This window comes from Rattus norvegicus, assembly GCF_036323735.1.
Source record: "Rattus norvegicus strain BN/NHsdMcwi chromosome Y unlocalized genomic scaffold, GRCr8 chrY_unlocalized_13, whole genome shotgun sequence".
NCBI lineage: Eukaryota > Metazoa > Chordata > Mammalia > Rodentia > Muridae > Rattus > Rattus norvegicus.
In genome coordinates, this window is record NW_026947371.1 from 203,957 (window position 1) to 276,045 (window position 72,089).

Sequence of the window (72,089 nt, forward strand, 5' to 3'; positions counted from 1 at the left end):
ATAAACGCCTCCCAATCAAAAAGAGTCCAGGATCAGATGGATTTAGTGAAGAAATCTATCCAAAATTCATAGAAAATTTCATACTAGTACTTTGCAAACTATTCCACAAAAATGAGACAGTGCACTACCTAATTCCTTTCATGAAGCCACAATTACTCTTATACCTAAACCACACAAAGACCCAGCAAAGAAAGAAAACTTCAGACCAATTTCCCTTATGAATATCGATGCAAAAATACTCTATAAGTCTTGCAAACTGAATCCAAGAACACATCAAAATAATCATCCATCATGATCAAGTAGGTTTTATCCCAGGCATGCAGGGATGATTTTGTATATGGAAACCATCAACGTAATCCATTATGTAATCACACTCAAAGATAAAAACCCAATGATCGTTTCATTAGATGCTGAGAAGGCATTTGATAAAATTCAACACCCTTTCATGATAAAGGTCCTGGAAAGTACAGGAATTTAAGGCCCATTCCTAAACATATACAGCAAATCCATAGCTAACATTAAACTAAGTGGAGAGAAACTTAAAGCAATCACACTGAAACCATGGAGTAGACAGGCTGCCCACTCTCTCACAACTTATTCAATATGGTTCTAGACATCTTAGCCAGAGCAAGCATACACTAAAGGAGTCTGCTTAGATTGGATTGGAAAGGAGGAATTCAAAATAGCACTGTTTTAGACGATATGAAAGTATACTGAAGACCTCAAAAGTACCACCAGAGAATTACTAAGCCTGATAAACAATATCAGCAAAGTGGCTGGGTATAAATATAACACTGAACAAAAGCTAAACAAGTGGACAAAGAAACTAGGGATACGACGCCCTTCACAATACCCCTAAATAATACAAAATAACTTGGGTGACTTTATCCAAGCAAGTAAAAGATATGAGCATATGAGCAGAACTTCAAGTCTCTGAAGAAACTGAAGGAGATTTCAGAAGATGGAAAGATCTTCCATGCTCATGGACTGGCAGGATTAATACAGTAAAAATGGCCATAATACCAAAAGCAACCTACGGATTCATTCCTATCCCCATCAAATTTCCAATCCAATTCTTCATAGAGTTAGACAGAACAATTCATAAATTCATCTGGAATAAGAAAAACTCAGAATAGCTAAAACTCTCCTCAACAATAAAAGGACTTCCTTGGGAATCACTATCCCTGAACTTAAGCAGTATTACAGAGCAACAGTGATAAAAACTGTGTGGCATTGAGACAGAGGCAGGCAAATAAAACAGTGAAACTGAACTAAAGACCAGAAATGAACCCATACACCCATGGTCACTTAATTTTTGAGAAAAAGACAAAACCATCCAATGGAAAAAAAGATAGCATTTTCAGCATATGGTGCTGGTTCAACTGGAGGTCATTATGTAGAAGAAGGCAAATTGATCCATTCTTACTGCCTTGTAGAAACCTTTAGTCCAACTGGATCAAGTACCACCACATTAAACCAGATACACTCAAACTAATAGAAGAAAAGTGGGGAAGCATCATGAACATCTGGTTTTCCACTAGCACTCACTTCTGTATTTAACATGCTCTAACTGTGTCTCTCTGGAACGATCTTTCTCCAGTTCTTGGCAGCATGCACCTCTTAGCTTCACCAATCTTATGTAGTTTTCGTGTCTCCTACACCTATGAGGTTAGGTGGAATTTTAACATGGATTATACACAACTAGGTCAAGAATGTAGAATCTACAATTGACAATGCCAAAAAGATTCCATTCTGTACTTATGAAACTATTGAAGATAAGCTTTCCCTGGACCTCAAGACATTCCTCTCCCTGCCCATCCTCCTGAATATTACGTATGGCCTGAATAAAGAATCATGGCAAAACACTCTCAACCCTCAAGTCTGAACCTTGGAAATAAGGAATGTAGATATCAGAGAACTAATTATCTTTTGGGACTACAGAACCACATTCTAGAGTAGATGTTGTCCTTTCCTTTACTGATGTCTCTTAATTTTTGGATAAAATAAGGATTTGGGAGTTTATCATTTGAGGTAGGTACACAATATTTACACTGTTATATTCACTCTAATGTTGGGCCCTCTTTGTTGCCAAAATCATTGCAAAAAAATGGAATCGTAAAACAGAATTTTTGAGTACACATTCTGGAATATTTATAAGGTCCCCTATCAAGGAATGTACAGTAAGAAAGTGAAACACAATATTCATTCAATTAAATGTCTGTAGGGAGAATACTGGCCTTTGGGAAACAGAAAACCTACAAAATTTTTCTGTATGTCACAGGAATGATCCTGGGAAAAATTATTATCTAGAAGAATCTCCCCCACTCCATCTTCCTAAATCTTTTATACCCATGCCAAGCCCCTGGCTAACTTTCTCCATTCAAAGCATGTAACCACTAATGAAGCAAAGAGATTTCTACAGCTTTAGAGAGATGGACAACATAAAGGTTTCCACAGAGTCACAAGAGAGATACCTGGAGAGGGCACGCCAAATCTGATCAATGTAAGGAAATCTGTTTAGCAGGTAGGACATGGCCGTTCACAGTGACATCATTATTAGGCTCTCCCTCAAGTATATCTTGTAACCTGGACTCCCCTAACTTCTTCTGCGATGTCACAAGTGTTGTTGTGGCTGCAACTGCCTCTCAGATATTCCTGCAGTACCTCTAGGGTTTACTAATTGACCTGTAATTCAGAGTAAACACCCATATGGGAGGGAGAACAAAGAGGATAATGACAACAGTGAAGGGGAGAAGGAAGCTGGCCTTCTGTCTTTGTATAAAAAAAGGAAGAAGTATGTTATACTTGGGATAGCTCAGAGAGTCCTTAGTAGTAATTGAGTGGGATATTTAAAGAGTTTGCCTTGATGTGAGCCTTACACATATGGGAATCAGGAGCTGGGAGCTCAAAAGCATCTGGACTTCCCTGTTCTTATCGTTCCTGGGAGTCAGAGTGTTTATATCCTTTTTTTTTTTTTTTTGTATTCCAAAACCAAGTGATGGGCAGAGCATAGTTGATTTCCTGATAGCTCATAACCTTTATTCTTTATGTCAAGAAGAATAAGGTCCTAACAAAGAAGGGAAAGACAATATTGTGTACTCCACTCAGAGTATACTCTTCCATGCTTTGGATCCCTATAGTGCAGTTTGTGTCTGACACTGATATCTGGGAGAGAGAAGTGTTTCTACTTGAGTCTTCATCATCTCTGTCTTTCCACTAGTATTACTCTGCTCTCATTCCCTGACAATGAGCTTTACATTTCTGAGTCAATAGCTGTGAATACCTGGCAGTGTTATTTTCTTTAATTTCTTTAATTTTTTTAGTTTTAGCAAATTTTATTCCTTTTTATTTGGGTATTTCTATATTTACATTTCAAATGTTATTTCCTTTCCCTATTACTTGCCCATATGATCCCTAACCAGCCCCACTCCTCTTTTTCTATAACTCCCCTTACTATCCGTTTTCAGTTCACATATTTGCCTCTAGAATTCACTTCTGTATTTGATATACTCTAGCTGTGTCTCACAGGGAAGATCTATATACAGTCCCTGGCAGCATGCACTTCTTAGCTCTATCAATCTTTTCTAGTTTTGGTGACTGATGTGTATATATTTTTCCACATGTATGGCATGCTCTGAATGGGATTCCCTCAGTCTCTGCTCTAAATTTATATATATTATTGTTCCAATTTTAAAAAGGAGTAGAGCATGCACATTTTGTATGTCCTCTCTTGAGCTTCCAGTTGTCTGAGGACCGCATCTTGGGTAATTTGAGCTTTTGTGCCTATATTCACTTTCGGTGATTTCATACCATGTGTGATTTCATACCATTCTGTGATTTGGTAACCTCAATCAGTATGATATTTTCTAGATCATTCCATTTGTCTATGACTTTCTTGAGATAATTGGTTTTGATAGCCGAGTAGTACACCATTGTGTAAATGTACCACATTTTCCATAACAATTCCTCTGATGAATGCCATTAGGATTTCTTCTAGCTTCTGGGTATTATAAATAAGGCAGCTATGAACATAATTGAGGATGTGTCTTTTTGTGTGTTGGAGCATCTTTTGGTTATATGCCAAAAGATGTATATCTGTTTCTCAAGCACTGCAATTTCCAATTTTTTGAGGAATCTCCAGACTGATTTCAGGAGTGGTTGAACCAGTTCTTTGTGCCACCAAAAAAAGGAGCATTCCTCTCACTTGAGATCCTTATCAACTTCTGCTGTCTCCTGAATTTTTATTTCAGCAATACTTACATGTATGTGGTGGAATCTCAGAGTTGTTTTCATTTACATTTCCTTAATGACTAAATATGATGAACATTTCTTTAGATCCTTCTCAGATATTTGATATTCCTCAGTTGAGAAATCTTTGCTTAGTCCTGTAGCACAATTTTAATAGGATTATTTTCTCTCTGAATCATTATTTTTTTAGTTCTTTGTTTTTATTAGGTAATAGCCCTCTGTCAGATGTAGGATTGGTGTAGAACTTTTCCCAATCTTTTCCCTGCTGTTTTGTTCTAAAGACAGTCTCCTTGGCAGGCAGTTTTATACTACATTGAAGAAATATCAATTAGAGAAATAGAAGAGGGACTGGATCCTTCCTGTCTTCTGTACGTGTCCTGAACAGTAATTGAGGGAACTAAACAACCATGTTCTATTCCTATAAGGCATGTTTATCTACACTTGTAGGTCTAGAGAGACTTAGGAGTGATCCTGGGCACATCAACTGTATGCTGATGGAGTTTGTAGTTTTCATCCTGGCTTGTGTAACTACAGGCTAAGATGTTCTAAAGCCAAATTACAACCTCTGCAGATGTGCATAGGCCTGAGGAGGCTGTCTCCTTGGTTTTCTGAAGCATAGTTAAGGGAAGCAGAGGAAAACAGAACTCCCTTCTCTTCTGATCTCTGGGAATGCTGACATTCTGGCTTCAGCTCTTTATATGTTCTTGAATATCCTTTGGTGTTCTAGAATTGGACTGCAAATAAATACTATGCAGGAGATGTGTGGGAAACACCTGAACTCTTCCATTAGAGATCAGAGAGATGAGCTGTATTTGCATTCATTTGACTGTGTATATTTCTGGTCTTTTTTTGACCATGCAGTTCTGATGCCTCATATTTCATTGCTAATGTATTCAAGTTGTAGGGAAAGCACACCTCACAATTTTTTCCCATCCTCCATCCTATGGTCTTAGATTTTAGTGGAACCCTTCACATTTTATATTCTAGATCCACTGTCCTAACTTTTTAAACATGCACATCTCTATTATTCCTGCACACTGTGTGTGTGTGTGTGTCATTGTGTACCTGTGTATCTTTTGTGTGTATGTGTTTGTGTTTGTGTCCTTAAATGGTTAGTTTGTATGAAATTTACAGAAACCTTGTCACTGAAAGAAGTCTATGTAAGAAATCTATAAAGTGTGGATGGGGCATAATCCAAATGTTCTGCCATAAAGTGGCCTTCTAGAAAGAGTAGCATAATCTTCAGTAAAAGAATATGCTTGACAAAGAAGTGCAGACTGACAGGAACTTGATGTAGATCTCTCCTGAGAGACACAGGCGAAATACAGCAAATACACAGGCAAATGCCAGCAGCAAACCACTAAACTGAGAACGAGAATCCCGTTGAAGGAATGAGAGACAGGATTGGAAAGGTTTGAAGGGGCTTGAGACCCCATATGAACAACAATGCCAAGGAACCAGAGCTTCCAGGTACTAAGCCACTACCTGAAGACTATACGTGGACTGATCCTGGGCTCCCACCTCATAGGGAGCAATGAATAACCTTGTATGAGCACCAGTGGAAGGGCAAACCCTTGGTCCTGCTAACACTGAAACCCCAGTGAACGTGATTGTTGGGGGGAGTGCAGTAATGGGGGGAGGATAGGGATGGAAACACCCATATACAAAGGGGTTTAGGGGTAAGAAAGCAGGGTTAGGGGAATGTTGGCCAGTAAACCGGGAAAGGGAATAACAATTGAAATGTAAATAAGAAATACTCAAGATAATAAAGAAAAAAAATCTGCTTTTAAACAAAATTTGGAGGAAATACCCCGACATGTCTACATTATAACTGTGTACTGTGTCATTGTTTTCTTGTTTTCTGTGGTCACACTTGTGGCCTTTGAAGCCAAGCTGCATCCCGTGGATCTGTAAATAAGCTAAGACAGACTTTCAACTCAGTCACATGAAGCATGTGAAAGGCGTGACAAGACAGTTGCAGTCATTGTGACACTGCCATCCCAATGGATACATGTAACTGTTGAAAAATCACAGAGTGGGATGCTCAAGTCTGAACTTTAACACCCAGCTAGGAAAAGAATAACCTATCAGTTCACTTCCTGAGTACCATCCACAAGCAAAGGGTAGGCTCAGATGAAGTACTGTTGAAGAAATTTGCTCTTCCTTGTGAGCAGCATCTGAGGGTATGTGGAAGACCATTCAGCATCCTGTGACACGGGAGACCAGAGTAATGAGAAGCAGACAGAGGGGACAATTCTGTGTTTTTTTTTTCTGGACCACCATAACTACATTTTCCAGTCTATGGATTTGCTCATTGAAATCGTGTGTCTCACATTGGCAAAGGCCAAGCTGTATGAAGCCTCAATATCAAAACTGGATCCAAGGTCCTTTCTTAGTTACTGGGATTTACAGGCAGTCTACCATACCTTGTCTTCTAGATTCACAAATTCTTTTCTGGCTTCATGTACTTAAGGCATATTCTTTCATTCTCTCTATGTGTCTCTCTCTCTGCCTCTCTGTCATATTTTTTTCCTCTATCCTACAACAGTCTTTACTAATTTTAATGTATTTCTTTCCAGTTTATACCCTTCCTTATCTCATAAACCCCAGGGTAATCTGAACTTGGAGTCCTCTGGAGAACCACAATTAGAAATAGAGTTGACATCCAAATCTACTAGACAAGAACAACTGTGAAGATGCAGAATATTCAACAACCCCCAACAAGCATAGAGTCCAATACACATGTATAAAAAGAAAATTTTTAGATATTCAAGAAATGCATGTCAGGCTGACCATAGGTTGGCTTCTCTTTGCTGAGACTGCCAGCATCATGACAAAGGTTACATGGGGCTTTAATAAACATGTATAGTTTAATAATACCTAGACTCTACCCTACTTTACCATTCCCTGTCTGTATGTTTCTAATAGATGCTTTCCAGAAATGTAGTAGTGACACCCTTTCAAGAGTATAGACGTTGTCACATGTGGCACCCAACAGAAGAATTTGACTTTTATTCTATGGGTGAAGCTCCTTATGATTGATCTACAACATACTTGTCCCCATGACTGATGCTTTGTTTTGGTGTGTGTGTGTGTGAGTGTGTGGGTGTGTGTCTGTGTCTGTGTCTGTGTCTGTGTCTGCCTGTCTGTCTGTCTTTGTCTCTGTCTGTCTCTTTCCTCCGCAGGATACCTCTCCATAGTACAGCATGACTTCTTAATTGCATTCCAAGGTTGACTCATCATGCTTCCTCTGTTTTTGAGGTCTCAAATTGCACCTATGTTAAGCAATGCACCTGTAGCCTGATCTGTGAACTGCTGCTCACATCATAAAGAACCCCATGACTAAACATGTTATTTTTGAGGCTCTGAACAATGTTTTTGCCTGAATTTACATAATTATTCCAATTTTTTTACTCCCTCAACTAAACTGTACTTCTCTGTGGATCTTTCCAAAGTCTTTGCTTACTTGTATTTATCTATGTACCAGCTCTACAAGGAAGGCATAATCCCAACTCTCCAGCATTAGTTAGGAGGAGCAATGGATGAGGAAATTGGATAAAATGATCATTTAGCTAAAGAAGATGTCTGCTTAGAGTGATTAACTGTTTAGAATCGTTGCATAAATGACAATCATACTGACCTAAGTTCTCAACTTCCTTTCCTCATTGTCATTTTCAGTGTGCATAGTAAGGTCGGGATGAACAATTTCTGAGCTTTGTTTGCAAGTTTAGGCTTCAGTATCTGTACATGAAGGTAGGAAAAGTTCAATTAATCAGTCATATCTCCATTTTTAGAAGGTAGAGTGATGGAAAGTCTTCCCTTGTGTCTCAGCAAAGGTACTGGAAAGGCCAACTTGGCTTGTTGATTTGGAGAATATCTGGTTAATGGATAGTTATGTACTGTTGAAGGGGACACTCCTCTGGTACACTATTGCATGCCTGGAATTCCATGGTATTCTTTGTGATGTCACTAGTGTTATGGAAACAGAAGCTGCCCTTTGGTATTTTGTTAATGCTTATTGTTTTAGACACAGACATGTTTTCTAGGATTATCGAGTTATTTACAGGAAAAACAGAGTGCATGGAGAGATGAGAGAGAGAAAAAATGATATTAGGACTTCTTTCTTGTTATAAATATGCAAAATAAATAATCTGGTGTAAAGCAGAGAGAGTAAGCCCTGAGCCAGTACTGGGGAACTTCCTGGAGAAGCTGTGCTTGGGTCAGACCTTCTAGGAGCAGGACTTATGGTCTGAAACATCTGGACTTTTAAAGAAGGGACCAAGCGTCAAGAATATCTGATGAATATTTGGCAGACAGCCAGAAATTGACAAGCATGCAGTTAGTATGCTATGAGTTCCTTAATTTCACTCTGAATGAGAAAGATATCCAATAGGAGCCACACAGATAAATCTTCTACTCTCAGGGTAGAGTATAGGACTTCATCTACAGACGATTATTGTACAAGTCATTGACATGTTGTGACAAGGAGAGAGAGAGAGGGATACTCCCCTGGAAATGTATCAAGATTTCAGACTCATTTTTCTTGAACATACATGATTAGGGCTTGGTTGTCCTAAGAACTATGGACTACAGAACTTACCTGCATATGTCTAGCAATCATCGTTGGAGGCAGGAGAGTAGCTAATAGGTCCAACTTGAAAAGAGCTTTCTTACTCTCTCAGTGCTTCAAAGTGTCTGTAGATTTCCCCTTTCCTCATGCTTTGTTGGGGGACTCAGAATGGTCTCTCCTGTGACTGGGCCATTAATATGCATGTTCCCTTGTGTTTATCTACAGGGTCTGCTGGGAAGGCATCATGCCAACCTTTCACCATCAATGAGCATGTTCAGCAGATTAAGAAGTAGGAGAAACTGACTATTGAGCTCAAGAAGAAAACCTGTGAGTTGGGTAAACTTCCAGGAATACTGACCCTTGGCATCAGCAGAATTTGAACAAAAGATAGTTATTACACCCAGTCATTCCTTGATCGTCTTGACCCCTCTGTGTTAAACCCAGTATTCTCACATCAGAAGAAACTGCAACTCCAACGTCCTCATGCACAAACACACTTTTCTGATGTGCCTCTCAAAAGTAGAACTTGAAGGTAGGATAGGAGTGTAATGGAAGCTATTTCATTTCTCAGAAAAGCAGAAGCTGTGTTTGAATAACAGATGAGATATGGCAAGCAGTGTGTGAGCTCTCATCCTGGATTTTAATAGAGAGAGATGCATTTTCTGTCCTCAGAGGAACACAGAAAGTTGGTCAGCTACAGAAGCACAGTAACTTAAACTTAGATAAGTAAACTTTTGTTTTTTTATTTATTTTAAAGATTTATTTTATTTGATTTTATGAGTATACTGTACCTGTCAGACTCACCAGACTCACCTGTCATTATGAATGGTTGGATGCCACGATGAGTACACTTGGAATTGAACTCATAACATTTGGAAAGACAGGCAGTGTTCTTAAATGCTGAATAAACTTCCTAGTCTAAACTACTACTACTACTACTACTACTACTACTACTACTACTACTACTACTACTAATTATTATTATTATTATTATTATTATTATTATTACTATTATTGTTAAGCAACCCTAGATAGATCAAAACTTACCCTCCTCTAATGTTCTTCCCCCTTCCCTGTTTGAAGAAGATCTTAGAATAAAGAAAGTCACCATAATATCTGCCCCTCGACCTCAGCATTAAAAAATGAAAAATTTTACTTTTTCTTAGCTATGGAGATTTTCTTGTTGACTGGGCTCATAGATTCAGACCTGAAGTCAGGGATAATATGGACAATGGAGATCCATTTGAAAGAAGCTGCTTAACTTGGAGGAACAGGGAAACAGTGAGCAAGAGTAAGATGTTTGTCCACCACCTGATCCCTTGCTGAGAACAAAGTCTCCTCTACACAGCCTGAAAACTGGGCAGGCTGGGTAAGTAGGCATAGCTAACAAGCCAATCCAATTGTGTAAATATTAGTACATATACAGGGTATAAAGGGAGAGCATTTCATTGACTAAGTTGAATACAAACCCTGTCCACTATGTTCTTATATCTTGCAAGGAAACTTTGGTGTATTTTGTCTATCCTGGGATCCAGAAAGATCGCTTCTCACTCTCATTGTGATTTCTTCCCTCATATGACCCTTAAGAGTACTGAGGAAGTCAGAGAAAAACACAGACAACAATAATCTACATTGTAGAGATCAATTACTTCTCATAAGAAACACTTCCTCATAGCTGTGAATTCAGCAGAGGGGCAAGCTGCAAACAATGCTTGATATTGCATCTGAAGTCTGGTATACAGGCTCATTGACTAACTATTCTATTGGAGAAAGGAAACATCAAAAGTTAGCATGAGAACAAAAAAAAGACTTAAAATTGAATCAGAACTCTGATACATAGCAGTAAGTGTTCCCAGTGAGGGTCACAAATAACATGAAGGGTATTACTTGAGCAAGAGTTACTCTGCTGGAGTCCTCATATTTCATATTTACTTGAAAATCTGTCACAGCAAACTATATTGATATCATACAATAGTCCAGAGAGACCATACCCAAAAGTATATAATTCCTACTGAAATAAAGTGTTGATAATACTGCACATCACACATTTGTATGTGAGTCTAAAATTAATGTTCTACATAGATGAAAGCATTCCCACAATCCTTATCTTAGTCACTTGATTTTTTTTTTTCGTTTGGAAAATGGCTGAGTATTCTTCAGTTCCACACCTGAACTGAACTGACTCTTCCTCAGACTGTATACATAGTGGACATCTGAGTAGCAATTGACATTTTTAGCCAGGTTGGTCTCCCCATGGATCTTTTTGGGCATGAATAAGCATGCATAGACATATTTTACTAAAGGATTCATGTAGTAGCCTAAATATTACAGGATCCCATTGCTGTAAATAATTTTATTTTACACAGCAGAAGGAAGGTGTATCAAAGGCTGTGTATCAAACGTTGTAGATATTACACCATCCATAGATGATAATATATCAAGAAGAATCCCTTAGGATTACACACATTGATCTAGAAGCTCACAGACGATTCTAATCTGGGACAGGTAATCACTTGGCTTGGAAACTTACAATAATATAATGCTCCAGATCTATGTGGAGTGTTACTAGATAATGAGAAACCACCTAAAAAGCATATGCATAAGTACAAGATGCTATTCAAAAATTATCCAGAGGGAGTTTGGCAACCTACATTCAGCACAAAGAGATTGATTCGTCACTTCACAGATTCTGATCAGATCAATTTAGTATTGAGAAAACTAAATGAGAACTCACTTGCGTATCCCATGACTGTACAACTAGGTAGTCACAGCAAACATGACATTCAGGAAGCATAGCTTGAACTTGCCAACAATGGACAGAGTGCATTTAGCTGACGAAGTCTGACCATGAAACTCAAATTTCCGAAATACCACTTAGGTTTGAATTTACAGAACAATGAATACTTAATGAGTTTTGGGACAAAATTCTAATCTAAAGACTACAAAATTATTTATCAATAAGCTCTTAATCCCTATGGAGAGATTAATGGTAGATATAATGAATTTAATCTGTAGCCCAGAGTTATAAATAATTGGTGCAATGTGAGGTGATTTGGTATGTTTAAGAAACATGCAAAAAAGGGAGGTCATTCTATCTTTGAACAGATTTGCTTCTCAAACATTTAGCATGAGTTACTGTGGAATGACCTAGACACATACATGCACATATCCTACAATTAATTGATTTGTTCTGTTCTGTGTGTGGTATGCCGAACTAATCCAAGGTAGGAAGTATATAATGCACAAGTATTTTAAACCCAATACCAATGAAAATAAATCAGAATTCCTCTTGTGAATGCCATCCTAGATGAGTTAATCCAGATCAAAAAGTAAAAAATGAGTTACATATTCACTTTAATCTGAATGTTAATTCTCTAAACTGTGTATCTGTATGATCATTTTGTGTAAGAGTCTAGTGAAACAGACTGTATATATTTTGAGAAGTGCAAGTGTACTTATGTATTGCTGAAGGACACAGTCAGGAACAGGAATATCAACTGTGAAGAGACAGGGAAAAGGGCAACAATGAAGGGAATGTAGTACATACAGTTAAATTGAGAGACATTTGAGGCATTGAATGGAAAACTAATGGAGTAGAAAGACAATTTTTTTTTAAATTTTCTATCAAGTAACTAAATATTTGCTATAGTTACAAGGGCAGAAGATAAAATATTGAATGGGTTTATCTATGTGAAATTCGAATAATAAGTAAGTCACAACAATTTTGGATTTCAACTTTCAGTAAACCTATGTTACAAATACTGACTGTATAGTCATTAAGGAGAGAGATGTGAACATCTCTGTTGGAAACATACATATCTTATATTATAAACATTGGAAGTGCAAAATAATCTATGTATTTGTTTACATTTCAAAGTCATTTCCCAAACTCTTCTTTCTTTCTTGAATCCCCCAAGCCTTTCCGATGCTGTTTGTTTCTGTGATGGTGCTCCTCCATCTACATGCCCACTTCACTTTAGCCATCTAACATCCCCCTTCTCTGGGATATGACATTTCCACAAGACCGATTGCCTTCCTTTCCAGAGATTAAAGATTGGACAGTTGTTTTCTCCATATGCTTTGCTATCTATATAGCAGTAACCATGTACTGGCCAAGTATACTCTCGTTGGTAAATTTCCTGAGACTCTGAAGGATAAACTTAATTGATACTCTTGTGTTTCATATTTGTTTCCAATCCCCTTAAGATCCTTTAGGCATTAGACTAACTCATCTTATGTGGCTGTCAGTTTTCTGTCAAATGTTTAGCTGTATCAGCATCTGTCTCAGTCAGATGATGGCAGAGCCCCTCAGAGGACAGACATATTAGGGTCTTATCTGCAAGCACATCTTGACATCAGGAATTGTTCGAGGATTTAAGGTCTGTGGATGAAATGATTCTTATGGTGAGGTAGTCTCTGAAGGGGCTTTCTTCATTCTCTGCTCTTTTCTTTTACTTTTTTTTAGGCCTTGCATATTTATAGGTTAAAAATTTTGAGCTGCATGGGTAGCACCATCCCTTCACTTGGGTCATGTGTTGCTACAAGAGGCAGTCTCTAGTTGTTCTATCTCTTTGCTGCTTAGTATTTAAACTACTATCATCCCAGTAGGTGTATAGGAGCCTTTTGCATTCCTGAAATCTGGGACTTTCCTGGGGATACCCAAGGTCACCACCCACCATTGATGATTATTGTTATTTATTCCACTTTTCCTCTGGATTTCTCTCTTGTCTCTTTTCATTGTTGCTATCCCCCTCCCTACTTTGTCTATCCTTCTCTACCTCTACCTAGGTCCCTTCATCCCTCTGCCTTCTAAGTTTGTTGCAAGCATCCATAATTGGATTTCTTTCATGTTACCCTCCATGTGATAAAGGATTTGAATACTGGGTATTCCTAACTTTGTGGCTAACACCCAATTGTCCCTAAGTACATTCCATGATATGACCTTTTTGTACTCTGTTACTTCACTATTTTCCAGTTTCTTCCCTTTGTGTACAGTGTTCTTGGTGTCCTCATTTTTAATACCTGAGTCGTGTTCCTTTGTTTTATTATAGCACACGTTCTCTATTTATTCCTCAGTGGCGATGACATATTTCACGATTGGTTCCAGCATTTGACTAATATGAGTAAGACTGCTTTGAACATGTTCAAACACATGTCCTTGTTATATGTGGATCAAGTGTGGGCATATGTGTTGAAGTGAGTGGTAAAGCTGGGTCTTCAGTAAAGCTATTTGCAATTTTCTCTGACCCTCCACCTTGTTATCCAAAGTGGCTATAGAGCTACTAATCCCACCAGCAGTGGAGGAATGTTCCACTTTGTCTACATCCTAGACCACTCTGCTACTGCATCAGTTTTTTATCTTAGTCATTCTGATTGGTGTAATGTAGAATCTCTGGTTCATTTTGATTTCCTTTTTTCTCATAACTCTGGATGTTGAACATTTCTTGATATGTTTCTCAGATATTGAGTTACATCAGTTAAGGATTCTTGGTTTAGCTCTCTAACCCATTTTAAAACTTTGGATATTTGGTTGTCTGGGGCAGTAAGGAAGGGAGTGTCCATGTGGAGGAGACAATCACTAAAATGCGGGAGTGGGAGAGACTAGGGGTGATGAAGAGGAACCCAGGAAAGATAAAAACATTTGAAATACAAATGAGAAATACCCTATTTAATGAAAATGAAAAAAAAGAATAAACTTACACTTCTGAAATCTTACTGTTGAATAAATATTGCTTTTGAGATTTTAAACATTTATTTCCTATGTAAATTAAAATTGTATGTGCAAATAGAATACAATTGCTCAGTACTATATTATCTAGTTATGGAGCCTGAGAATTAAACTTATATGTTGTATAACTGTGTTTTAGAATATTTTTTGGAACTTATTTTAATTATTTCTAAACCTTATCTGAGCCTGACACTTTTTTATTGACTATGTCCAATTGTTTTTAGAAAGATACATAAAAGATATTTAATCTTTTCATAAACACTGACACATATACTTCAGCACTGACTCAATATGAATTAGGGTGGATATTATAAGGTATTATTAACCTACTGTTTTCATATAAACAAATTCTGTACCTATTCTTTTATTGGATCTTTTTACTTGTTTTACTGTAGGAAATATCAAAATATGCATTTGTATCCCATTATCATTTACTTGAAAATATTAATTATATTGATTGTAATATGGCCCAGATGCAGTGGAAAATGGGTGAAATGTGAGGACTGCTGAGAAACATAGGGTCTGCTCTTTGTTAAGCTTGTCATATATCAAAATAAGAGAGGTAGAGTGACTGATACTGATACGTAAAAATGAAGTAATTACAAATGGTGTATGTATTGTGAAAATGATAAGCAGTCTTCATATTTAAGATTTTTAATATTTAAATGGAAATTATTTTAGATTCCTTTATATGGATGTCCTTCTGAGGAGATTACTGGGTCTTAGTAACCAATACCCACAAGTATGACACCCTGATCTGCATATTGTTTTAAATTAATAATAACTGGAGTAGCAAAATGCTTGAAGAAAATTCATCCAGTATACTCCTGTCTGTTTAAAGATTGGATATGCAAAAGATGAAAAGAGTTATCTTTGGTTCCTTTATTGAATTTTCTTAATTGAAATGAATGTTTTCAAAAAGAAATATTAAAGAATATAGCCATTTTTGTCACAGGTTATTGTTAGTGTTCTCACTCTGTGTAATTTCACTATAGAGTCATGCAATACTGTTAGTATATCTGTGATATTCATCACATGAAATCAGCATGTTTAAACTGATAACATCCATAATGTAACCTGTACCAAATTTCCACTTTATTTCCTTTTCTGCTCTATTACACGTCGATGTCATTTTTTTTTAGCATTTACCATGGATTTATAAATAAACATGCTTATGTAGTCCACTCAGAATCACTTGTAAATATTATTCAACAAATAATATTCAATATGCAAGTTCAGGTCTTTCACACTTTTTGTTTAAAATTGCATGAAGCACTTCTCTGCATGAGGTCTTCTCCAATCTCTGCTTTCTCTTCCAGAAGTATTCTTCCTATGATTCTTGTCACATAGGCAGCTTTCTGTTTTAAATCTGAGTAGAACTAGAACTTTGTAACAACTTTGTTTTTCTTGTCTAAAGATTCAATGGAACAAACTGTTGGTGGAAATTTATTGGGGGAAAATAGATCATTTTATTATCTCATTTAAAGAGCAATTATAAAATGGTTGATGTTGAAAATAGTACTGAAAACACGGAAGCGGTAGTGATCTCATTTGTGACAGAGAAATAATAATTACCTGTATGAGAGCAATGTTAGTAAAGATAAAAAATGATGGATCATGATTAAATTTCATGATAGCACATGAGGATCTCTTAGAGACTTAAATATAGTGATAAGATTTGAGGTAGAATGCAGAGCAGGGTGGAAAGTAGCTGAAGATTTGCAAATAGAGACAAAGTATGATGTTATGACTTTAAGTAACAAAGACGAGATGATGGGAGAATTTAACAGATTAATGTAAAGGAATCTAAGTATTTCATCTCTGTTAATTACCTGAGTGGAAGTGTTAAATAGACATTTTATTTTAAAATTACGGCTGATAAAGTTCCTTTAGGTATTAAGATATGAACATAATTCACATTTAAAATTGTGCTTCATATAAGAAGATATTTCACATTTAATAATTATTTCATGATTGATGATTCTGAGTATGTGATATTAATCTACTTATTATCTGTGATCTTTCATGTATGTAAATATGTATGTATGTATGTATGTATCTTTCTATCATTCTGATCTATCACATATAGCAGTCCATTTGTTATATTTTCTAACTCACATAGGTCCTTTAGTATCCTGAAATTACATCACATGATGGAAAAGTTAATTAGATATGTCTCATGCTAAAACCCATATACAGTCACATTACCAAACTAAATCTTTGTGTTTTATGAAATAGATGAGGAAATTTGATATCATAAAAATTAATTAGCTACCTTGAATCTCTTTTCTGAACTGTAACTTTACAATGAATCAAAATTTATGAAACAGCTTTTAAAAATCTTGAGTACTAATGTATAGCTGTGAAAAGTTTCATAAAGTTAGAAAGTAGAGTGCATTTTATGTTACATAAATATATATATAAACACATATACACATACAAACAAATATATATATATATATATATATATAAATGTGTCCACCTACACGTATATACATATATACATATAAACATATATACATATGCCCTTAAGTACACATACACAATTATATATATATATGTGTGTGTGTGTGTGTCCCTATGTACACATACACATATCAAATGTATACACATATACATATATACATACATACATTCTTTACTAACCAAAAACTTTGCTTTTGAAAGAAATTGCCTAGGCATAATGTATATGGTTTAGTCAAATAAGAGAAAAATGATGTTATTGTCAAATGACTCTGTTTGAGTATTCATTTCTTCTTTTTTAACATGATGATGGTTCTACAAATCTGACTTTTGGTAATTGGAGATTATATGTACTACTCTAACTCATTCAAACTCTTACTCCAAAAATAAGTGATTACTTATTATGTTTCCAGTACATGTCTAGAAAATAGGTTTATAAAAAAATGAAGTTTCTGCTTTCCTTCAAGGGCTTCACCATCTAGGGAGGATATAGTCAAATATCATTATTTATTAATCCTATAATCTACTCTAAGTATTTCCTTCAAATTATATCATTTTGCTCCTCTAAAACTCGATTTAGGTATAAGTACACTTCATTTTTCAAATTCAAGAAAGAAAAGTGTGAAAAAGTCGCCTTGAGAATCAGGAGTACTGGAGTTAAAATTCAAGTTCACATAATATATTGCTTAAAATCATTTTTAAAAATGTATTATATGGGGTTGGGGATTTAGCTCAGTAGTAGAGCACTTGCCTAGCAAGCGGAAGGCCCTTGGTTCGGTCCCCAGCTCCGAAAAAAAGAAAATAGAAAAAAAATGTATTATACTTGCTGTCTTGAGTCACCAAGTTCAATAATTTTCTTAATAAAACATAAAACAAAGTAAAATCCAAGGGAAATATATTATTTAGATACAATTCCAAATTGTTTTTCCACACACTTATTACCTTTCATATCTTTACATTTAACATAGAACTAGAAAAAAAAAAAAAAAAACTCTACCACCGATTCCCAACAACCATGGGACAGTTGTTTGTAACGGATGGAATTTTATAGATGACAATTGAAATAAAACTGTGGGTTTGTGACCCTGCTGGTAGATGCATGAAAAAACATGTATATTTAGGTTGAGTTTCTACAATATAAACCAGATTAATCCCTACAACTAGATGGCATGTGCATTTGGCCAAACAGGATAGGAAAATTTGCAAATGAGCTCCATATCTTAAACACATTATTTTATAAACTTGCTTGAAATCATGCTTTTGATAATTATCATCTTGTCCAAAATCACCGACAGGCTAGCCCATTCAAAAACAAATTGTTATCACCTTTTGCCAATTAATTCTATTTTTTATACAAGAGTAAGAATATGTAACTGCTATTGAGATGGTTGTTAAGGGTTTCCAGTACCATTACAGCTCATAGGTTGTAAGTGTTTTTAAATTTTTATATTGGAAACATGGTCAAAGCAGGTACACTGTTTTGAATTTTCTCAACTGATCACATATTGGATTACCCGTTTCAAAATTAGCAGCAATAACTGTAAAGGATTTGGATAGTGTCAATCACTCTGAAGAGAAAATAATGTACAGGATTACTCAGCTACAGTAATGTATTTGTAGCAGCAGCAAACATTTCAAACATATGCTATTTTTTCCAAGGGAAAGTTGGCTACACAGACTATGGCAAACAAATGAAGCAGCAACAATGTTTGTGGATCTTGAGTCTCTGCTGATTTCAATTCCCTGAGAGAATCACAGCATAGAACTTCTCTCTGTCCAGGCTACGTACAGAAGCCTGGCTGTTCTACTAGGTTCTGCCACTGCTGCTGTTTCCTGTTTGTTATGACAACTCTGCAAAATTGAACTACTAGTGTATTCATGAAATGTTTGCTAATGGAACAAGCTGCCACTGCTAAACTGTGTAATGTAATTCTGCTATCCAGACAACACAGATGGGAGTTGCTCCAATGAACCTATTTAAACAGGGCCACCACCACTAAACCCAATGCTTCCATCCTTCTTTTTTTTACCTTGGGTGGGAGGAGGGCTACAAAGGATGTTAAAGCTTTTAAGAGGCATCAGCAAATATTGATATTTGGAAAAAACAAAGTTTTAGTTTGAAGAGATATCAGCTGTGGGCTCTCCTTGGGGTGTAATATCACTCAAGAATTTGGTGTATCCTGCATGGAAAGACCCTGAGAATGCCAAGTTAACCGCAAAAAGACAGGTATTTTCTGGTCCTGCATATATCAGTGAATATAAAGTTTTTTTCAACACTGGTAATAAGCAGGAGGTTTGGAGCCTGGGGGGAGAGAGAATGAAGATGTTTACTATGCATGGCATCTCAGCTCCATAAACTAAAAGAGATCTGGATAAGAGAGGGAGTGAGAGACACACACCAGAGATGCTGAGCACTATAAAAAATGGTATATTAAAAGCATTTTATTTTATTTCTTGTAGGACAGTTAAAAAAGAACCCAAAACTATTCTTTTTAATCTTATTTAGCATTAGATAAATATCTCCTTTATAAGACAAGATAGACTTTTTTCTAAAGTACTTTGGTAACTTGAGACATTAAAAAATGAATTTTGCTTTCTTTTTCCAGAAGCCAATAGCAATGTACATGAAGAAAGTACATCAGTAGTGAGAAAGAAAATTGCTGCACTTCTTCAATAATCATTTCCTTAGGTAAGTGAAATTTTATCCAGGTGTTTCTGAAATAATCTAACTATTGTCATTTCCATCAGTATATGTAGAAGGAACCATGATATAAACAAATGGAATTCACTGCTAGAGAAAATCTCATTTAAGTAAAACCATATCTGTAAACTCAAGGAACTTTTCCAAGCAATTCCAATTGACATTCTTAGACAAATTATTTTTATAATAAATGTAGTAAACAAAATACACCCATACATACAGTAATATCTTTGGAGTTAAGTTCACATCTTATTAATTAAACTATTATTACTTTGAAAGTAATAAAAGAGAATATGGATTGTGTTTGGTAGCAGGCCACAATCCAAAGCATCAATCCCTTTATGGTAATCTAATAGATATGAATTTCATTTCTTCCAAGAATGTTTAAACAAGATTCATTCCTTTTAGTATTCCTAGTCTCTTGATTTCTTTTTGGATATCACAGATCCCATAATGCTTTGGTTAAAAATGTTCACTACGGCATGATAATAAACTTAGTCTTAGAAATTCTCTGTTAGTTGCTATCTCTGAATAAGGAAGTTTGAATCAGATAAACTAACTTGACTCCACAGAGATGTCATACTTCTCTAACTAGCATTTGCACAATTTTGCACATAATACTGTGTCTTAGCCAGAGTTTCCATTACTTTTATGAAATACCATGACCAAGGAGGAAAAAAAGCAAGTTGGGGAAGAAAGTGTTTATTATAGTTTATATTTTCTCTTTTAAAATTTTACTTAATAAAATTTTAGAGTTCAGATTTCATTACTCTCAAAGCCCATATTCTGTTCTACATCCCATACCTTCTCCCCACATTCCCAACTGAATGAAGCTGTCTCCCACTCCACCCTCAGTCTACCAGACCTCTCCACTACCTGGGAACTCAAGTGTCTTGAGGGTTAAGTGCATCTTCTCTTGTTGTGTCCAGAACCAGCACTCCAATCTTAGAGGCCTCATATTAGCTGGTGCATGATGCCGCATTGATGGCTCAGTGTCTGAAAAATTACTGAGGTCCAGGTTAGTTAACACTGCTGGTCCTCCGACTGCGTTGCTCCCCTACTCAGCTTCCTCAGCTTTTCCCCAATTCAACCACAGGGCTTAGCAGCTTCTGTTCATTGGCTGAGTGTAAATGTCTGCATCTGACTCTTTCAGCTGCTTGTTTTTTCTTTGCTAATGCAGTCATGTCAGGTCCGTTTTGTGAACATGACAAAGCATGAGTAATAGTGTCAGGCCTTGGGGGCCTCTACTTAATCTGGTTCCCAGATATCGCGGGACACTGGAATTCCTTTTACTCAGGCTCCTCTCTGGTTTTGTCCCTTAAATTCTTTCAGACAGCAACAAATATGGGTCAGAGTTTTGATTTGTGGATGGCAACCTTATCCCTCACTTGATGCTCTCTCTTCGTCATGGAGTTAGCCTCTACAAGTTCCCTCTACCTACTCCTGGACATTTCACTGAGTCCTGATAGTCTCTTACATCTCAGGTCTCTGGAATATTCTAGAGCCACCCCCACCTCCAAACTTTTAGTTCATGAGGTTGACTCTTTTCATTCATTCTGCTGGCACTCAAGACTTCAGTCAAATTCCCTACCAACACTTGAACATGTTCCCCTCTCCCTTACTGACTCCTTTCTCACACAGGCCCCTCACTCTTCCCTCCTGAGGTTCATTTCTTCTCCCGTTCAAGTGGGATTGAGATTCCTCTTTGGCTGTTCAGTTGGTTAAAATTTTATTTTTCCTTTTATAAAAATGGAATATTTTGTTTAATTTCAAATATTATTCACCTTTCTAGTTTTCCAGTCATAAGACTCCTATCCTTTCCCCAACCAGTTCTTAAATAAAGGTGTTCCCCTCACCAACCACTCACTTTCCCAGCACCCGTGACATTCCCCTACACTGGGGGTTCCAGCTTTGGTAGGCCTAAGAGCCTCTCCTTCCATTGATATCCAACAAAGCCATCCTCTACTACATATACATTTGAAGCCATAGTTCTGTCCATGTACAGTCTTTGAATATTGGTTTAGTACCAGAAAGCTATGGGTCGTTGGCATTGTTGTTATGGGCTTGAAAGCCCATTCAGTCCTGGTAATCCTTTCTCCAAATTTACAAACAAGAGGTTTGTTTGCATTCCACTGGTGTGCCAATAACCTTCACATCTGTAATTGGCATGGTCTACCTGGGTCTCTCAGGAAAGATCTATATCCATTTCCTGGCAGCATGCACTTCTTAGCGTCATCAATCTTATGTAGTTTTGTGGCAGATCTATCTATCCATCTATCTATCTATCTATCTATCTATCTATCTATCTATCTATCTATCATCTATCTATCTACCTCTATATCTGTCTCTTGTTATCTATATCTATATCTTTATGTATATCTTTATCTATATTTATATTTATATATCTTTATCTATATCTATATCCATATCTATATCTATATATATCTATATATCTAAATATATATATATATAACTATCTAAATATATATATAAATATATGTATGTATGTACATATATATATATATATATATATATATATATGTATATGTATATATGTATATATGTATATATTTGGTGGCTCCTACAGCTATGTGGTTTGGTGGAATTTTAGGATGGATTCTGTAGAACTAGGTAAAAAATGTAGAAATGCCAATCAAATTCCTTCCTGTTATTATGGACCTATTGAAGTTGAGGTTTCTCTGGACATCAAGCCATTCCTCTTTCTGTCCATCCTTCTGAGTCTTGTGTTTCACCTGAGAAAGAATAGTGGTAAAACCACCTAAACCCTTTTGTCTGGCCCTGGGAACACAGGAAGGTACATGTTTTAGAACTGATATCTAATAGGAGTAGAGATCTGCCTTCTATAGTACATGATGCCCTGTGCTTTACTGATGTCTCATAGTTTTTGGATAAAATAAGGATTTGGGAGTATTATTTGAAGTAGGAACACAATATTGACAGTTATATTCACTCTATAACTGGTCACGCTTTGTTGCTAATTTATTGCAAAAAATTAAATTGCAAAACGGAATTATTGAGTACACATTCAGGAATATATATATATATATATATATATATATATATATATATATATATATATATATATGGTGTCTTCTACAACTATGTGTGTGTGTATATATATATATATATATATATATATATGTATGTATATATAAATTCTCCTATAAAGGAAAGTACAATACGAAAATAAAATACAATGCTCAATCAATTAAAGGTCTGTAGGGAAAATAATGGCCTTTGGGAAACAGAGAAATCCTAGGAAATTGAGTGTATGTCACAGGAATGGACCTGGAAATAGAATTCTTATCCAGAATAAACTCCTCCACCCCATGTTCCTAGATCATTTCTATCCATGCCATGTGCCTGACTAACTTTCTCCATTCAAAGCATGAAAACACTAATGTAGGAAAAAGAAGTCTGTAGCTTTAAAGAGATAGAGTACATAAAACATTCCCCTGTGTCATAGGAGACACTTCTGGAAAAGGCACTCTCAAAACTGGTCACTGTTAGGAAAGCTGTTTAGCAGGTAGGCCACGGCAGTTCTCAGTGACATCATCATTAATCCCTCCCTCCAAAATCTCTTGTAACCAGGAGATCCCTATCTTCTCCTGTGATGTCACAAGTGTTGTTGTGTCTGCAACTGCCTCTCAGATATTCCTTCAGTACCTCTAGGGTTTACTAATTGGCCTCTAATTCAGAGTAAACAGCCTTTTGGGAGGGAGAACAAAGAGGATGAAAAGATCTGATATGGGAAGAAAAAAGGAAGCTGGCCTTCTGTCTTGGTATAAAAAAAAAGAAAAGAAATAAGTGGTCCTTGGAACAGCTCAGTGAGTACTTGGTAGGGATTTAGTGGGATTGAGAAAGAGACTGCCTTGATCTGAGCCTCCCACCTGTGGGAATCAGGAGTTGGGAGCCTCTCAGAAGCATCTGGACTTGCCTGTTTTTATTGTTCCTGGAAGTCAGAGAGTTTATATCATTAATTTCTTTATTCAATAGGCCAAGTGTTGTGAAGGGCACAGTTGTTTTCCTGACAGCTCATGGCCTTTACTCTTTTTGACAAGAAGAAAAAAGTCCTAAGGAAAAAGGTAGAGACAGATATAGTGTCTCTAGCTCAGAATAAACACCTCCATGTTTGCATATCTAAAGTGCAGTCTGAGAAGCAGCATTGCTATTAGGTGACACATCATCATCTCAGTCTTCCCACTAATATTTCCACTGACCACCACTTTACTTTTCTGAGTCAATAGGTATGATTAGCTGTCAGTTTTTTCTTCTTTTATTTCTTTCATTTTTTTATGTTTTAGCAATTTTATTGATTTTTTTAACTTGATATTTCTATATTTACATTTAATGTTATTTCATTTCCCATTTTCCTACCCAAAAGGTTCCTACCCGTATCCTTCCCCTTTCTTCTCTAACCCCCCCCCCAACTGTGCCTTCACATTCCCTTGAACTTGGAGACAAACCTAGAGAGGACCAATAGCTTCGGCTTCCATTAATGATGAACAAGGTCATCCTCTGCCACATGCAGTTTGATCCATAGTTCTGTCTGTGTACATTCACTGAATGTTGGTCTAGTATCAGAAAGCTCTGGTTCATTGACATTGTTGTTCTTACGGGATTTTAAGCTCCTTCACCTCTTGTAATCCTTTCTCAAAATCTGCCAGCAAGAAGTCTGTTTCAGTTCACTGGTTTGCTCTAGCATTAACTTCTGTAGTTGACATGATCTACCTGTGTCTCTCAGGAAATATCTATGTCCAGTTGCTGGCAGATTGCACTTTTTAGCGACATCAATCTTATCTAGTTTTGGAGGATATATACATATACATATATCCTCTTTTAGGTGGCTCCAAGAACTATGTGGTTGGGTGGAGGCAACATGGATTCTGAGCAACTAGGTCAAGAATATAGAGTTCAGAAACGACAGTGCCAAATAAACTCCCTCCTGTTCTTATGAACCAATTGAAGTTGAGGTTTCACTTGCTCTCAAGCCATTCTTCTTTCTGCCCATCCTCCAGTATCTTATGTTTGGCCTTCAGAGAAATAATGGTAAAATGTATGACCCTCAAGTCTAGCAATGGGAACACAAAAAGGTAGATCGTGTAGTACCGATATTAAAAAGTACTAGAAACTGAATTCCATAGTTGTTTTGTCCTTTGCTTTTTTGAAAATTAAATTGGACACAGAAGTTTTGAGTACACATACAGGAATATTAATAAAGTATCTTATCATTGAATGTACAATGAGAAAGTGAAATACAATATTCATTCAGTTAAGGTCTGTAGGCAAAATTCTGGCCTTTGGGAAATAGAGAAATCCTGGGATATGAACTGTGTATCACAGGAATGAACCTGGGAAACAAAAATTATCTAGAAGTATCTCCTCCACTCTATATTCCTAATTCGTTTCAAGCCATGCTAAGCCCCTGACTAACTTTGTCCATTCAGAATATATAACCTCTAATGAAGCAAAGAGAAATCTCTAGCTTTAAAGAGATGGAGTATGTAAAGGTTTCCACTGTTAGACAGGAGAAACTCCTGGAAATTGCACTCCAAATCTGTTCAATGTAAGGAAAGCTGTTTAGCAGGTAGGCCATGGCAGTTCTCAGTGACATCATCATTAGGACTCCCAGAAAAATCTCTTGTATCCTGGAGAGACCTCGCTTCTTCTGTGATGTCACCATTGTTGTACTGACTGCAACTGCCTATCAGATATTGCTTCAGTACCTTTGGGTCTTCAAATTGGCATCTAATGCATTGTAAATAGCCATTTGGGAGGGCAAACATAGAGGATGAAGTGATCAGACATGGGGTGTAGAAGGTGACCTTCTGTCTAGGTATAAAAAGAAGAAACACGTGGTCAATGGGAAAGATCCTTGAGTCTTGGGTAGGTGTTGAGTAGGTTCACTGAGGAGATAGCCTTGATCTGGGAATCAGGAGCTGGGAGCCCCTCAGAAGCATCTGGACTTCCCTGCTTGTTATTTTTCTTTGTAGTCAGTTAGTTTATATAATTCATTTCTTTATCCCCAAAGCCAGGTTTTGGGAAGGGCACTCTAGTTTTTCCTGAGAGCTCATAGCTTTTATCCTTTTGTCAAAAAGGAAAAGGTCCTAACAGAAAAGGTAAGGCAAGTATTTTGTCTTCTGCACAGAGTAAATTCCTCCATGCATTGTATTCTAATAATGCAGTTTGTGTCTGGCACTGATAGCTGGAAGGGAGAAGTGCTTCTAGATGAGACTTCATCATATAAGTCTTTCAACTAGTAATACTCTGACTATCATTCCCTGACAGTGACCCCTTAAAATTCTGAGTCAATAGGTGTGAATAGCTGGAAGATTTCTTTTCTTTCATGTCTTTCATTTTTTTTAATTTTTAACTAATTTTATTGCTTTTTTAATTGGATATATCTAAATTTTCATTTAAAATATTTCCATTCCCAGTTTTCTGACTGAAATATCCCTTACCGGTCCTCCTACACTTCTCTTATAACCACCCTTACTGCCCCTGGATATTCCCTTGAACTGGGAGTCAAAGCTAGGCAGAACCACGGGTTCTCCTTCCATTATCACCCAACAAGGCCATCCTCTGCAACATATGCAGTAAGAGCCATAGGATTGTTCATGTTCATTCTTTAAATATTGGTCTACTACCAGAAAGCTCTGTTTCATTGGCATTGTTGTTCTTATGGGTTTGAAAGCACCTTCAACTCTTCTAATCCTTTCTCAAAATCTACCAACAAGAAGTTCGTTTTCAGTTCACTGGTTTGCCACTAGGGTTCATTTTGTGGTTCTCCCTGCAGTTTTCTGTGTTTGATGCTAATTCAACTGCCTCAAAGTCAGGTGCATAGTCCTGTACTCAGAACTCAGGTTACTTCACAAGAACTACCTCCCCATTGAATGTGTAAAGTATAAGTGAGTGGCAGGAACAGGACAGAAGGAGGGTTAATTTGTGAGGAGAAGGAAGAATGGTCAGTAGAGATGTTTGAAGGAAGAGGAGGACACTAGAGGAAAAAAGAGGATTGTAAGATGACAGAGTGAGAAGCCATGGCAGGTGAATTTAAGATTCTGCTCTGTGTATTTACAAGTCGTTTTTAATATTCATAAAGGATGGGTAGTACCCTACGTGGTGTGTTTAAGTGGGCAATTATATCTAATCAACTAAATCAAAGATTATTGTGCTGTGTGTTTTTTATGTGAGGGTTTGAGTATGGGAGAGTGTGTGACGGCATGAAACACTGTGTAGCTGAGGAGTGGGAAGGTGTTTATGCCAAGATATCTAGCAGAGAATTTCAGACACTTCGGTGCCAGAGTTAGCAGGATAAAACAAATATTTCCTTTTTATTTTTATAGTTTTACAAGAATACAGTCACTTCCGTATATAATATGCTCTAGCTGTGTTTCTGAGGAAAAATCTATATTTGTTTCCTGGCAGAAAGCACTTCTTAGATTCATCAATCTTATCAGGTTTTGGTGATATATATGTAGGTGGCTCCTTCTGCTGCTTGGGTAGGGGGAATTTTCATATGGATTCTGTGTAACTAAGTCAAGAATGTAGAATCCACAAAGGACAATGCCAAATAGATTCCCTCCTGTTCTTATGAACCTATTGAATTTGAAGTTTCACTGGACCTCAAGCCATTCCTCTCACAGTCCTTCCTCTTCTATCTTATTATTCCTCAAGAAAAAATCATGGTAAAACATCCACAACCCTCTAGTCTGGCCATGGGAAAACAGTGAGGTAGATAATACAGAACAGATATCAAATGGGACTAGAGAACCTAATTCTATAGTCCATGTTGGCCTTCGCTTTACTGATATCTGGTAATTTTGGGATAACATAAGGACTTGGGAGTTTATCATTTCAAGTAGCTACACAATATTTACACTGTTATACTCATTCTATAACTGGGCCACCTTTCTTGCCAAAATCTTTGCAGAAAATGGAATTGGAAAACAATTTTTGAGTACACATTCAGCAATATTTATTAAGTCCCATATCGATAAATGTACATTAAGAAAGTGAAATACAATATTCATTCAATTGAAGGTCTGTAGGGAAAATACTGGCCTTTGGGAAATAGAGAAAACCTACAAAATTGTACTGTATTTCAAAGATTGTACCTGGGAATAAAGTTAATATCCAGAAGAATCTCCTCCACTCCATGTTACAAAATCTTTTCTACCCATTCCAAGCCCTTGACTAACTTTTTCCATTCAGAGCATGTATCCACTAATAAAGCAAAGAGAAGTGTCTAGCTTTAGAGAGATGGAGTACATAAAGATTTCCACTGAATCTCAGGAGACATAACAGGAAAGGGCACCCTCAAATCTGATCAATGTAAGGAAAGCTGTTTAGCAGGTAGGCCATGGCAGTTCTCAGAGACATCATCATTAGGCCCTGCCTGAAAAATCTCCTGTAACCTGGAGAGCTTTATCTTCTTCTTTGATGTCTCTAGTGTTGTCAAGTCTGCATCTGCCTCTCAGGTATTCCTTCAGTACCTCTAGGGTTTAGTAATTGGCATCTAATTCAAAGTAAACAGCCATCTGGGAGTTAGAACAAAGAGGATGAAGAGATCAGAAATGGGGAGAAGAAAGCTGCCCTTCTGTCTTGTTCAAAAAAAAAAAAAAGGAAGAAATATGTGTGCTTGGGAAAGCCCAGTGATGCCACGGTAGGTTTTGAGTGGTATTGCTTAACAGATAGCATCGATCTGAGCCTCCCACATATGGGAATCAGGAACTGGGGTCCTCTCAGAAGCATCCGGACTTCTCTGTTCTTATGGTTCCTGGAATTCAGAGAGTTTATATCATTCATTTCTTTATTGGAAAAGCCAAGTGATGGGAAGGGCACTGTTGTTTTCCTGAGAGCAAATGACCTTTATTCTTTTTCACAAGAAGAAAAAGGACCTAAGGAAGAAAGGAAGGAAAAGTATTGTGTCTCTTGCTCAGAGTAAACTCCTCCATGCTCCTGTTTCTTATATTTTGCCTTAAGAAAGAATCATGATAACACATCTACAGCCTTCAAGTCTGGCCATGGGAACACAGTAAGGTAGATCGTGTAGTACCGATATCAAATATGACTAGAGAACAGAAATGTATAGTCCATGTGGACATTTGCTTTATTGTTGTCTGGTACTCTTTGGATAAAATAAGGATTTGGGACTTTATCATTTGAAATAGGTACACAGTATTTGCACTGTTATACTCACTCTATAGCTGGGCCCACGTCATTGCCAAAATCATTGCAGAAAATGGCATAGTAAAACAGGATTTTTGAGTACACATTCAGGAATATTTATAAAGTCCCCTATCAAGGAATGTACAAATGATAAGTGAAATACAATATTCAATCACCTAAAGGTCTGTAGGGAATATACTGGGCTATACAAGGCAGAGAAAACTAGAAAAGTGAACAGTATATCACAGGAATGGACCTGGAATTAAGTCCTCCTCTCCAAGTTCCCAGATCATTTCTACCAATACCAGGACCCTGACTAACTTTCTCCATTCAGAGCATGTAACCACTATGGAAGAAAAGAGAAGTCTCTAGCTTTATAGAGATGGAGTAATAAAGTTTTCCCCTGTGTCACAGGAGACATACCTGGAAACGGCACTCTCGAAACTGCTCACTGTAAAGAAAGCTGTTTAGAGGTAGGCCATGGAAATTCTCAGTTACATCATCATTAGGCCCTCCATGAAAAAATCTCTTGTATCCTGGAGATCCCTAGTTTCTCCTGTAATATCATGTTGTCATGTCTGCAATGCCTCTCATATATTCCTTCAGTACCTATAGGATTTAGTAATTGGCCTCTAGTTCAGAGCAAACAGCATTTTGGGAGTGAGAACAAAGAGGATGAAAAGCTCAGAGATGGGGAGAAAGAATATGGCCTTCTGTCTTGGTATAAGAAAAAAGAAGAAATATGTCGACCCTGGGAAATCTCACTGAGTCTTTGGTAGGAGTTGAGTAGGTACGTTGAAGAGATACAACTGATCTGATCCTTCCACACATGGGTTCAGGAGCTCAGAACCTGTCAAAACTAACTGGACTTCCCTGCTTCTAGTGATTCCTTGAACTCTGAGAGTTTATATCATTAATATATTTATCACAAAAGCCAGGTGTTGAGTAGGGCACTGTCCTTTCCCTTAGAGCTCATGCCTTTTATATTTTTGCCCAAAAGAAAAGGGTCCTAAGGAAGAAGTGAAAGAAAATTATTGTGTCCTCAGCTCAGAGTAAACTCCTTAATTATTGGATTACCTATGGTGCAGTTTGTGTCTGATACTGGTATTTGGGAGTTAGACATGTTTATATTACATCATATCAGTCTTTCCACTAGGATTACTCTGACTGCAATTGCCTGATTTTGACCCTTTAGATTTCTCATTCAATATGTATGATTAGAAGGCAGTTTTCTTATCTTTAACTTATTTAATATTTATTATTTTTAGCAAGATTTTTTTGCTTTTTTAATTTGATTTTCCATATTTACATTTCAAATATGTTTGCCTTTCCCAGTTTCCTGTCCATAAGATCCCTAACCAGTCCCCCTACCCTTCTTGTATAATCCCTCTTATTGCTCTTTGAAATTCCCTTGAATTGGTAATAAAACCTAGTTTAGACCAAGGGCATCTCCTTCCATTGGTGCACAACAAAACCATTCTCCGCTACATATGAAGTGGGAGCCATAGTTCTATCCATGTACAATCTTTGAATATTTGTATACTACCAGAAAACTCTGGTTTGATGGCATGGTTTTCCTTATAGGATTAAAAGCTCCTTCAGCTGTTGTAACCCTTCACAAAATCTACCAACAACAAATGGGTTTTCAGTTCACTGGTTTGCCACTAACATTCACTTCTGTATTTGACATGCTCTAACTGTGTCTCTCAGGAAAGACCTATATTTGTTTCTTCTAATCATGCAATTCTAAGATTCATCCATCTTATCTATTTCGGTGGCTAATATATCTATCTATATCTATATCTATATCTATATCCATATCTATAATCTGTATATCTATATATCTATATATCTACATATCCATATATCTATATAACTATATATCTATATATCTATATCTGTATATCTGTTTATCTATATATCTATATATCTACATATCATCTATAAATACAAATATATATATCTATATCATCTATATACACACATTTATATGTATACACACACATATATATATATGTGCATATATATATATATATATATATATGTAAATTATAGCTACGAAGTTAGATGGAATTTTAACATGGATTCTGGGATACAAGATCAAGAAAGTAGAATCCACAAATGACAGTTCTATATAGACTCTCTCCTGTTCTTATGAACCTAATGAAGCTGAGGTTTCACTGGACCACACTCTATTCCTCATCCTGCACATCCTCCTGAATCTTATGTTTGGCCTGAAGAAAGGATCAGGGTAAAACATCAAAAACCTTCAAGTCTTGTCATGGGAACATAGTAAGGTAGATAATGCAGAACAGATATCAAATGGGACAAGAGAACCAAATTCTATAGTCCATGCTTTCCTTTGCTTTAATGATGTCTGGTAATGTTTGGATAAAATAAGTGTTTGGGAGTTTATCATTTGAAGAAGGTACACAGTATTTACACTCTTATACTCACTCTCTAGCTGTGCCCCCTTTGTTGACAAAGTCATTGCCAATAATTGAATTGGAAAATTGAATTTTTGAGTACACATTCAGGAATATGTATAACGTCCCCTCTCAAGGAATGTAGACAAAATAGTTAATAAAATATTTATTCAATTGAAGGTCTGTAGGGAAAATACTTGCTTTGGAGATACAGAGAAAACCTAGGAAATTGAAGTGTATGTCACAGGAATGGACCTGGGAATAAAATTATTATCCAGAAGAATCTCCTCCACTCCATGTTCCTAGATCTTTTCTTCCCATGCCAAGCCCCTAACTTTCTCCATTCAGAGAATGTAACCCCTTAATGAAACAATAGAAGTACTTAGCATTGGAGAGATGTAGTATGTAAAGGTTTCCACTGTGTCACAGGAGACAGTCATGGAAAAGACACCCTCCAAATTGGTCAATGTAAGGAAGCTGTTTAGCAGGTAGGCCATGGAAGTTCTCACTGACATCATCATTGGGTCCTGCCTGAAATATTCTTGTATCCTGGAGAGCCCTAACTGGTTCTGTGATGTTTCTAGCACTGTAGTGACAGCAACTGCCTCTCGAATATTCCTTCAGTACCTCTAGGGTTTACTAATTGGCCTCTAATTTAGAGTAAACAGCAATTTGGGAGGGAGAAGAAAGAGGGTAAAGAGAATAGAGATGGGGAGAAGGAAGCTGGCCTTATGTCTTGGCATAAAAGAAAAGAAAAACTATGTGGTTCTTGTGAAAACACCCTGGGAAGATGGCTTTAGTTCTTTAGTTCTATGGATTAACCAAGATCATGGAGAAGTTGCTGAACATCCTAAAGACCTTTGGGCAGATGATAAATATTCTAGATACCCCTTTTTAGATTTTGATGGTCCTGGGGATTCTGTTGGTGATGGTAAATGTTTCCCAGGAAGAGTGATAGAACCAGATTGATTTTTTTGATGCTTTAGAGGACATGGAATTTTTCTGATATACTTGGGCTAATGGCACAAGGTCTTAATGATTTTTTTTCGATGTGGACATTCCATCAGACCTTTGGAAATATAAAAAGTGTTATTGTATTTTGGAGTCTAATTTTCACAATGACAAATTACTTTGAGGAAGGAGAACACTTTCTGGAACCCTAGAGAGGGGTGAAGAAATTTCCTGAAACCCTAGGGCAGATTGGTGAACATGCCTTTTTGGTAGAAGGCGGAGGTACTTGAGCATCCTGGGACAATATGGTATATCCAGCATGCCCTTGTAAGGATTGGCAGCTTTCCACAATTCCTTCATCATTTTTGGAAAATTTCAAGACCCTTTGGACAGATGGAGAACGTGTGGGACTCACGTGAGGAATATTGTAGCTTTGGTGTCTCTTTGGCAGCAGAAGATGGCAAAGGATCCCTTTTGGCAGAAGGGGTAATGTTGAAACTGTCTTCCTTAGAGGAGAAATTTCTCAAGAGTCCATCAGAAGGGTCAAATCTTAACACTTTGTTTCTAGAAACTGGTTGCCTGTGGTCCATTTTGGTAGAGGGAGAATGTCGACTATTTCTGCCCAGAGTGGACATGTGAAATAAATCTACTTGGGTAGATGGAGATAGTTGTAAAGCATGTTTTTCAGATGCAGTAGATCCTAAGACATCCTTCTCAGATGAGGAAGGTCTTAATGTACTGTGTATATGTTTAGAAATGCTGACTGTGATATCAGAATGGGGGGTAGGTATTAGAACTACCTCAGAAGATGTGACCTCTCCTAGAGCATCATGGACATATGTGAGAGGGCTGTGAGCCTCAAGATCAGATAAGGATGTTTCTAGATATTTTTGTGTAATTGAGGAAGTTCCAAAAAAATTTCTTCTGCTGGAGAAGTGGAAATAGAGTTCCGTGTAGAAGTGGGAGGTTCCAAAGCCTGACTGGTAGGCAAAACAGGGTCCAAGGCCCCTTCATAATATAAGGTAAAATCCAAAGACTTTGATGTACTTTGCAGATGTTTTGGGCCCGCTTGTGGGTATAAAAAAGGACTGGCAACCATTTGTGCATATTTGGAAGAGTGCGTAGCATCTTCTGAATTTGGGGAAGATGGCCTGATCTTGAGGAGATAAGGAAGTTCAAATAATCCCCTGTTAAACCTGCAGAGGTCATATGCATTCTTTTGCACAAATGGAAAAAGAAGGAATCAATTTCCTCAGATATCAAGGATGCTGCAGCCACTAGTGTTTGCATTTCATGTTCCACCACTCCTGGTTCACATACGGTTTGATCCATAATGTTTTCTACAGATGGAATATGTCCAAGAAAATCTTTTGTATATGTGCACATCTACCAGCCGTTTCTAAGTGATGGCTGTGGGTAGAATGCCTTTAGTAGATGTTTCTTGTCCCACCGTCTCTTAATGAGATAGAGTACTACTCAGAGAATCCTGCTTAGTTTTGGAAAATTCTAGCTTCTCTGATGTATATGTGAAAATTTTGGAGCCTCTCCTTTTGGACAGAATGTCCTAGAGTCCTGTAAGTAGGTATGGAATGTTTTATCATCATTGCACATTGTATCAATATGGAGTTTGCAAAGCTCATTGACTGTGTGTTGTGATAAACTTGACTCTTTTGGGCCTGATGACAAGGCAGGAGGGTCCTTTTCAGTGATAGGTGATATGTGAATAATTCTCTGTTGTATAGGGACATTGGAATCACTGGGGGATATGGTGAGTGTAGTAGATCACAGTTTTTATGTGCAGAAGGCACAAGAGTTCCTTGGGTGGACTAAGAATTTTCTACCACATCATGCGTGGGTGTGGAACTCTCAAGAGCCCCTTCTGAAGCTGGCAATGATCCTTGAACTAATGGTATACATGCAAAAAATTTGTCTCTGTTTGGACTGTTTTCTGTATTATGAGGTTCACTTGGGGATTTATCCCCCTTGGTCCATAAGTGATGATTTAAGCCCATTTTTAATAGTGGAGGACTTTAAAGGTCCTTTTGGTTTAATAGGGAAGTTTTGAAATCCCCTTTGTCAGCAGAATCAGTTTTCAAACTCATTTTACACGAAGCAGTTTGCATAAGTTACTATGGTGGAGATGGGGGAACATCTTTGTCTGTCTTTGTGAGTGAACATAGCTCTCTGCCCTGCTTTGCCAGTTGGCAAAGTTACCAAAGTCTCATATGGAGAGAGGGCATGACTTAATCTATTTGTGGAATATGAGAAATCACTGAGATTTCATTTAAGAGAAGTTATGCAGTCCTCTTTGTCTGATGGGGCCTGTTGTACATCCCCTTGACCAGAGGGGTCTTCTCCAACACACTTTGGACGAGAATTGGAAAGATTGGAGACCTGTAGGATAGGGAATGAATATTTGAAACTCCTTTGGTAACTCTGCGGGACAGAGAGATGATCACTCAGGAGAGTGGGGAATACTGAGACTTCAGGTAAGGAGAGACTGCCACTTCTGCCAACCTGAGCCCACATCCCTAGAACAAGAGGAAACTGCATAGTGCCTCTAGACACATGAATATAGGAGCAGTCAAGCTGCAGGATCCCTGCAGTCCAAACTGCACCTGGATCTGAACTGGTCAAAACAGTATTTTACACCGAAATTTCGTGTGGGGTGGGGAAAACTTAGACCATCAGAGGGTCAGAAACCCTTGACAACTCTGCTCACATTCCTGACTCAAGAAAAAAACATCAAGCTCCATCTGGGACTCCTGTGCTTAGGTACCTAGGAGCAGTAGGGGAAGGACATTTCTAGTTGCTGCCCTCATGGAGAGCTGAAGGTCAGCCCACGTAGTGACTTCAGGCCTGAGACCAGAGGTGAAACCAGCTTTTGTGCTCCAAGTGTCGAGCCTGATTGACTCAGGACACTCAAAGCAGAATTTCCATTGGGACCGGGCACTTACAGTTTCTAGTTGTCACCTGAACCTCACAGATCCTGTCCCAGAACTCCCTGCTCCCAGATTCTGTGGGAGAGAGAGCTGGTCACCCAGGAGTGTAGGCTCTTAGCACAGTTTTCATGTGTCTCATAAGTTTGGGTATGTTGTACCTTCGTTTTCATTGAATTGTAAGAAGTATTTAATTTCTTTCTTCATTTTTTTCCTCGTCCAGGTTATCATTGAGTACAGCGTTGTTTAACTTCCAAGTATATGTGTGCATTCTTCCCTTATTGTCATTGAAGACCAGCTTTATCCCGTGGTGGTCTGATAGGATGCATCGATTACTTCTATCTTTCTGTACCTTTTGAGGCCTGTTTTATGACCAATTATGGTCAATTTTGGAGAAAGTGCCATGAGGTGGTGAGAAGAATGTATATCCTTTTGCTTTAGGATAGAATCTTCTATAATTATCTGTTAAGTCCATTTGGTTCATGACTTCTCTTAGTTTGTCTATGTCTCTGTTTAATTTCTGTTTCCGTGTCCTGTCCATTGATGAGAGTGGGGTGTTGAAATCTCCTACCCTTATTGTGTCAATTGCAATGTGTGCTTTGAGATTTAGTAAGGTTTCTTTTATGTATGTAGAGGCCCTTTTATTTGGAGCATAGATATTTATGATTTAGAGTTCATCTTGGTGAATTTTTCCTTTGATGAATATGAGGTGTCCTTCCTTATCTTTTTAGTTGACTTTTGGCTGCAAGTCGATTTTACTTGATGTTAGAAAGAATACTCCGCTTTGCTTCTTCAGATGATTTTCTTGGAAAGTTGTTTTCCAGCCTTTCACTCTCGGTAATGTCTGTCTTTTTCTCTGAGCTGTGTTCCCTGTAGTGCAAAATGCTGGGTAATCATTCCATATCCAGTTTGCTAATCTGTGTCTTTTTAGGGGGCAATTGTGTTCTTTGATTTTTAGAGATATTTAGGAATAGTGATGGTTGCTTTCTGTTATTTTCATATTTTGAAGTTAGTTTATGTTTGTGTGCTTCTCTTCTCTGTTTTGCTGCGAATAGTTTAATTTCTTTCTTTATCTATGGTTTTACTTGCCACCATGTGTTGGACTTTGCCATTTATTATCCTTTGTAGGACTGGATATGTGGAACGATACTGTGTAAATTTGGTTTAGTCATGGAATATCTTAGTTTCTCCATCTATGTTAATGGAGAGTTTTTCAGGATAAAGTAACTGGGTTGGCATTTGTGTTCTCTTAGGATCTGTATGGCATCTTTCCAAGATGTTCTAATTTTCATAGTCCTTGGTGAGACGTCTGGTGTAATTCTGATAGGTTTGTCTTTATCCTAAGGAAGGTCGCCCTCTAGATGCCATGAATTAACCAGTGCATCGAGTTTCTGCATTAACCCCAATGTCCCCTAATTCTGGCCGGTTCTCTTTGCACAGTGCTATCCCTCCATCTTCCCCATCGACCCTCTGCTCCTGTCCTCAGTCGCCCTCACTCACCCACAAAATCTTTTCCAGTTTTCCTTTCAAAAAGATGGATGCTTTCCCCCCTCACGGGCCTTCTCCTTTCCTGTGTCCTCTCGGCATTTGTAGATTTTAGATAGAATACGATTTGTCTCACAGCTGATACCATGCATAGGTAAATGCCCACCATGTTTGTGTGTCTAGGTCTCAGTTCCCTCTCTGGCTGATTTGTTTTTCTAGTTTCATCTATTTTCTCTTAAGCTTCATGATGTCAGGCCCCAACCAATGATGTCATACCCTGCCCCCATGTTGTGATATCCCTGCCCCAATGATGTCATGCCCCACCCCATGATGTCATGCCTCAACCCAATGATGTCACACCCTGTCCCCGTGATGTCATGTCCCCAGCCCCCTCCTTGCCAGAATGTTTGAATCTATTCACCAGGTAACATTCTGAATGCTGCCCTGGCACCACACTCCTCCAGGCAACCACCATTTACAGTCCCTCTCTCTATCCTCTCCCCTTCTTCTCTGAGACAGTAGAGGACCCCTCTAGGTTCACCCTCTCCCCTGGCACATCAAGTCTCTGCAGAACTAGATTCATTGTGTCCCACCATCTCCTGAAAACGCAGCCCGGGTAGGAGAACAAAATCCACAGAGAGGCGTAGGGTTTAGTGACCCCACGTGAAGCCCGTTAAGCTCCTCTGCTTCTCCAGCCCTTCCTTCAGCTCTCCAGTGGAACTCACTGAGCTCCATCCAATGTTTGGCCGTGCGTCTGTGCAGCTGTTTCAGTCGGCTGCTCCATTGAGCCTTCCAGAGGAAAATAATGCTACCCTCCCGTCTGCAAACACAAGAAAGGACCATTAATAATGTCAGGGTTTGCCGTCTGCCCATAGGATAAGTCTCACATCCGGCCACTTATCCTTTGACCATTCCCTCATTTCCTCTTCCATCTCTGTCCCTGTGTCTCTTACAGAGGGGGCAATTTCTGGGTCAAAATTTTGGGGGTGGTTTGTGTCCTTAACCTTCCACCATAGGTCCTCCGTGGCTACGGAAAGTGACCATTTCAGTATCTGTATCCCCATTGCTACGAGTCTCAGCTAAAGTCACCCTCATCGATGCCAGGGTAGCCTCACCCATCCCACATTGCAGGCAAATCATAGAGATAGCGCCCACCCTGGACAGTCACTGATTTCAGTTTATTCTCTTGGCTCTCTGTCCCTTTTGCACGCCTCTCCCAAGAAATGATTCTCAAACCCCATATCCCTTCCCATTCCCTCAGCCACCAAATCCTTTCCTTCCATCTGCCTCCTCTCATTATTTTATTCCTCCTTCTGAGTGAAATCAAAGCATTTTTCTTGGATCTTTCTTCATGTTTAGCCTCTTTGGTTCTGTAGATCGCAGCGTGTGAATTCTGTACTTTATGGCTAATACCCTCTTTTAATCCCTTAAATTTAATCATGTACATGTTATTTTGGATCTCAGTTACCTCATTCAGAACAATACTTTCCCATTCCATCTACTTGACCGCATTTTCACAATGTCCTTATTTTTCATAGCTGCGTAGTATTCCATAGTGTAAATGAACCACATATTCTGTAGCCATTCTCTCATTGAGGGGCATCTCGGTTATTTCTATTTTCTACTCATTATGAAGAATGAAGCTAGGAACATGATGGAGCACGTGTCTTTGCGGTATGGCAGATGTCTTTTCAGACATAAGGCCAGGAGTAGTACAGCTAGGTCTATAGGAAGAATATTCCTCGTTTTTTCATAATCCACTGAATAGATATGCAATGTCATTATACAGTTTTGATCTTCCCCGGCAAACGGTATTTGTATCCTTATATTTATCAGCTTCCTCAAAGGAGGTTGCCTCTAACTAGACCTCTATCATGTATTAAGGAGATCGCATATGAACCTTCTGTCTATTTTAATTGTTCAGTAAATGCTAGAGCCTATGACAGGGAGCCAGAGAGGAAATTTGATAATGGAGGGTGGAGGATGGGGTTTGGTAGAGAGTCAGAATAGGGTAAGAGAGGTATAGTATTATTACTATATAATAATTTAATATACTAACATAATATATAAATATTAATTATATTGAATCATAATATTAATATTTAATAATTTAATATATTAGTGTACTATATCTTTATTTATTATTTATTATAATAATATAATTCAATATATTAATATACTAGAGTAACATTTATTATATATTATCATAACGTTGATATATAACAATTTAATATGTTAATATAGTATATTAATATTACTTATATTATTATAATGTTAGTATATAATAATTTAATATATTAATTTATTACATAATATTTTATATATGTATATACACACACACACATATAAATATACTGCATGATATGCAACATCCACAAAGTTAACTCCAAGTGAGCTCGCATGTTAATGGGAAATCCTGAGGGTAGAATATTTTTTTTCAGTTTTGTTTGCTTATATGGTGGATCACTTTGATGAGTTTTCCTAGATTGATCAACTCCCACAAACTCAAGAGGAAGCCTACATGATGGCACTTGAATGGCGGTTTTGATATGCCCTTGGATATTATTTTGGAGCATTTTACCTAGTATTTTTTCCACCAATGTTCGTAAGGGAAATTCGTCTGAAATTCTTTCTTTGTTGAGTCGTTTGTGATTTAGGTGTCAGGGTGACAGTGGTGACATGGAATCAGTTTGGCTACTTTCCTCCTGTTTCTGTTTTTTGGAGTAGGTTGAGAATTCTTTGAAAATCTGGTAGTAGTCTGTACTCAAACAATCTGGCCCTGGGGCTGTTTCAGTGGGGAAACTTAATTACTGTTTGTGTCTCTTTAGGTGTTATAGAGCTATTTACATAGTTTATCCTACCGGAATTTACCTATGATCAGTGTAATCAGTCTACACAATCATTCACTTTGTTCAGAGCTTCTAATTTTTGAGACAGCAGGTATTTGAAGTGAGACCTAAAGATTTTGTGACTTTCATCAGTGTCCATTGATACGGCTCCCTGCTTCAATTCTGTTTTTGTTATTTGTATGATTTCTCTCCACCTATTAGATTATCTGTCTGTGTGTTTGTCTGTCAGGTTGATGTTCCAAGGAACCAACTCTTGTTTTTTTTTTTTGATCTTTGTATTCTCTTTGTTTCTGATGTATCACTTTCACCCTGAGTCTGATCATTTCTTGCTGTCTCCTCCTTTAATATGTATTTTCTTCTTTTTATTTTAGAGATTTAGGGTGTGCTGTGAAGTTGCTAGTGTGTGGTCTCTCCGGTTTCTTTATGAAAGTGCCCTGTGCTGAATATGCAAGTTCCTCTTAGCACTGCTTTCCTTATGTCCCTTAAGTTTGAAGAAGCTGTGCCTTCATTTTCACTAAATTCTAGGAACCCTTTTTGTTTTTCATGTCTTCTCGGTACTGGTTGTTTTTCAGTTGCGAGCTGTTTAATTTCAATGAGTTCATACACTTTTTCTTATTGTTGAAGTCCAGTTTTAATCCGTGGTGATCTGAAAAGATCCAATGGTTAGCACAGTCTTTCTGTATCTGTTCTGGCTTCTTTAGAGTGGGAGAACATGGTCAGTTTATGATAAGGGTCCATGAGGTACTGAAAAGAAAGAGTGTACTTTTGTGTTCGAGTAAACTATTCTGTATATATCATTGAGGTCAATTTAATTGAACCCCGTGTTAGTTACATCATTTATATTTTTTTAGTTTCTGTCTCAATGGACTGTCCTTGGTGAGAGTGGGACATTGATGTTCCCCACTATTAATATTTGAGGTTCGATGTGATATTTAAGCTTCAGGAATATTTCTCTCACCAATGTTGCTGCTTTTGTCTTTGACATATAGACATCCAGAACTGAGATGACATCTTGGTGGATTTTTCTTCTGATGCATATGAATTGTCCTTCCCCATCTCTTTTGATTACTTTTGGTTGAAAGTCTGATTTGCTGGATGTTAGAATGGCTACATCTCGTTTCTTGTGTCCATTTGCTTGGAAAACTTTGCCGATCCCTTAGTCTGAGGTTGTGTCTATCTCGGTTGCTAGATTGTGTTTCTTCAGTGCAAAAGAAGGATGGATCCTGTTTTTAAATCCACTGTATTAGCCTGTGTCCCTTTACTGCTGAGTAGAGGCCATTAATGCTTAAAGGTATTAATGAGAAGTGATATTTAGTTCATGCTATTTTGATGTTACAGGAGCAGTGCTTTTTCTTTGCTTGCATGTTTTTTGGTTTTTGTTTTTTCGATGGGGATGTTTGAGTGTTTTTGTGAGTATTAGATCTGTTCTGTAAGGTGCATGGTTTTTTTGTTTGCATGTTTTTGATTTTGTTTTTTGGAGAGCTGTAAGAGTATGCGTGAGAATATGAGATCCCTTCTGTAGGTTATGCTATGTAATTATTAATATCTAGTGGGAGGCAGGGACGGTTCAATTTCTTAAAATCCATCAATATAATCTACTATATAATGAAACTGAAAGAAAAAAATCACATAATAATCTCATTAGATGCTGAAAAAGCTTGCAAAAATATTCCAACCCCCCTTCATGTTAAAAGCATCAGAGAGATCAGTGATACCAGTCCTATGCAGAAACATAATAGAAGCAATGGACAGCAAGCCAGTACGCAACATCAACCTAAATGGAAAGAAACATAAAGGAATTCCATTAAAGTTAAGGACAATGTAAGGATGCCCACACTTCCTACTCAGTATAGTATTTGAAATTCTATCCAGGTTAAAATCATGGTTCAAATTTGGTTTTGAAATGGAGTATGGCCAAGGCCTGTGAAGGAGGAATGACACAGAGCTTTAGAACTCCTGGGGTATGGCCAACTCTTCCACACAGTCCCGTTGGACCTTGGAGAGTCAGGAACCCAACAAGGACTTCATGCAGAGTGTCACTTGATTTTTGCACTCATATCTCTCTTAATCTAAGAAGTGCATGAAAATCCTCATGGAGCTTCACACCATTCAGAGGGCAGCGCCATTGGTATTTGCAATAACAGTGGTCAAGATCTTTTAGGATTTGCCTCTCGGGCAGATCAGTGCTTCCATCATTTCCCGAGGAAATGTAGAATGGTCAGCGACGACCGCCAACCTTAAAACACATTTGGAAAAGTAAATTGCTTGTGAAGCTGACTAAGATGTTGTCCCTACTGACTCTGAGGTAATAACAAATTTATGTAACAATTTGAGGTTTGGAAAGGCTGGGACCTTTTAAGGTCAGGGATCAAGAACAATGGCGGCACAGGCTAATGGTGTGACTGTCACAAAGGCTGAACTGTTGATGACTGATTTCTGTCCCAGGTTTAGCCTCAGTTCCTGATAGGTTTTAATAAGGATTGCCAATCACAGATGTGCATTCTGATCATTTAAAGCAGATATGACATTTTTATACAGATATTTAGATTTCTGTTTTTTTAAAGATTCTTGAGTACTGTTAAAGATAAATAATACAATATTTAAACATTTCTCTGTAAATTGAAATTGCTTACTTATGATGTTACGTTGGCCTTGGAAGGAATTTGATTTCTTTAGGTGTACTATGTAATATTTGTTCTAATACAGTATTGGGTATCATTTTTTCAGCACTTATGGAAGAGAATAAAACTAGAACATGATCACATTTCTGTAATACAATATTCAATAAATTAATGGTGTATACGGAAAATACTGCCTGTCGGGAAAAAGAGAAAACCTAGAAAATTGAACTGTATGTCACAGGAATAAACCTCGGAATAAAAATATTATCTAGAAGAATCTCCTATACTTTGTTTTCCTAAATCATTTCTACCCATGCCAAGCCCCTGACCAACTTTCTCCATTCAGAGTATGTAACCACTATTGAAGACAAGAAAAGTCTCTAGATTTAGAGAGATATAGTATGTAAAGATTTCCACTGCGTCACAAAAGACTCAGGTGGAAAAGGCACTCTCAAAATTGGTCAATGAAAGCAAAGCTGTTCAGCAGGTAGGATATGGAGCTTCTCAGTGACACCATCATTAGGCCCTCCCTGAAAAATCTCTTGTAACCTTGAGAGCCCTAGCTCCTTCTGTGAGGTCATAAGTGTTGTTGTGACAGCACTTGCTTCTTAGATATTCCTTCAGTACCTCTAGGGCTTACTAATTGGCCTTTAATTCAGAGTGAACAGCCATTTTTGAGGGAGAAAAGGAAGATGAAGAGATCAGAGATGGAAAGAAGGAAGATGTCCTTCTGTCTTGGTGTTAAAAAAGGAAGAAATACGTGGTCCATTGGAGAGCTAAATTAGTCCTGGGTAGGTTTTTAGTGGGTTCCCTGAAGTGACAGCCTTGAATTGAGTCTTCCACATATGGGAATCGGGAGATGGGAGCCTCTCAGGAGCATCTGGACTTCCCTGTTCTTATGGTTCCTGGAAGTCAGAGTGTTTATATCATTCATTTCTTTATTCCACAAGCCAATATTGGGAAGGGCACAGTTGTTTCCTGAGAGCTCGTGACTTTTATTCTTTTTGTCATGAAGATAAAGGTCCTAAGAAAGAAGGGATGAACAAGTATTGTATTATCAGCTCAGAGTAAACTCTTCCAGGCTTTGGATCCCTATAGTGCTATTTGTGTCTGACACTGATATCTGGGATAGAGAAGTGCTTCTAGTTGAGATATCATCATCTCAGTCTTTCACTAGTATGACTCTAACTACCATTTCCTTACAGTGACCTTTTACATTTCTGAGTCAATAGGTGAGATAAGCTAGCAGTTTCTTTTCTTTTATTTCTTCCATTTTTTTCATTTTTAGCAAATTTTATGGCTTATTTAATTGGATATTTCTATATTTACATTTCAAATGTTATTTTCTTTCACAGTTTCCTGTCAATAAGACTCCTAACTGGTCCCACTACCCTTCTTCTATAACCTCCCTTACTGCACCTTGACATTCTTTGAACTGGGAGTCAAACCTGGGAAGGACCAAGTTCTTCTCCTTCCATTGGTGCACAATAGGGCCATCCTCTGTAACATATGATATTAGAGCCATAGTTCTGTCCATGCACAGAATATTGGTTTAGTACCAGAAATCTCTGTTTCTTTGGAATTGCTTTTAGTATGGAGTTGAAAGCCCCTTCAATTTCTTTGGAGTGATGTCCTTGACGACCTCCAATGTTTATGTTATTATTATGGTTAGAATTAAGTATGACTATTTTCATGGAAAATCCCCACCCAGCTGCAAAATACTAATACACATCTGGTGGTCAAGAAAAATAATAATATTTCAAAGTTGTCCTGCTGACTAATAATATGACAAACCTGTGACATTTCTGATATTATGTCAATATCAGCTGACTCCCTGACCACACCAATACTGTATCTTTGGCCTGAGTAAATGTTTCATACTTCTCCCCTCCCTCTGTTACCCTGTTATGGTATAAATTCATCCTTGGAGGAAAATAAAATTTTTGCCTTGATCAGACTCTTATCTTAACGTCCTTCTTTGCGACCCTTGTCCCCAATTCTATTCCAGGCACCCTCAGACCTCTCACTTACAAATGGCTACGAATGTGCAGCTCTTTGAAGATGTTCTTTAGGAGAACGTCTGTCACTGTGAATAGGCTGGTCTGTCTTTTTGTTTGTGGAAGCCTTCACTCCCCCTTGGGGCTTTTGCTCCCACCCCCGTCCCATCCCAGAGCTTTTGCTGAGTGATGGAACAAGCATTCTACAGTCATCTTTTGTGACATGTCTCAGGGAGTCACTCAGGACACAAATAGGGTTAAAAAAAATCTTAGATTTTGTAAAAATATTTGTCCATAGTTCCCCCAGGAGGGAACAGTTGATTCAATAGATAGTACAGAGTTAGTGATTGTTTAATGGATGGGCTAACCCTTTTACTGAAGTCTACCCTCTGTAATGAATAAAAGTTGTGTGGTTTATGGGTACAAGGTTGGCACTCCTTGTATGGATGAGCAACCTCACGTACGTGGATTTAAAACCTTATACCCTCATGTTACTGCAGTGTTCACTTTGTCAATCTGTGCTCCGTGATTGTGCTCCAGAAGTGGTCCACTATGGGGTCTTACAACATTTTGGTTCATCACAAGGAACTCTGTTCCCTCCAGACCACAATTGGCGAAGAGATCAGAGGTAAGCTCAAGCAAATCTGTGTTTTGTGTTCTGTGTTACTTTCTGTTTTGTCTCTGTGTCATGTCTGGTTTTTGTTTTATGTTGACTTGTGTTGTCTGCCTCTAACGGCTGGAGTGTTTGAGTAACCACTGGAGAGGATTGAGAGTCCACTTGGTAGTCGCTATAGGTCCTGTTAGGGGCTTACGGCTGTGACAGGATGACTTGCTAGTTTTCACAGGCCATAGGCCCTAGAGGGTGCTCTAGGAGGAGAAAGGAATCTAGAGGACCCTCTAGAAACCCATTGCGATGCTCTTGAAGCCCTCCATTGTAGATGTTATTATTATTGTTAGAATTAACAATAGGTTCATGTTAACCTAGTTAACAATTAACTAGGTTTATGGAAAATCCCCAGCCAACTGAAGAAGACTAATACAAATCTGGTGGTCAAGAAAAATAATAATATGATAATGTTGTCCTGCTGATTAATAATACGACAAACCTGTGAACTTTCTGACGTCCTTTCAACATCAGTTCCATAACCAAATGAATCCTGAGTTCTTGCCCTGCGTAAATGTTTCCTAGTTCCCCCCTCCCTCTGTAACCCCTGTAATGGTATAAATTCAGCCTTGGAGAAAAATAAAATCGATGCCTTCTTCAGGCTCTTGTCTTGGCATCCTTCTTGCGTCCTTTGTCCCACATTCTCTTCCAGGTACCTTCAGAACGCTCACTTACACAGCATTTGTAATCCTTTCTCAAAATCTCAACAGATCAGTTGTCAGTAAACTAGTTTGCCACTAGCATTAACTTCTGTATTTGATATATTTAGCTGTGTCTCCCAGGAAAGATCTATATCCGGTACCTGGAAGCATGTACTTCATAGCTTCATCAATCATATCTAGTTTTGGTGGCATATATATATGGTTAAGTAGAGGTTAAGTAGAATTTTAGCCTGGATTCTGAGCAACTAGTTCAAGAATGTAGAATCCACAAATGACAATGCCAAATAAACTCCATCCTGTTCTTATGAACGTATTGAAGTTGAGGTTTAACTGGACCCTAAGCCATTCCTCTCCCTGCACATCCAAATGAATCTTATGTTTTGTCTGAAGAAAGAACCATGATAAAATATCCAAAAACCTCAAGTCTGGCCCTGGGAAAACCAAAGGTAGATTTATAGAACTTATATCTAATGGGACTACAGATCAGCTTTCTAAAGTCCATGTTGTCCTTTGCTTTACAGATGTCTCATAATTTTTGGATTAAATATGCATTTAGAGTTCATCATTTGAAGTAGGCACACAATATTTTCACTGTTCTGTTCACTCTATAGCTGTACCCCCTTTGTTGCCAATATCTGGGAGTAAGAAGTGCTTCTAATTGAGACTTCAACATCTCACTATTTCCAATATTATTTCTCTGACTACCATTCCCTGACATTGACCCATTAGATTTCTCAGTCAACAGCTGTGTTTAGCTGGCAGTTTTCTTTTCATTTATTTCTTATAATTTTTTTTTATTTTTTACAAATTTTATTTGTTTTTTTAATGTATATTTCAATATTTACCTTTATAATATTATTTCCTTTAAGAGTTTCCTCCCATAAGATCACTAACTGGTCCCTCTCCACTTCTCCTATAACCCCCTTACTGTCCCTTCTAATTCTCTTTAACTGTGAATCAAACCAAGGGAGGATCTAGTGGTTCTTCTTCCATTGGTGCCCAACAAGGCCGTTTTCTGCTACATATGCAGTTGGAGACATAGGTCTGTTCACGTTTAGTCTTTCAATATTAGTCTCATACCAGAAAACTTTGATTCATTAGCATTGTTGTTCTTATGGTGTTGAAAGTCCCCTCAGCTCTTGTTAGCCTTTCTCAAAATCTACCAACAAGAGGTCCATTTTCAGTTCACAGATTTGCCAATAGAATACACTTTTGCATTTGACATGCTCTAGCTGTGTCTCTCACAACATAGCTATATCCGTTTTCTGGCAGAATGCACTTCTTAGCTTCATCAATTATAATTGGTGACAGATATATATATATATATATATATATATATATATATATATATATATATATATATATATATATATACACACTTTTGGTGCCTACAGCTATTTGGTTAGGTGGAATGTTAACATGGATTCTGTGCAACTAGGTCAAGAATGTAGAGTTTACAATGACAATGTTAAATAGACTCTCTCCTTTACTTGAAGTTCAGGTTTCACTGTTCCTCAAGCTTTCTTAACCCTGCCCATCCTCCTGTTTCTTATATTTGGCTTTAAGAAAGAATCATGGTAAAATATCTAAAACCTTCAAGTCTGGCCATGGGAACACAGGAAGGTAGATAGTATGGTACAGATATCAAATGTGACTAGAGAACTGAATTTATAGTCAATATGGTCCGTTGTTTTATTGATGTCTGGTAATTTTTGGATAAAATAAGGATTTGTGAGTTGATCATTAGAATTATGTACGCAATATTTCCACTGCTATATTGACTCAATAGCCAGGCCAAGTTTGTTGCCGAATTCATTGCAAAAAAAAAGGGGGGGGGGGAAATTGGAAAATGAAATTTTGAGTACACATGCAGGAAAATATATAATGTCCCCTGTCAATTAATGTACAATCAGATAATGCAAAACAATGTTCACTCAATTAAGGGTCTGTAGGGAAAATACTGACACATGGAAAACTGAGAAAAAATAGGGAATAGAACTGAATGTCACAGGATTGGACCGGGGAATAAAATTATACGCCAGAAGAATCTCCTTCACTCCTTGTTCCTATTACTTTTCTAACCTTGCCAAGCCCCTGACGAACTTCTCCATTCAGAGCATGTAACCACTAATGAAGCAGAGAGAAGTCCCTAGCTTAGAGAGATGTAGCATGTAAAGGTTTCCACTGTGTCACAGGAAACACTCCAGGAAAGGGCATCTCCAAATCTGGTCAATGTAAGGAAATCTGTTCAGCAGGTAGGCCATGGCAGTTCTCAGTAACATCATCATTAGGCCCTCCCTGAAAAATCTCTTGTAACCTGGAGAGCCCTAGCTTCTTCTGTGATGTCACAAGTGCTGTTGTGACTGCAACTGCCTCTCAGATATTCTTTCAGTACCTCTACGGTTTACTAATTGGCCTCAAATTCAGAGTAAACAGCCATTTGAGAAGGAGAACAAAGAGAATGAAGAGATAAGAGATGGGCAAAGGAAGCTGGCCTTCTGTCTTGTATAAAGAAAAGAAGGAAGATGTGGTTAATGGGATAGCTCAGTGAGACATGGGTAGGCGTTGAGTGAGATAACTGAAGAGAAAGCCTTTATCTGACCCTTCCACATATGGGAATATGGAGCAGGGAGCCTCTCAGAAGCATCTGGACTTCCCTTGTTGTTATTTTTCTTGAAAGTCTGATAGTTTATATCATTAATTTCCATATCCCAAAAGCCAAGTGTTGGAAAGGGCAAAGTTGTTTTTCTGAGAGCTCATGGCCTTTGTCCTTTTGGGCCAGGAGGAAAAGTTCCTTAGGAAGAAGGGAAAGACAAGAATTGTGTCGTGAGCTCAGAGTAAACTCTTTCATGCTTTGGATTCCTATAGTGCAGTTTGTGTCTGTCACTGATATCTGGAAGAGACAAGTGCTTCTACCTGAGATTTCATCATCTCAGTCTTTCCACTAGTATTACTCTACCATTCCCTGACAATGACACTTTAGATTTCTGAATGAATAGTTCTAATTAGCTGGCAGATTCTCTTCTTTTATTTCTTTCATTTTTTATCATTTTTTAACAAATTATATTGCTCTTTTAATTGGATATTTATATATTTACATTTAAAATATTATTTGATTTCCCTATTTCTTGCCCATAAGATCCCTAATCGGTCCCACTCTCCTTCTTTTATAGGCTCACTTACTGCGCCTTCACATTCCCGTTAACTGGGATCAAAACTAGGGAGGACCAAGGGCTTCTCCTTCCATTGGGACCCAAACAGGTCATCCTTTGCTACAGATGCAATTGAGTCCGAGGTCTACCCATGTATAGTCTTTGAATATTGGTTTAGTATATATATATATATATATATATATATATATATATATATATATATATATATATAATTTGTTGGTTCCTACAGCTGTGACATCATGTGGAATTTTAATTTGGATTGTGAGCAACTAGGTCAAGAATGTAGAATCCACAAATGACAATGTCAAATAGACTCCCTCTTGTTCTTTGAACCTATGGAAGATGAGGTTTCACTGGTCCTCTAGCCGTTCTTCTCCCTGCTCATCCTCCATTATCTTATGTTTGGCCTTAACAAAGAATCATCGTAAAACATCCAACCCTCAAGTCCTGCACAGGAACACATTAAGTTTGCTATTGTAGTACTGATATCAAAAGGGAATAGAGAACTGAATTCTATAGTCCATGTGATCCTTTGCAGTATTGATGTCTAGTATCTAGTAATCTTTGGATAAATTAAGGATTTGGGAGTTTATCATTTGAAGTAGGTACACAATGTTTACACTGTTATGCTCACTCTAGAGCTGGGCCCACTTTGTTGCCAAAACCATTGCAGAAAATGGAATTGGAGAACTGAATTTTTGAGTACACATTGAGGAATATTTATAAAGTCCCCAATCAAGGATTGTACAATAAAAAAGTGAAATACATATTCATCCAATTAAAGGTCTGTATGCAAAATAATGGCCTTTGGGAAACAGAGAAGACCTAGAAATTTGAACTGTATGTCACAGTAATAAAACTGGGAATAAAAATATTATCTGGAAGAATCTCCTCCACTCCATGTTCCTAAATCATTTCTACCCATGCCAAGCCCCTGACTAACATTCTCCATTCCGAGCATGTAACAACTAATAAAGCACAGAGAAGTCTCTAGCTTTAGGGAGATGTAGTAAATGAAGGTTTCCACTGTGTACCAGGAGTCACTCCTGGAAAGGGCTCCCTTGAATCTGATCAGGAAAGTTGTTCAGCAGGTAGGCCATGGCAGCTTTCAGTGACATCAGCATTAGTCCCTCCCTGAATAATCTCTTGTATCCTGCCTCTCAGATATTCTTTCCTTACGTCTAGGATTTGTATAGTGGCCTCTACTTAAGAGTAAACAGCCTTTGGAAAGGAGAACAAAGATGATGAAGAGATCAGAGATGGGGAAAAGGAACCTGGCCTTCTGTCTTGTTATTAAAAAAAGGAAGAAATACGTGGCCCATTGGAATGCTCAGTGAGTCCTGTGTAGGAGTTGAGTGGAATCGCTGAAGAGATAGCCTAGACCTGAGCCTTCCACATATGGGAATAAAGAGATTGTAGCCTCTCAGAAGCATCTGGACTTCCCTGGTTTTTATGGTTCCTGGAAGTCAGAGATTTTATATTATTACTTTCTTTATTCCAAAAGACAGGTTTTCATCTTGGCACACTGGTTTTCCTGACAGCTCATGGCTTTTACTCTTTTTGCCCAGAAGAAAAACCTCCTAAGGAAGAAGAGACAGACAAGTATTGTGTCCTCAGCTCAGAGTAAACTCCTCCGTGCTTTGGATACCTATTGTGCAGTTTGTGTCTGACACTGATATCTGGGAGAGAGAAGTGCTTCTAATTCACACTTCATCATCTCAATATTTCGACTAGTATTACTCTGACTGCCATTCCCTGACAGTGACCCATTTGATTTCTGAGTCCATAGATGTGATTAGCTGGAAGTTCTCTTTTCTTTTATTTCTTTCATTTTTTTAATATTTTAAAATAATACATTGCTTTTTTATTTGGATATTTCTATATTTACATTTCAAATGTTATTTCCTTTCCCACTTTTCTGTCCATAAGATCCCTAACTGGTCTGCCTTACTGTCCCTTGAACTAACAGTCAAACCTAGAGAGGGCTAAAGGCTTCTCATTCCAATAGTGCCCAAAAAGCAACATAAGCATTTGGAACCATAGGTTTGTCCACGAATAGTTTTTGATTATTGTTTTAGATCCAGAACATACTGGTTCATTGACATTGTTGTTCTTATGTGGTTGAACTCACCGTCAGCTCTTGTAATTCTTTCTCAAAATCTACCATAACTCTGGTGTCAGAAAAGTAATAAGACTGTAGTGTTCCTTCTATTTCTAGTTTGTGGAAGAGTTTGGAGAATATTAGTATTAGGTGTTCTATGAAGGTCTGAGAGAATTCTGTACTAAACCTTCCTCATTCTGGGATCTCTTGGTTAGGAGACATTTAATGACTGCTTCTACTACTTTACAAGTAATGGGAGTATTTAGATGGTTTATCTGATCGTGATTCAAGATACTTTGTTATCTTGTATCTGTCTAGAAAATTATCCATTTGATCCTTGCTTTCCAGTTTTGATAAGTATATGCTTTTATAGTAGGATCTGATAATTTTTGAGCTTCCTCATTTTCTATGGTTATATCTCTATTTCACTTCTGATTTTGTTATTTTTAATTTGAATACTAAGGATTTACCTATCTTCTGGATTTTTCAAAGAACCAGCTCCTGGTTTTGTTGATTCTCTACATAATTCCTTTTGTTTCTACTTGGTTGATTTCAGTACGGAGTTTGATTATTTCCTGCTGTCTAGTACTCTTGGTGTATTTGGATTTTTATTGGTTCTGAGATTTCAGGTGTTCGGACTAACTGCGAGTGTATCATAGCTCCTGTTTCTTTGTGGAGGCTCTCAGAGCTATGAGCTTTCCTCTTAGCATTGCTTTTTTGTGTTCCCAATTTATGCATTCATTTTCATTAAATTCTAGAAAGTCTTTAATTTTTTTCTTTATTTCTTCCTTGAACAAGTTCTCATCAAGTAAATCATTCTTATGCTACCATGTATATGTGGGACTTTGGTTGTTCTTGTTGTTATTGAAGACCATTCTTAGTGATTTTATAGTTTGCATGGAATTAATTCAATCTTCTTGCATCTTTTGAGGCCTTTTTTGTGATGGATCATATTATCAGTTTTGTAGAAGGTACCATGTAGGACTGAGAAGAAAGTGTCAGAAGCCATATCAGGACAAGCTCATAACTAACAGGTGATCATCCTCAGATGGAGAGCCTTGGATTATTTTTATAATCCACAACTGGTTTGCCCTTATTAAGCAAGGCTGTAAGAGATTCATTTTTGGTAAGTTTCCTGCTATTGAAATGCTATTCGTGTTATTATTATTAGACATATATAAAAATCATTGAGTAATAGTACACCCCTTTGGGGCAGATCTCTGCAGGCCTACGAAGTTGCACTGTCCCGTAGTGATGCTATTCATACAAATAGATGAATTCTTTAGTCTTAATAATGATCCTACAATAATTCCTAAAATTATATGAATGGTTATTAAGCTCTTTTATAGTGGAACTCAACAAGTCTCTTTGTAATAGTCAGAATTTCAGTGAAAACTCCAGTCTCCCAGGTGTCACCAGTTAATTATTCTAAGACAGTAAACAGACTTTCTCCTACTCAGAACACATTCCAAGAAGTTGCAAAACAGTTATCAAGTGACATAAACGATTTGTTACAGGTGCAAGGACAGGGGATAAGATATTGACTGTGTTTATCTGTAAATAACTTCACTAACAACTATGGTTTTAGACCTTCAGTGAACCTGTAGAGCTGACACTGGTGTTGAATGTTTAGCCAGATAATTACTCTTGATGGATATCCATGTAAACATTCTCGGTTGTAAACTTGTATTTCTATTTATGCTTTGATCTTTCATATGAACTTGTGGTGAACATTGTGACACCTGATCATGTATTCTGAAAGATTTTTAGGTGCTGAGGGCAAAGAGAAGACACACATAAGGAGTGAGACAGAAGGTCTGAACTGGAAGGACAGAGACAGATGGACAGAGCTGGAGAGGGGATGAGCTGAAAAGACCGGTTTGAGATAAGGAGAACAAAGGGAAGTAGAACTAAGACAAAAAGATCTTGGCTGAGAAGTAATGTAGAGAGGAATAACTTATGTAACATAAGAGAGCAATCTAGAGAATGCAGGTGAAAAGAGGACAAAAGAAGAAGCTGGAAAGAACAGAAGGTGCAGGCAGGTTTCTCCTTATCTTGGGACAGAAAAGGTCATTTCTTAATAGCAATGCAAAATTAGTCTGTTAAAAGGAACAGGCCTTTTCTTTTAAAACTTGGGTTTAAATCACTTAGCATTAAAAGGGTAGAAGCGATTTCTTTCTCTCTGTAATAAAGATTGGAGTTCATCTTTCTGTACTGGTCCTTGGTCTTTTGCTCCATATGCATATGTAAGTATTGATGTCTGTGTAAGTATGTAATTATGAGAATGTATGCATGTGTGTGTGTGTGTGTGTGTGTGTGTGTGTGTGTGTGTGTTTGTATAAGAATGTAATTGTGACTCTGTTTCCAGACTCCGTCAGAGAGAGACCCAACCACCTGGTCAGGTGGGCACTCCTGAGGCTGCAGAGCAGAAGAGACCACCAACACTGCCCACCCCTGCCCACATCCCTGGCTCAAGAGGAAACTGTATAAGGCCTCTGGGCTCCCGTGAGGGAGGGCCCAGGAGCAGCAGGACCCCTGCCTGAGAAACCGCTGGAACCTGAAGGAAACAGATTGGATAAACAGTTCTCTGCACCCAAAACCTGTGGGAGGGAGAGCTAAACCTTCAGAGAGGCAGACAAGCCTGGGAAACCAGAAGAGACTGCTCTCTGCACATACATCTCTGAAGCCAGAGGAAAAAACCAAAGGCCATCTGGAACCCTGATGCACTGAAGCTACTGGAAAGGGTGGCACAGATCTTCCTGGTTGCTGCCGCCACAGAGAGCCCATGGGCAGCACCCCGTGAGCGAACTTGAGCCTCAGGATGACAGGTAACACCAACTTTTCTGCTGCAAGTGACCTGCCTGGTGAACTCAAGACACAGGCCCACAGGAACAGCTGTAGACCTGTAGAGAGGAAAAACTACACACCCGAAAGCAGAACACTCTGTCACCGTAACTGACTGAAAGAGAGGAAAACAGGTCTACAGCACTCCTGACACACAGGCTTATAGGACAGTCTAGCCACTGTCAGAAATAGCAGAACAAAGTCACACTAGAGATAATCTGATGCCGAGAGGCAAGCGCAGGAACCCAAGCAACAGAAACAAAGACTACATGGCATCATCGGAGTCCAATTCTCCCACTAAAACAAACATGGAAAATCCAAACACACCAGAAAAGCAAGATCTAGTATCAAAATCATATTTGATCATGATGCTGGAGGACTTCAAGAAAGACGTGAAGAACTTCTTTAGAGAAACACAGGAAAACATTAATAAACAAGTAGAAGCCTACAGAAAGTAATCACAAAAATCCCTGAAAGAATTCTAGGAAAACATAAATAAACAAGTAGAAGCCCATAAGGAGGAGACACAAAAATCCCTGAAAGAGTTCCAGGAAAACACAATCAAACAGTTGAAGGAATTAAAAATGGAAATAGAAGCAATCAAGAAAGAACACATGGAAAAAACCCTGGATATAGAAAACCAAAAGAAGAGACAAGGAGCTGTAGATACAAGCTTCACCAACATAATACGAGAGATGGAAGAGAGAATCTCAGGAGCAGAAGATTCCATAGAAATCATTGACTCAACTGTCAAAGATAATGTAAAGCGGAAAAAGCTACTGGTCCAAAATATACAGGAAATCCAGGACTCAATGAGAAGATCAAACCTAAGGATAATAGGTATAGAAGAGAGTAAAGACTCCCAGCTCAAAGGACCAGTAAATATCTTCAACAAAATCATAGAAGAAAACCTCCCTAACCTAAAAAAAGAGATACCCATAGACATACAAGAACCTACAGAACTCCAAATAGATTGGACCAGAAAAGAAACACCTCCCGTCACATAATTGTCAAAACACCAAACGCACAAAATAAAGAAAGAATATTAAAAGCAGTAAGGGAAAAAGGTCAAGTAACATATAAAGGCAAACCTATCAGAATCACAGCAGACTTCTCGCCAGAAACTATGAAGGCCAGAAGATCCTGGACTGATGTCATACAGACCCTAAGAGAACACAAATGCCAGCCCAGGTTACTGTATCCTGCAAAACTCTCAATTAACATAGATGGAGAAACCAAGATATTCCATGACAAAACCAAATTTACACAATATCTTTCTACAAATCCAGCAGTACAAAGGATATTAAATGATAAAGCCCAACATAAGGAGGCAAGCTATACCCTAGAAGAAGCAAAAACTAATCGTCTTGGCAACAAAACAAAGAGAATGAAAGCACACAAACAATACCTCACATCTAAATATTAATATAAAGGGAAGCAATAATCACTATTCCTTAATATCTCTCAAAATCAATGTCCTCAACTCCCCAATAAAAAGAAACAGATTAACAAACTGGATACGCAACAAGGACCCTGCATTCTGCTTCCTACAGGAAACACACCTCAGAGACAAAGACAGACATTACCTCAGAGTGAAAGGCTGGAAAAGAACTTTCCAAGAAAATGGTCAGAAGAAGCAAGCTGGAGTAGCCATTCTAATATCAAATAAAATCAATTTCCAACTAAAAGTCATCAAAAAAGATAAGGAAGGACACTTCATATTCATCAAAGGAAATATCCACCAAGATGAACTCTCAATCCTAAATATCTATGCCCCAAATATAAGGGCACCTACATACGTAAAAGAAACCTTACTAAAACTCAAAACACACATTGAACCTCACACAATAATAGTGGGAGATTTCAACACTCCACTCTCATCAATGGACAGATCATGGAAACAGAAATTAAACAGAGATGTAGACAGATTAAGAGAAGTCATGAGCCAAATGGACTTAACGGATATTTATAGAACATTCTATCCTAAAGCAAAAGGATATACCTTCTTCTCAGCTCCTCATGGTACTTTCTCCAAAATTGACCATATAATTGGTCAAAAAATGGGCCTCAACACGTACAGAAAGATAGAAATAATCCCATGCGTGTTATTGGACCACCATGGCCTAAAACTGGTCTTCAATAACAATAAGGGAAGAATGCCCACATATACGTGGAAATTGAACAATGCTCTACTCAATGATAACCTGGTCAAGGAAGAAATAAAGAGAGAAATTAAAAACTTTTTAGAATTTAATGAAAATGAAGGTACAACATACCCAAACTTATGGGACACAATGAAAGCTTTGCTAAGAGGAAAACTCATAGCGCTGAGTGCCTGCAGAAAGAAACAGGAAAGAGCATATGTCAGCAGCTTGACAGCACACCAAAAGCTCTAGAACAAAAAGAAGCAAATACACCCAGGAGGAGTAGAAGGCAGGAAGTAATCAAACACAGAGCTGAAATCTGAAGTAGAAACAAGTAGAAACAAAAAGGACCATAGAAAGAATCAACAGGACCAAAACTTGTTTCTTTGAGAAAATCAACAAGATAGATAAAGCCTTGGCCAGACTAACGAGAGGACACAGAGAGTGCGTCCAAATTAACAAAATCAGAAATGGAAAGGGAGACATAACTACAGATTCAGAGGAAATGAAAAAAAATCATCAGATTTTACTATAAAAACCTATATTAAACAAAACTTGAAAATCTTCAGGAAATGGACAATTTCCTAGACAGATACCAGGTATCTAAGTTAAATCAGGAACAGATAAACCAGTTAAACAACCCCATAACTCCTAAGGAAATAGAAGCAGTCATTAAAGGTCTCCCAACCAAAAAGAGCCCAGGTCCAGACGGGTTTAGTGCAGAATTCTATCAAACCTTCATAGAAGACCTCATACCAATTTTATCCAAACTATTCCACAAAATTGAAACAGATGGATCACTACCGAATACCTTCTACGAAGCCACAATTACTCTTATACCTAAACCACACAAAGACAACAAAGAAAGAGAACTTCAGGCCAATTTCCCTTATGAATATCGACACTAAAATACTCAATAAAATTCTGGCAAAGCGAATTCAAGAGCATATCAAAACAATCATCCACCATGATCAAGTAGGCTTCATCCCAGGCATGCAGGGATGATTTAATATACGGAAAACCATCAATGTGATCAATTATATAAGTAAACTGGAAGAACAAAACCACATGATCATTTCATTAGATGCTGAGAAAGCATTTGACAAAATTCAACACCCCTTCATGATAAAAGTCCTGGAAAGAATAGGAATTCAAGGCCCATACCTAAACATAGTAAAAGCCGTATACAGCAAACCAGTTGCTAACATTAAACTAAATGGAGAGAAACTTGAAGCAATCCCACTAAAATCAGGGACTAGACAAGGCTGCCCACTCTCTCCCTACTTATTCAATATAGTTCTTGAAGTTCTAGCCAGAGCAATCAGACAACAAAAGGAGATAAAGGGGATACAGATCAGAAAAGAGGAGGTCAAAATATCACTATTTGCAGATGATATGATTGTATTTTTAAGTGATCCCATAAGTTCCACCAGAGAACTACTAAAGCTGATAAACAATTTCAGCAAAATGGCTGGGTATAAAATTAACTCAAATAAATCAGTTGCCTTCCTCTACACAAAAGAGAAACAAGCCGAGAAAGAAATTAGGAAAACGACACCCTTCATAATAGACCTAAATAATATAAAGTACCTCGGTGTGACTTTAACCAAGCAAGTAAAAGATCTGTACAATAAGAATTTCAAGACACTGAGGAAAGAAATTTAAGAAGACCTCAGAAGATGGAAAGATCTCCCATGCTCATGGATTGGCAGGATTAATATAGTAAAAATGGCCATTTTAACAAAAGCTATCTACAGATTCAATGCAATCCCCATCAAAATACCAATCCAATTCTTCAAAGAGTTAGACAGAACAATTTGCAAATTCATCTGGAATAACAAAAAAAAAAACAGGATTGCTAAAACTATCCTCAACAATAAAAGGACTTCAGTGGGAATCACTATCCCTGAACTCAAGCAGTATTACAGAGCAATAGTGATAAAAACTGCATGGTATTGGTACAGAGACAGACAGATAGACCAATGGAATAGAATTGAGGACTCAGAAATGAATCCACACACCTATGGTCACTTGATTTTTGACAAAGGAGCCAAAACCATTCAATGGAAAAAAGATAGCATTTTCAGCAAATGGTGGTGGGTCAACTTGAGGTCAACATGTAGAAGAATGCAGATCTATCCATTCTTATCACCCTGTACAAAGATTAAGTCCAAGTGGATCAAGGACCTCCACATCAAACCAGACACACTCAAACTAATAGAAGAAAAACTAGGGAAGCATCTGGAACACGTGGGTACTGGAAAAAATTTCCTGAACAAAACACCAATGGCTTACGCTCTAAGATCAAGAATCGGCAAATGGGATCTCATAAAACTGCAAAGCTTCTGTAAGGCAAAGGACACTGTGATTAGGACAAAACGGCAACCAACAGATTGGGAAAAGATCTTTACCAATCCTACAACAGATAGAGGCCTTATATCCAAAACATACAAAGAACTCAAGAAGTTAGACCGCAGAGAAACAAATAACCCTATTAAAAAATGGGGTTCAGAGCTAAACAAAGAATTCCCAGCTTAGGAATGCCAAATGGCTGAGAAACAACTAAAGAAATGTTCAACATCTTTAGTCATGAGGGAAATGAAAATCAAAACAACCCTGAGATTTCACCTCACACCAGTGAGAATGGCTAAGATCAAAAACTCAGGTGACAGCAGATGCTGGCGAGGATGTGGAGAAAGAGGAACAGTCCTCCATTGTTGGTGGGATTGCAGACTGGTAAAACCATTCTGGAAATCAGTCTGGAGGTTCCTCAGAAAATTGGACATTGAACTGCCTGAGGATCCAGCTATACGTCTATTTGGCATACACCCAAAAGATGCCTCAACATATAAATGAGACACATGCTCCACTATGTTCATCGCAGCCTTATTTATAATAGCCAGAAAATGGAAAGAACCCAGATGCCCTTCAACAGAGGAATGGATACAGAAAATGTGGTACATCTACACAATGGAATATTACTCAGCTATCAAAAACAACGAGTTTATGAAATTCGTAGGCAAATGGTTGGAACTGGAAAATATCATCCTGAGTGAGCTAACCCAATCACAGAAAGACATACATGGTATGCACTCATTGATAAGTGGCTATTAGCCCAAATGCTTGAATTACCCTAGATCCCTAGAACAAACGAAACTCAAGACGGATGATCAAAATGTGAATGCTTCTCTCCTTCTTTAAATGAGGAAAAAGAATACCCTTGGCAGGGAAGGGAGAGGCAAAGATTAAAACAGAGACTGAAGGAACACCCATTCAGAGCCTGCCCCACATGTGGCCCATACATATACAGCCACCCAATTAGACAAGATGGATGAAGCAAAGAAGTGCAGACCGACAGGAGCCGGATGTAGATCGCTCCTGAGAGACACAGCCAGAATACAGCAAATATAGAGGCGAATGCCAGCAGCAAACCACTGAACTGAGAATAGGTCCCCTATTGAAGGAATCAGAGAAAGAACTGGAAGAGCTTGAAGGGGCTCGAGACCCCAAAAGTACAACAATGCCAAGCAACCAGAGCTTCCAGGGACTAATCCACTACCTAAAGACTATACATGGACTGACCCTGGACTCTGACCCCATAGGTAGCAATGAATATCCTAGTAAGAGCACCAGTGGAAGGGGAAGCCCTGGGTCCTGCTAAGACTGAACCCCCAGTGAACTAGTCTATGGGGGGAGGGCGGCAATGGGGGGAGGGTTGGGAGGGGAACACCCATAAGGAAGGGGAGGGGGGAGGGGGATGTTTGCCCGGAAACCGGGAAAGGGAATAACACTCGAAATGTATATAAGAAATACTCAAGTTAATAAAAAAAAACGGGTATTTCTATATTTACATTTCAAATATTATTTCCTTTCCCAGTTTTCTGTCCATAAGAGGCCACCTGGTACCCTTACCCTTCTTCTATATCCCCTCTTACTGCACATTCATATTCCTTTCAACTGGGAGTCAAACCTACTTTGGACCCGGAACTTCTCCTTCCATTAATGCCCATCGAGGCCATCCTCTGCTACATATGCAGTTGGAGCCATAGGTCTATCCATGTACTGTCCTTGAATACTGCCTTAGTAACAGAAAGCTCTGGTTCATTCCCATTGCTATTCTTATGGGGATTAAAGCCCCTTCAGATCTTGCAATCCTTTCTCAAAATCTAACAACAAGAGATCCATTTTCAGTTCAGATTGCCACTAGCAGTCTCTTCTGTATTTGACATGCTCTAGCTGTGTGTCTCAGGAAGTATCTGTATCTGGATATTGGCAGCCTGCCCTTCTTAGCTTCAGCAATCTTATCTAGTATTGCTGACTGATTATATATATATGGAATGCTCTTAATGGGATTCCTTCAGTTTCTACTCTAAATTCATAGATATTTTTGTTCCCCCTTTTAAAAAGTAGCAAAGCATGAACATCTTGGGTGTCCTTCTTAGCCTTCCAGTTGTCTGTGGTCTGCATCTTGGGTAATTTGATCTTTTGTGCCAATATCCACTTTTGGTGATTTCATACCATGTATGTTTTTCTGTAACTGGGTTACCTCAGTCAGTATTATATTTTCTAGTTCAATCCATTTGTCTATGAATTTCTTGAAATCATTGGTTTTGGTAACTGAATAGTACAAAATTGGGCAGATGTACCACATTCTCTGTATCCATTCCACCGATGAATGCCATTAGGTTTCCTACAAGCTCCTGCTATCATTAATAAGTCTGCTATTGAAGGAGTTAAAATAAAAACCTCATAAAAACTACAGAAGAACAGCACATAAGGGGAAAAGACAGAACGGGCCTGAGACAGGCCCGGCCAAGCCTAAAAACAAGGTCAAGAGATTGTTCCAGGCACTAGCAGCCACCATCTCCGCTGAGTCATGGGCCATCTGAATGGGCAAACTGGCTGTTCCTCTATAGTTAATAGTTACCAAACTCCCTGTTCTTCAAATAAAGATAAGACGCTCTCCTACATCGTGAACACTCCAGCCCACACGTACTGCATGCTGATGAGACATTGTACCCATTTCCCTTGCTGATATATAAATCAACCAATCAAGTATAACCACGCTGAATCCCATTGCCTTCCCCTATAAAAAGCCTTAAATTGGGGCTGGGGATTTAGCTCAGTAGTAGAGCGCTTACCTAGGAAGCGCAAGGCCCTGGGTTCAGTCCCCAGCTCCGAAAAAAAAGAACCAAAAAAAAAAAAAAAGCCTTAAATTTTGAGTCTTGGGTTCGACTCCCATGTCTCCTGTGTGAGATACGAGCTATCCCAGAGCTCTGATAATAAATGGACTCATGTGCTTTATATCAAGAGCCGATCTCTATCTCTCACGTTTCTTGGGGAGTACGATCTTGCAATTGGAGTGGGGTCTCCCATAAGGGTGTCCTACACTATGAACATAGTTGACCATGTGTCTTTTTTTAAAGATTTATTAATTTATTATGTATAAGTACACTGTAGCTATGTTCAGAAGAGGGCATCGGGTCTCTTTACAGATGGTTGTGAGCCACAATATGGTTGCTGGGAATTTAACTCAGGACCTCTGGAAGAGTAGTCGGGTGCTCTTAACCACTGAGCCATCTCTCCAGCCCAACCATGTGTCTTTATTGCATGTTGGAGCATGTTTTGGGTATATACCCTGGCTAGGTAAATCTTGGTCCTCAGGTAGTGCAATTTACAACTTTCTGAGTGATTGAACAAGTTTGTAATTCCACCAAGAAAGAAGAAGCTTTCCTCTTTCTTGACATCTTAATCAACATCTGCTGTCTCCTGAGTTTTTTATTCCAGCTATTCTTACATGTGTGAGGTGGAATCTTAGGGTTGTTTTCATTTACTTTTCCTTGATGACATACTTAGTCACCATACTTAGATGAACATTTCTTTAAAAGCTTCTCAGATATTTGATTTTCCTCAATTGAGAATTCTTTCATCATTTCTGGAACCCAATTGGAATAGGGTTATTTGTCTCTCTGAAGTTTAATTTCTTTAGTACTTTGTATCTATTGGATTATAGCCCTCTATCAGGTGAAGTATTGGTATAGATCTTTTTTTCTAATCTGTTGGTTGCTGTTTTGTCCTAATGACAGTGTCCTTTGGCAGGCAGATTTCTATGACATTGAAGAAATGTCAGTTAGTGAAATAGAACAGGGACTGGCTCCTTCCTGACTTCCCTACATGTCCTATACAGTAATTGGGGGAACTAAACAACCATGTACTATCCCTGCAAGGCATGTCTATCTACAGTCATGGTTCTATAGAGACCTATCAGTGATTCTGGTGATCTTCCCAGAAACTGTATGCTGATGGAATTTGCAGTTTTCATCCTGGTTTCTGTAACTACAGCCTAAGGTGTTGTGAAGCCAAAATACACCATGTGCAGCTATGAATAGGCCTTAGGAGAATGCCTCCTTGGATTTCTGAGGCATTGCTAAGTTAATGAGAGGAAAACAACACCCTCTGCTCATCAGAGCTCTGGGAATTCTGACACTCTTGCTTTATCTCTATATGAAGCTAGGTCAAAAGATCACCTTTCAGATATGTTCTTGAATATCCTTCAGTGTGCTAGCATTGGACTGCAATGAAATATTATGCAGGAGAGGTGTGGAAACATCTTAACTCTTCCATTAGAGATCAGAGAGATGAGCTATTCACAATCAATTGACTGTGTATGTTTCTGTTCTTTGGCTTTGACCATGCAGATCTACTGTCTCATACTTCATGGTTCATATGTCCAAATGGGGGGAAAGCACCACTCACAATTGTTCCCCATCCTTCATCCTATGGGCTTAGATTTTAGTGCAACCCTCCACATCTTATATGCTAAATCGACTGTCCTAAATTTCTTCAACATGCACATCACTATTATCCCTACACTCCGTGTGTTTGTGTGTATGTGTGTGTGTATGTGTGTATGTGTGTGTGTGTGTGTGTGTGTGTGTTTCTGTGCTTAAATGGTTAATTTGATACAAGTTTACAGAAACCTTGTCACTGAAAAAAGTCTATGTAAGAAAACTATAATCTGTGGATGGGGCAGAAACCAAATGCTCTCCCACAACATGACCTTCTTTAAAGAGTAGTATAATCAGAAATAAGAGATTAAATTTGAAAGTAAAATTTGGAGGTAATACCGTGGCATGTCTGCATTATCATTGTGAACTGTGAGATTGTTCTCTTTGTTCTGTGGGCAGACATGAGGGCTCTGAGGCCAAGTTGCATCCTGTGGATCTGAGAATAAACTGAAGGTGACTGTCAACTTGGTCACATGAAGAAAGTGATAGGAGTGAGAAGACAGTATCAGGCCATTGTGACACTGCCCTCCCAATGGAAACATGGAAATGTTGACAGTCACAGAGTGGGAGTCTCATGTCTGAACTTTGACACACAGCTAGGCAAAGTGTAACCTGTCAGTTAGCTTCCCGAGTACCATCTACAATGAAGGGTAGGCTCAGATGAAGTACTGTTTAAGGTAGGTGCTGTTCCTTGTGAGCTGCATCTCAGGGTAAGTGGATGACCATTCAGCCTCTTGTGACATGGCAGATCAGAGTACTGAGAGACAGAGGGGCCAAATCAGTGTTTGTTTTTCTAGACCAACATAACTGCATTATCCAGGCTAAGGATTTGCTCATGGAAGTCTAGTGTTTCACATTGGTATATGCCAATCTGTGTGAAGTCTCAATAGCACAACTGGCTCCAGGCTTCTTTCTTAGTCAATGGGATTTACAGGCAGTCATTTATACTTTTCTTCTAGATTCACAAATTATTTTCTGGCTTCATATACACAAGGCATAGTATTCTTTCACTCTCTCTCTCTGTGTATGTGTCTTTCTCCGTCTCTCTGTCTCATCTCTCTTTGTCTGTCTTTCTGCCTCTCTGTCCTATTTTTCAGCTTTCCTACAAAGGTCTTTACTAATGATAACATATTTCATGGCAGTTTATGCACTCGATTATCTCATAAAAACCAGTGTGATCTGAACTTGCTGTCTACTGGAGAACAACAATTAAAAATAGAATTGATGTCCAAATCTACTAGATAAGAAATTAACAACTGAGAAGATGTAGAATATTCAACAACTCCCAACAAGCCTAGGGGCCAAGGATCATGTATGGAAGGAAAATTTTCAGAAATCCAAGAAATGCATGCCAGGCTGACCATAGACTGTCTTCTCTTTACAGGGACTTACAGCCTCAGGAGAAAGATAACATGGGACTTTAATAAACATGCATCGTGTAGTAATACCTAGTCTCTTCCCTTACTTTACCTTCCCTGTCTGTATTTTCCTAATGGATGTTGTACATAAATGTAGTAGTGACTGCCTTTCAGGAGTATAGAAGTTGTCATATGTGGCACCCAAATGAAGAATTTGACTTTTCTTCCCTGGCTGGCGCTCCTTACCAATGATCTACTACATCGTTTTCCTATGACTGCTCCTTTGATTTCTGTGTGTGTGAGTGAGTTGTGTTTGTGTGTGTGTGTGTATCTGTCTCTCTGTCTGTCTGTCTTTCTGTCTTTGTCTCTGTCCATCTGTTTCTTCCACATGATACCTATATATACTTCAGTTTGACTTCTCATTGCTCATTCCAAGATTGACCCATCATGCTTTCCCTGAGTGTTTGCTATTGATGACTCAAATTACACCTGTGTTAATCAATGCACCTGTATCCAGAACTGTGCGCCACTGATCACATCACAATCAGTCTCATGGCTAAAATAAATAATTTTTGAGGCTCTGAGGGAATTTTTTATCAGAATTTAAATGTTTTCTGTATTTTTTACTCCCCTATCCATACTGTTGTAGTCTGTGGATATTCCCCAAGTCTTTGCTTACTAGTACTTATCTATGTACCTGGCCTACTGGGAAGACATCATCCCAACCCTCCAATATTACTTAGCAGGGGGAATAGATGAAGAATTTGGAAAAATTGGTCATTTAGCTACAGAAGATGTCCCCAGAGATGGATTAACTGTGTCGAATCAACACATCACTGACAAGAATTCTGAACTATGTTCTCAGTTTATTTTCTTCTTTGTCATTTTGAGTGTGCTACCAAAGGAGTGGGGGACCATTTGTGGACTGTGGTTGAGAACTGAGTCTTCACTATTCATGCATGAAGGTGGTAAAAAATTCAATAGATCAGTGATATCTCTGGGTTAGAAGGGATATTGATAGAAAGTCTTCCTTTGTGTCTCAGGCAAAGATCCTTGAAAGGGCAACTTGGTTTGTTTATTTGGAGAAGATCTTGTTAAAGGGAAGTTATGTGCTGTTGAACTGGACTATCTTCCGGATACTCTAATGTATGCTGGAATTTCCATTGTATTCTCTGTGATGTCACTAGTGTTATGGAAACAGAAACTGCCCTCGTGGCAATTAGTTAATACATATTTGTTTACCTACTCAAATGTTTTTCAGGATGATCAAGCTATTTACAGAGAAAACAGAGAGCATGGAGAGACAAAAGAGAGAGGAGGAAGAAATTAAGATACTTTCTTGTTAAAGAAGTGAAAACATAAATTATCTGGTGCAAAAAGGCGAGTGAGAGCAGTGGGCTGGTTCTGAGGAACTTCCTAGAGGAGGTAGTCTTGGCTCAGGCCTTCTAGGAGTAGGACTTATGACCTGAAGGCTCTGGATCCCTAAAGAAGAGATCCAGTTTCAGGAATATCTGATAAATTTATTGGCAGAGGGTCAGGAATTGTCAAGCATGTATCTTGTCTACTATGCATTCCTTAGTTTCACTCTGAATGAGGAAGAATGCCAAGAAGAGGCACAGCGATAAAAGCTTTGACTCTCAGGGTAGAGTATTGAATTTTATCTTCACAGGATTCCTGGACATGCCATTGGAATTTTATGACAAGGGCTACTCCACTCACATGCATCAAGGTCTCTTACACTTTGTCTTGAACATACATGATTAAGGCTTGGTGGTCCTAAACACTATGGACTACAGGACTTACATGCATCCCATCAGATACGAACTGAAAATATCTTCCATTTATTCATGTCTTGGCCAGATTTTGTTGTTAAGGGCCAGGGCGACTGCAGAAGGCAGTGAGGCACATGTTTAGCGATCACGGTTGCGAGAAAGAAAATAGCTAGTAAGTCCAGCTTGAAGAGAGCTTTCCTCATCTTTCAGTGCTTCCAAGTATCTGTAGATTTCCCATTTCATCATGCTTCATTGGGGGACTCAGCATTTTCTCTCCTGTGACTGGGCCATTACTATGCATGTTCCCTTGTGTTTCTCTACACGGTCAGCTGGGAAGTCGTCATCCCAACCTTCCACCATCAGTGAGCTAGTAAATCAGATTAAGAATTTGGAGAAATTGATTACTTAGCTCCAGAAGATGACCTGTGAGTTTGGTAAACTCCCAGGAAAGCTGACCCATTGAACCAACAGCATTTGGACAAAAGATAGCCATTATGCCCACTTCTTTGTTGACAGTCCTGACCCCTCTGTGTTAACCTCAGTTTTCTCACACCACAGGAAAATGCAACTGTAATGTCCTCATGTACGAACTAATTTTCTTGTGTGCCACGCAGAGACAGGCCATGAAGAAAGGATAGGAGTTTAATAAGAAACTATATAATTCTCAGAAAAGCAGAAGCTGTGTTTTGAATAAAAGTCTTGGGATTCGGCAGGTAATGTGTGAGCTCTCATCATGGATTTTAATAGACAGAGATTGCATTTTCTGTCCTCAGAGAAATACAAAAAGCTGATCAGCTACAGAAGCACAGTAACTTAAACTTTGATAAATAAACTTTTATTTATTTATTTTAAAGATTTATTTCATTTGATTTGTATGAGTATTCTGTAACTGTCAGACACGACAGAAGTGGGAGTCAAATGCCATTATGCATGTTTGTATTCCACGATGTTTTTGCTGGGAATTAAACTCATGACCTATGGAAAAGCAGTCAGTTCTCTTAAATGCTGAATCATCTTACCAGCCTAAAATACTTTTGATGGTCATGGTGATTGTATTGATGATGATGATGATGGTGATGATGATGATTGTTGTTATTATTATTATTATTATTATTATTATTATTAGTATTAGTATTTTTATTATTATACTGAAACTCTAAATGGATCAAGATGTACCCTCCTCCAATGCTCTTCCCCCTCTCCTGTCTCAGGAAGATCCTACAATAAGGAAGACACCATTAGAGCTGCCCATCCTCCCCAGCACTAAAGAAAGAAAATATTTACTTTGTCTGGGTTATGGAGATTTTCTTGTTGACTGGGCTCATAGCTTCAGACCTGAAGAGAGGTAGACTATGGAAATGGGAGCACCTTTTGGAGGATTCTGCTTATCTTGGAGTAATTGGTAAATACTGAGGAACCCACATGTTGGTCCACCACCTTATCCCTTGCTGAGAATAAAATCTCCTGGGAACTGGGTAAGCAGGGTAAGCAGGCATGGCTAACAAGTCAATCCAGGTGGGTAAACATTTGTCCATTAGGTATACAGGGGGAGCATTTCATTGACTAAGCTGAATGTATCTACTATCCACTATGTTCTAATTCCATGTAAGGAAAGTTTTGTTGATTTTGTCTATCCTGTGACCCAGCAAGTGTTTTTCACATTCTTTATGCTGTTTCTTCACTGATATGAACCATGTGAGAATGGAGGGAGCAAAGGAAAGCCACAGAAAACAACATTCTACATTTTATAAGATCAAGGCCTTCTCATAAAAAAAAAACTTCTTCGTATCTATGAATTGAGCAATGAGGTAAATTGCTACCAACCTCTGGTCATGCAGCTGATATCTGGTACACTGGTCTATTGACTAAGTATTCCATGGGGGGAAAAAAGCATCAAAAATTAGCATGAGATAAAAAAGAACTTAAAATGAGTCAGAACTCTGATACCTAGCAGTAATTGGTCCCGATGAGGATCAAAAATTATATGAAGGTTATTATCTTGAGCAAGATTTACTCTCCTGGAATTCTCAGATGTTCATATGTGCTTGAAAATCTGTCACATAAGACTGTATTGACATCATACTCTAGTCCAGAAAGACCATACCCCATAGTATTTTATTCTTTCTGCAGTACAGTGTTTCAACTACTTCACATTACACATTTGTATGTGAGGCTGAAATTAATGTTCTACATAGATGAAAGCATTCCCTCAGTCCTTGTCTTAGTAATTTTTTTAAATATAGAAAATGTCTGATAATTCATCAGTTCCACACCTGAACTGAAGTAACTGTTCTTCTGACTGTATTCATAGAGGACATCTGAATAGTAGTAGGCATTTCTAGTCAATGGCGTCTCCCCATGAATCTGTTTGAGCCTGAATAAGAATGCATAGTCATATTTTAGCTAAGGGAATCATGTAGTATCCAAAACATTACAGGATCAGTCTGCTGTAAATATTTTTCTTTCACACAGGTGAAGGAAGGTGCATAAAGGTCCATATGTCAAAGTTTGTAGATATTACACCATCCAGAGATGAAAATATTTTCATTTACACAGGTGAAGGAAGGTGTATCAAAAGCAGTATATCAAAGGTTGTAGATATTACACCATCCATAGAAGAAAGTATATCAAGAAGAATTGCGTAGGGCTACACAGATTGATCTAAGTATCCCCACACAATTCTAAGCCAGGAGGGACTAGAAATCACTTTACATGGAAATTTAAAATAATCTGATGCTATGGTATGTAGACTGTTAATAGATAATGATAAACCACCTAAAAAGCTCATGCATTTATACAAGATGGTATTCAAAAAATATCCAGAGGCAGTTTGCAACCTATGTTTAGCACAAAGAGATCGATTCCCCACTTTGCAGATTCTGATCAGAACCACTAAGTATTAAGAAAACTATATTAGAACTCAGTTGCATATCATAAGACTGTATAACTAGGTAGTCACAGCAAACATGACATTCGGGAAGCATAGCATGAACTTGCCAAGAATGGAGGGAATGCGTTTAGCTGATGATTTCTGGCCATGAAACTCAAATGTCCAAAATACCAGCTGTATTTTCATTTACAGAACAATAAATACTTAATGAGTTTTAGGACAAAATTTGAATCTAAAGTCTCGAAAAATTATTTATTATTGAGCTCTGATTCCCTGTGGAGATTGGAGGATATTATGAGTTTAATCTGTGACCCAGAGGTATAAGTAAATGGTGCATTTTGATGTGATTAGATATGTTAAAGAGGCATCGAAAACAAAGGAGGCCATGGTATCTTTGAAAAAGTGTGCTTCTCCAACATGTAGAAGGAGTTCTCATGGACTGACCTAGACACACACACACACACACACACACACACACACACACACACACGCACGCACGCACGCACGCACGCACGCACAGACACACACACACACCCTACAAATAAGTGACTTGCTCTGTGCTGTTGGGGCATGCTGGATTGATCCAAGGTATGAGGTGTACATCCACAAGTAAGTCAAACCCAATGTCAATGAAAGAATTCAGAAATCCTCCTCCTTTCTTGAGAAAGAATTCTGTACATGAGCAATGCTTACATTTTAAAGTTTAAGAGGAATGATTTGAAAACAATAACAACTGAATCCCACTATGAAAACAACATTTCAGAGATATCTAGAGACACCATTTGGATTTTATGGAACTGTAGATGCTCAGTCCTCAGGATTGTAGGATTGAACCAGGTCATTACGAGTCATAACTCTGTAGGGACAGTAAGAATTTTGACAATTTTTCAATTTGAAAAACCTAAGGAACAGTACTGGCAACAGCTGAATTCAAAAGGGAGAAACTTGTGCTTAGGTAAATCCAGTACCTAAGACTGAGCCGCTGGTTCAAAGCCAAGGAGAAACATTGTATCTAAATAAGGACTTCCTGATGCAGAACTGGTTACTAAAATACATAAAGCTAAGGGCTTCAGGAAATATGCATTAGGAAGACTTTGAATGGTAGAAAATTCATGCTATTAATTTAGTGGTATACTTTGAGAGGACGAATTTTTTAAATCTTGATCTCCTTGGGAGTGAAAATATTTGAGCTGAGTAAATGCTGTAGCCCAGGTAGGAAGGGGAAGTGAGTTTCCATTCAGACATTGGAATTCCCTTCACACTGAACATGAACATGAGAGGGTTTGAAAGAAGTGTTGAAGCACATCAAAAATGGCTGGGCATTCAGGAGTTGTCTCAGAGGGTTAATTCATTCTTGTTCTGAGGGATTTTCAAGTTTATTATTGGAAATCAGTCAAGAGAAATTCAAAACCTAGAAACCAAATTCTGTACATGTCTCATATTAGCCTTGGAAGTCCTTGACCTGTAAAGGCCCCAAAGAGGCATAGCTAGATTCATCTTTAAAACTCTATTACAATTGGTGACTGACTGCCTTCCCACTATGTTCCAAGGGCAGCCTCAGGGTACGCCTGTTGTGATAAATCTTCAACAAGAGAATGCTGGTTAGCTTAATTACTGTGTTTTGTTTTTGGTTTGAGTTTTGTTTTCATCAGGTATTAGCATTGTTTGATTTGGTTGGAAGTTTTGTCACTCATTCTTTTTTTTTTTTAATTTTTGTTCTTCTTGTGAATTTTCAGTTCGGTTAAGGTCATGCAATTTATATTATGATTGTATCATTTTAGCACTTTTTGAAAAAAGCTAATATATATTTTTCAGAATAAATTGTTTTTTTCAACTCTTAAGAAACTTGTTTTTTTTTATGTGTGGTGTAGCCATCTTGTAATCTGATAAACCATATGTGGAGATAGGTCACTGAAACATTCAGGGGCCTTGGGATTGATAATTTGTTCACAACAAGCCAGAGGTAAACATGTTGATTGGACTTTCGATGTAGCTACTATGGCCCACAGTGGATACCAATTTCATGATGGAAAAGATATCCATGATGCATCCTTGTAGTCAAATATTTAGGTTCTCCTAAAATATCATACCCTAGGGGTGATCGTATAAAAGAACTAGTGAGAAACTCAATAGTTTTGATCTAATGATTCTCAGGAAATGAAAACCTTCACCAATGGAGTAAAAATAGAAATCAGGAAAAACAGAACTGTCTCTCTCTGGTTTCACGAAATATAGTCACAGTGGGAACCACTTGGGAGAGGTAATGAATTCCTTGTTTCTAAAAACATTTTTTTTATACTTAGTTTTTATGTTTTTGCCTTGAATATATATTTGGTGCCTATTTTGAACAGTTGTTTGTGTCAGTTTATTATCACTAACATTATTATTGCTATTATTTCTTTTGTTTTTATTTTATTTTTTTTATCTTTACTAACTTGAATATTTCCTATTTACCTTCCCGATTGTTATTCCTCTTCCAGTTTTCTGGGCCAACATCACCCTAACACCTTCCCCTCCCCCTAAATATGGGCTTTCCCTCTCCATCATCCCCCCTCATTAAAACCCTCACTCCAACAAACACGTTCACTGGGGGTTCAGTCTTGGCAGGTCCAAGGGCTTCCCCTTCCACTGGTGCTCTTACTACCTATTCATTTCTACCTATGAGGATGGAGCCCAGGGTCAGTCCATGTATAGTCTTTAGGTAGTGGTTTAGTCCCTGGAAGCTCTGGTTGCTTGGCATTGTTGTACATATGGGATCTCGAGCCTCTTCAAGCTCTTCCAGTTCTTTCTCTGATTCCTTCAATGGGGGTCCCATTCTCAGTTCAGTGGTTTGCTGCTGGCATTCGCCTCTGTATTTGTTGTATTCTGGCTGTGTCTCTCAGGAGAGATCTACTTCCGGTTCCTGTTGGCCTGCACTTCTTTGCTTCATCTATCTTGTCTAATTGGGTGGCTGTATATGTATGGGCCACATATGGGGCACACTCTGAATGAGTGATATTTCTGCCTCTGTTCTAAATTTTGCCTCCCTATTCCTTGCCAAGGGTATTCTTGTTCCCCTATTAAAGAAGGAGAGAAAAATTTGCGTTTAAGATCTGTAAGAACTTCAAGCCTCTGAACAAAGAAATTGAAGAAGACCTCAGAAGGTCGAAAGATCTCCCATGCTCATGGATTGGCAAGATAAATATGGTAAAAATGGCCATTTTACCAAAAGCGTTCTGCAGATTTAATGCAATCCCCATCAAAACACGAATCCAATTCTTCAGAGAGTTTGACAGGACAATTTCCAAATTCATCTGGAATAACGAAAAACCCAAGATAACAAAAACCTCAACAATATAATGACTTCTTGGGGAATCACTATCCCTGAACTCAAGTAGTATTAGAGAACAATAGTGATAAAACTGCATGGTATTGTTACAGAGACAGAGAGACAGACCAGTTGAATAGAATTGAAGACCCAGATATGAAACCACAAACCTATGGTCCCGTGATTTTTGACAAAGGAGCCAAAACCATCTAATAG

General features: G+C 38.1%; 1 long non-coding RNA gene across 2 annotated transcripts; it reads left to right on the top strand.

Moving 5' to 3' along the window:
- Nucleotides 1-23,108: 23,108 nt before the first annotated feature.
- Nucleotides 23,109-59,435, top strand: LOC134484588 (uncharacterized). 2 transcript variants are annotated; one of them, XR_010062068.1, is made up of 3 exons: nucleotides 23,109-23,558; nucleotides 44,671-44,798; nucleotides 53,139-59,435. It is a non-coding gene; the product is annotated as an uncharacterized LOC134484588 (long non-coding RNA). The 2 variants fall into 2 exon arrangements; XR_010062067.1 differs by lacking the exon at nucleotides 23,109-23,558 and adding an exon at nucleotides 42,199-42,964.
- Nucleotides 59,436-72,089: the final 12,654 nt, after the last annotated feature.